The 72,089-nt window shown below is 36.4% G+C and overlaps 2 protein-coding genes and 2 long non-coding RNA genes across 10 annotated transcripts; 2 read left to right on the forward strand and 2 right to left on the reverse strand.

The window, feature by feature from the left end:
- Positions 1-3,632: 3,632 nt before the first annotated feature.
- LOC122037173 lies at positions 3,633-4,472 on the reverse strand. Its single transcript, XM_042596642.1, has one exon. It carries the CDS (start codon positions 4,470-4,472, stop codon positions 3,633-3,635), a length of 840 nt encoding a protein of 279 aa, XP_042452576.1.
- Positions 4,473-5,174: 702 nt separating this feature from the next.
- LOC122037174 (zinc finger MYM-type protein 1-like) lies at positions 5,175-6,083 on the reverse strand. The gene has a single exon (XM_042596643.1). The coding sequence runs from the start codon at positions 6,081-6,083 to the stop codon at positions 5,175-5,177; it is 909 nt and encodes a 302-aa protein (XP_042452577.1).
- A 14,304-nt stretch (positions 6,084-20,387) lies between these two features.
- On the forward strand, positions 20,388-24,235 carry LOC122037184. The gene is made up of 3 exons (XR_006127539.1): positions 20,388-22,088; positions 22,224-22,272; positions 23,733-24,235. It is a non-coding gene; the product is annotated as an uncharacterized LOC122037184 (long non-coding RNA).
- A 1,309-nt stretch (positions 24,236-25,544) lies between these two features.
- LOC122037187 lies at positions 25,545-34,303 on the forward strand. 7 transcript variants are annotated; one of them, XR_006127548.1, is made up of 11 exons: positions 25,545-27,710; positions 27,785-27,882; positions 28,083-28,168; positions 28,465-28,901; positions 28,984-29,124; positions 29,460-29,513; positions 30,692-30,835; positions 30,961-31,131; positions 31,233-33,052; positions 33,467-33,531; positions 33,603-34,303. It is a non-coding gene; the product is annotated as an uncharacterized LOC122037187 (long non-coding RNA). The 7 variants fall into 7 exon arrangements; XR_006127549.1 differs by having other exon boundaries at positions 33,613-34,303; XR_006127545.1 differs by having other exon boundaries at positions 31,233-31,750; positions 32,267-33,531.
- Positions 34,304-72,089: the final 37,786 nt, after the last annotated feature.

The following is a 72,089-nucleotide window of genomic DNA, read 5'->3' on the forward strand; positions in this document are numbered from 1 at the left end:
GCTTCATTATATGATATGTCATGCTTGATGTTATGAAGATCACATGTTATGTTTTATGTTATGATACGAACATGTTATGTTTCATGATATATGTATGAAAGGCTTATGTAAGAAGAAAAGTCTAAGAGTTGCTTCCCTTAAGTTGGGATCAAGAGCACTCTTCATGGTATGACAAAGAGATGCTTCCCTTGAGATGGGATCAAGAGCTCTCTTCATGATATGACAAGAAATTATGACATATATGATAAGATATGATATGCATGATGACATGATATGTATGACATGATATTTTTTATTTTATATGGCTTGTACCAAGGGTGAGCTCCATAAGCGCCCCAAGGTCGATGGTCTATGAAACATGCCTCGTAAAAAGGGATGAGCTCCTTAGTACGCCCCTAGGTCGACGGACTATGAACGGACCTAGATCCCTAGTAGGTTCAGGGCTAGCTACCCTGTCCTAGGGATTGCGTGCATTTATGTATGTATGTGGTACAAGCCGGGCCCTCATGATGATATTATTTTCAAGTATGTATATGATATGTTTAAAAAAAAAAAGGACATGATGCATATGTGCATTCCATGATACATGTTTTAAAAATATATATATATATATATACATCTTGCATCTACATGCACATATTTTATGAATTATTGTTTATGCACTATTATGAACAGGTATGAGTTATGATACATGCTTACATAATATGATATGTGCTTACATGATATGATATGTTCATGATATGCACTCACATGTCATGCTATGCTATGTTATGCTCCTTATATGAGATGATATGTTTACATTATGTTCCCTCATGCCATGTTATGATATGTTATGTTTCTTATAAGTTCTATGTTATGATTCTCCATGCTATGTTATGATATGCTTTGTTTCACATACTATGTTGTGTTATGTGCTCTATGTTTTATGAGTAGGAAAGGAGCTCATTAAGCCTTTGGGCTTATAGTTTTATGTTCCTTGTACTGCAGATAAAGGCAAGGAATGGATGAATTAAGGGGAGCAGCAGGAAGGGCAATGATGATGTGTGTGGAAGTGACATGGTGGATAGATCAAATTAAGTTTAAATTTATATTTGGTTAAATTGTGCATGTGAACTAAGTTTGGACCCTATGCTTATGATGATAGTTTGAGCCAGTATGTTATGCTCTTATGAGATTTTACTCATGTTAGAATAATTATGATATGGTAAAATGTTAATAAGTTATGATTCACATGCCATGTTTAAGACAATCAAATGCATATGATAAAAATTTTTAAGTATGTCTTCCGCTGCCATGAGTTCATATGCATTAGTATGTTAGGTGAATGTTAGTAACCCCGTCCCTCTAAGGGTAGTCAGAGTGTCCCTGGAAGGACGGACATTACACTGTTCTTTTGTTCTAATTAATTTTAATTTGTAGATTTGTGAGAAGACTATAATTGACACCTTAGAAGTTTGGAACTTCCTAATTAATGTATAAGTTAATTTAATCATACATATACTATGAGCCTTGAATAAGCTCAAATCCTCCTTGTATATAGTGTGTATAAGAGCGTTATCGTCCCCGGGGCCATGGTACCGTGGTAGGACATCCAGGTTGTCTCCCAAGCACCCGCAGTTTGAACCCGAGCTACGGCGTATTTGCAGGAATTTTTCCTTCAAATGAGGGGCGTAATCAAAGGATGTTGGGCTTCTGGGCTGGCCGCCACGTGCGCTTCCCGATTTACCCTGGTGGCCGGTAGGAAACTTCCGTGAGACTGAGTCGGTCACCCCAGACTCGACGTTATCCAGCTTAGTTAATCATTTTTTTTTTATAAGAGCGTTATAGATTTTTTTTTTTAAATTTGTTACAAACCATATATAATCATTATAACATATAAAATATAAGTCGATGTTGAATTCTAGTATACATACATAGTGTTTTCAAGAATATCAGATCTTGTATATCTAAAAAAAATGTTCTTCCTTGTGCTTCCAATAAATATTACTAATTATTTTATTGCAAACCATTTTCTCTAACATTTGGAAAGGTTCTTCTTTTATGCTTCCAATAAATATTACTAATTTATTGCAAACAATTTTCACTAGCATTAGAGCTCTTAGCTATAGCAATCTATCTATGATCATGTTCAATTGTTCTAAATATGTCCCTATGTGACACTCTAAAATAATGTAAAAGTTGGCGCGCGAATTTGTTCTTATTACAAATTCATTGTCAAACAATCAAAAGATGGCTCTAGGAATTGGATTGATGGAACAATGAATCTAAAGCATAGTATTCTTAAATCCATATGAATGCAAAATATATTCATTCTGCCTATCTAATTTTTATTGTATTTTTTAGAGAAATAAATATAAGAAAAAAATTACGATACAATATATATTAAATAGATAACAACGGAAGTATTGTCGTAATATCTATCTAAAATCTAGAGATATTGTGAAAAATATAAGTGGATATTTCTTAGACTGCTAGGATGATGACGTCTCATTCTTTTTGCCAATAAGAGACATAAATATATGTCATAATACTTTGAACTATGTCCTAGTGGACAATGAAAATTATTCTCTATGTCATACGATGGGATCAAAAATTGAATTTAGGAATTTAGGATTGATCACAAAATTTGATTTGGGGATTTAAACTAATTAGTCGATGATAGAAATTAGATATATATAAAAAAGAGTTCCGAGTTGATCCCAGAATAAAGCCCAACTAAGCTAACACTTACCTTTACCCCTGGCCTCTCCTATGAATGTGAGTAGCCCTTTGACTATGAACCACCTCTATTATATCACAAGCAAATGGTTACTCGTCCAGTTAAAATACACCATCTTTTTTCTTCTTTTTCCTCCTTTCCCCTCTCCTCTATTTCTTTTTCTTAAGTTTTTTTTTCCACCATAAATTCTTTCCTTTTTTTTTAAATTCAACTTCACAGTAAACAAAGCATTAAAGTTTAAATTGGACCTTTAAACTAAAGAATTTGGCTTCAGGTACAATACTATAATATATATAGGTGATCATTTTACCCTAGAATCGACCTACTACCTAAATTACAAGGCTGATTAATATTTTTTTGTTACTGTATATTTCAAAATATTTATTTCTTTTGATTTAAAAAACTATAATAAAAATGATTTAAATTTAAAAACTCTTCAAATACGTTATTCACCTGTATGGTTTAGTTTGATTCAATATTAATATCTCCTTTCTAATAATTAAATAACTTTAGAGATGATGATCAATGATAATATGAAAATGATTTCTTATAATAATAATTTAATAAATATAATTATCCAATATAATTAAGTTAGATTTATGGATGTACATTTGTAAAATGTATGTTACATTTGAAATTAAAGATCCAATTAGTTACATTATTTTAGTTTATTTTTACATATTCTAAATAAAAAGTGTTGAATTGAGAGGCTAAACCTAATATGTTAGGATCGTACTTTAGCATACTCATAAACACAGGACTTTGTCCAAGTCTATAGATGTCGAAATTGATATCAATCGCCAGGGACGGATCCAGGAATTCGAGTTAGGGGGGGCTTAAAATTAATGTAATAAATTATATATTATTATAAAAAATAGATGTATAACAAAAAAAAGTCATTACATCATTTTATTCAACAAAGTTGTGCTCTATGAGATTTTGAAACATAAAATTCATCTATAATAAAATCTACATCTATATCCTTAGCTAAATCTCGTTCAATATAAATTGTCAAACAATCTTCAAGAAATTCATCCTCCATTTTATTGCGAAGTGCTGTCTTCACATTCTTCATTGCTGAAAAGGCTCGCTCAGTAGTGGCAGTAGAAACAGGTAACGTCAAAACTAGATGAATCAATCTAGTCAACATAACATAAACCTTTGACCGTCCACCCTCAGTCAATTGCTGACATAAATCAACAAGTGTAGAAGCCTTCAAGTTTTGTATCACATCAAGTTTATAATGTACCAATTCATACTTCAAAGCAATAATGTCTTGATTTGTGAAATCTTCAAGATAAAATTTCATTGCAAGCTTGCAAATATCATTAATGTTAATTGATTCAAATGAATTTTTAGGATCTAAAGCGGTACTAAGAGAAAGAAGTTCCACTGATGACTCATTAAATCGAGTATTTAACTCCATCAAGATGAAATCTATTGCTGCATTAAAAACATCAAAGTGGTAATGATGCTCAACTGTAGTTTGCTGACGGGAACGACCAATCTTATATAGATAATCAAGGTTAGGCACATCAATTTCATTTCTCGTACAAAAAACTTTCACTTCATGAAGAAAATCTTCCCACCCGCATTCTCTAAGTTCTTGGAGGATAGTTTTGGTAGTAGAGATAAATGTAATAGCAGATAAAATATCTTGAGATTTTCTTTGAAGAATTTGACAAAGAGAATATGTTGTTCTCATAATTTTATGCATTAAATGCAAAATGAACACAAATTCAAAGCTTGCCATGTTTCTATAAATCCCCCGAACTTAAGCCTTAGCTCTTCCATTTGGAGAATGATCACTAAGAACTTCAAAAACTTTGCAAGTTGCAGCATACATACCTATCAAGCTTTTTACTGAGTCATAGTGAGAACTCCAACGAGTAGCTCCCGCTCGCTGTAAATTACCAATCTGATTGGCCCCACTTCCAGAATCACGTTCTCCAATTGCCAACATATGCTCGATTTCAATTCTCTGTGCAGTATGTAACTCAGCCATGCGTTTAGTAGAAGAAGTAACAATATTTACTATATTATCCAAATGAGAGAAGAACTCCCAAATAACACTAACATCCTTGGCTGCAGAAACCAATGTGAGTTGTAATCGATGGGCAAAACAATGGACATAGTATGCATAGGGACAATCTTTGAGAAATAATGCCTGAAGTCCATTCCATGCGCCACGCATATTGCTAGCACCATCATATCCTTGGCCTCTGATTTTCTTAACTTGTAGGTCATGATGAACAAGAACATTTGATATTTCTTTTTTCAGGTTCAATGAGGTAGTATCGCTAATACTTTTGATGGCAAAAAATCTTTCTGTCAAAGCCCCATAATTATTCACAAACCTCAAGATAATGGCCATTTGCTCTCGTTTAGATATATCTCGTGCTTCATCAACAAGAATACAAAAATATTTATCACCAACTTCTTCACGAACCATCTTTCATACTCTATTAGCCATAATATGTAAAATCTCTTTCTGAATTTCTGGAGCGATATATTGAGCATTTTTTGGAGCATTCTCAAGTACAACTTTATCAATTTCTGTACTCATTTTTGCAAAAGCCTTTACTAATTCAAGAAAATTCCCACGATTAGATGAAGATAGAGATTCATCATTACCTCTAAAGGCACACCCTTGAAGTGCTAGCCAGCGAACAGTGACAATTGAGGTCCTCAAACGCAAACGATTTTTTTCTTTTTCCTCTTTAGATTGGGCATGCATGACATTATCAATATGTCGTGAGGGTCTCATCAAATTTTCAGTCTTTCTCTCGCACATAGTATGAGGCGAAGAAGCTGCAGAACCAATATGGGCAAGAAATGCACATGTTTTTCCTTGATTTACCCTTTTCCAATTATCAAATCCTTCATTGACCAATGCCGAGATATTTGACGAATTAACATCATTCAGGAAAAGAAAACAATAAAAGCAATATGCCTTATTTGTTGAAGGTGAATATTCCAACCAATGAAATTTCTGGAACCATTTTTTTTGAAATCGACGATTTTGACTTCCAAATTTTGTAGCCGAATACTCCAACATATCTGGTTGATAAGGCCCCATCTTTAGATATGAGCGTCTTATCTCATCTCGTACATTAATATGATATTCACATATCTGTTTTCTTTTTCCTGGATCTCGTTCAATACAACTAGAGGATAACTGATGATTGTCGCTAGAAGAGGAAATTGAAGGAATTTGGACACTAAGAATTGGAAGACTTTCACAAGATTGATGTTGCATTATAGGGACAGTGGGAATTGAAGTGTTTTCACTAGTTTGACGATCTCTTTTCTTAAAATACGAGGCTATCGTCTTTCCTTTCTTTGCAGCAGATTGATGTTCCATTTTAAAATAGTTCAAGTTATATCCCTAAATAAAAAATGAAATAACAATAGAATAAATAAACAAGTAAAAGTAACAATGAATAAACAGTGTTTCATATGGACATTCTAAGAGTGTTATTTATTGAAGAAGAAAACATTCAAGGAATTATAACACTTATAGAAGAAGCCAAATCCTAAGTAATCTGTAGTTCCATTCAGAAAAACTTCCCAAATGAACTCGAGCAGATAATATGCATACGATATGTGTTAGTTAACCAAAGCAAATACAATAAAAGAACATTCTCATAACCTAAGCAAATAAGCAATTATGTTAATTGTTAGTTTATTTGGATGAAACCAATTTGACCAAATCACTATTAGATTGAACTTCAACTTGGACATTAACTATAAATGATGTGCTTGTCTTGCATAATCCGTGTGCAGCAAAGTTAAAAGTTCATAACTTTCAATGCTTTAACTTCAACAAATATCTTCTAAATGCTTTAACTTTCAATCTTAATTCAATATGAAATCTCAAAGTTCATAATAACCTTAATCTATAATGAGATAAGAATCATTGATCCGACATGATAAAGCTACTTTGTCAAAGATGCAAATTGCAAGAATCAAGTTCTACACAAAGCTCATTGCTCAATAGACAAAGCAACTTAGACCAAATAAATATGAGTTAAACCCATACCCATTTAGATGTGGTGCTGCAAGATATTAACAAGCACTTTTACAAAAGAAATAAAGGGCATCCATTTTAGAATTGTCTCGCAGTAACAATCATAAGCTACTGAACATGAGAATTGGGGCATCAATTTCATTCTCAGAGCTGCATCCATACAAGCATTGAGTTGTTTCACAAAATCACACAATGTCTAAGCTCAAAAATTTTAAGTTCATCAATAATCAAACAACTAGAAGTGGGAAATCAAAAATCTAAAAGCACAGCAAGTCAGCAACCATTCTGAAATCCAGGTAAGCAATTCATATGGTAGAAACTAGAAACATCACAACTTGACATATAATCTAATAGAAGAAATCAAGAATCCAGAAATCCAAAAATAATCAAGAAGAAAACCAAATAATAAAAGAAATAAAGAAATCCAGAAATCCAGAAATAATCAAGAAGAAAACTAGGGCAACAATCGATTTAAAAACTAATTACTATAAGAACGAAAATAGAGAAAATACTAACCTTTCTTCTGTCGATGATGGTGGACGCCGACTCTTCCTTCTGAGTTTTGATTTCGCTGTTGCGATGATGCCTTGCCGATTCGCCGATTCGCAGATCGCCAACTTGCTGTACGCAGGAAGCCAGAAAGCCAAATGTTATATACCTATAAAAATAAATTTTGGGCTGGGCAACAAGGCTGGGCTATAGCCCAGTATAGCCCTAAGGAAGATCCGTCCTTGTCAATCACCACACGACAACTTAAGTTCAAAAAAAAAAAAAAAAATTGAGGTGGCATTTGGTTCTCTCTTAGGAATCAGAATGAGAATGAATATTATAATATTATAGAATGAGAATGGGTATGAGCTTGGGTATCATTCTTAAAATCAATGTTTGGTTAGTTGAATATTTTCAATCGGAATGAACCTAAATTTTCTTTTTTACCCTTAGAGGAAAATAAGAGTAAAAAATTATATGAGATAAATGTGAGAGAAACATATAATGAGAGAGAAAGTATTATGGAAAAAAATTAAGAGAGGGAAAGTATGATGAAGGAAAATGAAAGAAAGTGCATGATAGGAGAGATTGAGAAGAGAAAGAGTATGATGAGAGAGAAAGAGTGATGAGAAAAAAATGAAGAAAGAGAAAGTATGAAGAGAGAAAATGAAAGATCGAGGAGAGAGAAAGTGTGATTGGAGAAAATGAGGAGAGAAAGTGTTATGAGAGAGAATGAAGAGAGAGAAAGTGCGACGAGAGAGAAAGTATGATGAGAGAATGACAAGAGAGATTGAGGAGAGAGAAAGTATGATGAAAAAATAAGAAGGGAGTGTGTAATGAGAGAAAAAGTGTGATGGAAGATAATGAAGAGAGAGAAAATAAGGAGAGAGAGTGTGTGATGAGAGATAATATAGAAAGAAAATGGTAGAAAATGTGTGATGAGAGAGAAAATATGTTGAGAGAGAAAGTGTGATGATAGAATAAGAGAGAGAAAATATGATGAGAGAGAACAAGGAGAGAGAGTGTGATATGAAAAAAAATTAAACAAATATACTAAGGGTATTTTTGTCCAAAACTTAATTCACATTCCTATTCCATCAAAACCCAAGGGAGGAGGTGAGTTTCATCCATACCCAAGTTTTTAGATTTCATTCCAAAATTTTGATTCTATTCCAAACAACCAAACATAAAATTTGGTTCCCTCATTCCTAAACCCCTAAACCAAATGTCACCTGAGCTTAACTTGACATGGGATCGTGTTTGACCCAGCGTGAAATTAAACCTAACATTTTAAAGAATATATTCTATTTAAATATTTAATTTGAGAAACATATAATTTTTAAAATTAAAAACTAGTTGTATTTGATTAATTATTTAATATTTTAAAAAACAATTTAATATATAATTATTATTAAATTATAATTAATTTAAAATTATTGATTTAAATTTTCATAATTAAGTTATCTAATTATAATCATCAATCAATTTATCTTTATTTCGTTTCAAAATCAATAAATTTCTTTCACTGATTTACGATTAATAATAAAGGATTTGCGTGAATTAAAAAGTCTCATGCCCGTTGTGTGACCGTTATCGCTCTTTAATCTCATGCCCGTTGCGTCGCTTTGCCCCTCCGTCTCCCACATCGCCCCCTTTCTCGCCACACGGAGTCGAAGGAAAGAAGAGGTTGAGTCGGGCTCCTCCGTCTCCCACATCGCCCCCGTTTCTACCCCGTCCACCCCGCTTCCTCGCCTCCTCCCCTTCTTCCTGCCCATTTTCCAATTTTCCGGGTTCCTCCCTTTTCCCCTCGACTCGTTGCGTGAAGAGGAGCTAAAGCGACGGCGAGCTGTGATGGGCACCGGGGGCAAGGTACCAATCCCGCTTCCTGCTCCCTGTTTTTTTCCCGATGCCAGAAATCTTGCTTCGTGTTGTGGGATTTGGGCAATTTTTGTTCGATGCCCTAGTGTTGTGATTGGCTGCTTATTGTAGTGATTCTCATAATTGCACGTTTATGTCCCATTTCGTTTTGTTTTTGTTTCCTTTTCTTGGTTTGTACTGGTACTAGAGACATTTGTGCAAACATTCACTTTGTTTTTTATCGCTTCTTTACCTTTTAAATTCATGTTATTTTCTGTGAGTTAATGTAACTTTTGTTTTATTGCTTCTTTTCCTTTGAAATTCATGTTATTTTCTGCGAGTTAATGTAACTTTTGTCACACAAGTTGATGTAATTTTACTAGGTTCCCAACGTATGCATGTGTTTGTTTCTTTGACTTAGGACGTATGGGTTTGGTTATTGCAAGTATCTTTTGTGCTGTGGTAATTTTTTTTTCGGATCTAGAGTGCCTGGATTTCTCTTAACTGCATTTTTACTCATTTTTACAGCTCACATTATGTGGTACAGATTCGTGAGGAATCCTTCAATCAAGAAAGCTTGTCTTATCAATTTTCTATATGTTTACATTATGTGAATGAATATTTCTTGTTGAATTTTCCAAATCTAAATATGTTTGCTATACCTTTTTAGAGAGCTATAACTTGGTGATAATTCCTAGTGTGAGTGGGTGGGGTTAAGACTCTACCCAGATGCTTCATTTTAAATTATTGTTGAAGTCTCTTAATAATGCAGGATTTCTGAACAATGTGTGTTAAATTTACTTTAGTAGTTTTTATTTTTTTGGTTTCTAGATACATTCACAGATAATACCTATTAACTTACCACAACATGTTGGTGTCAAACTTTGATAACTCAGAACACAAAGATGATTTGCTCTTGAAGAAAAAGGGGGAAAACTCCCTTTTGTGATGCTCAGTTGTCATAAGAAATTTTATTACAGAATGTTAGGTTAATTCAAAGTTCTAGTCTGAATCAACACACATGTGGGTTAGCCTAATAACATACTTCGACAATTAGTTTCCTCAAAATATTTTTTGTAGTAAGTAATTTGTATGCATATTCTTTTCCCTTCCAAGATTTCTTTTCTATTTATCTTATGACATCCTAATAATTTAATGGAACTGAGAATCTAAGCCTAAGTTGTCTAAGGCAACTTAGGTGTAATTCAACTCTTTGAGGGTCCCTTTGCCTTCTTCTGTTAGTTTGTCATATCAGAAAGGAATTTTAGGATTTCTATATCTTCAAAGAGATAATATAAAGCAACAAAATACCATTGTACTTTCTTTCTCTCCACTTCAGAACATGTTGCAAAGATCATTTAGAACTACTTTAGAACATTCGTGACAATACAGGGAGTTTGTTGTTACTAGAGTTGCTGCAATTGCTGTCCAAGCTTATTGCCGAGGTACTTTGCACAAATTCTTTTTCTATAAAATGCATAATTCTAAGTCTAATTAAATAGCATTGTGGGAGCTGTTGTGGGCCGTCAAATGTTTACTCTTTTTTTTTTAAAGCTGTAGTGTTTTGAAGAATTCCAAGGAATATTAACAAGCTTCTTTGTAGAGTACGAGCATTGTGGTAGTCACTAATGATTTGAATAGTTGATCCATGTTGTGGATATAATTTTTAAATTTCATAGGATAGATGTGAATTAATGTGATAACATTAGTTCCACTTTTTGGCTATATAATTTTTCTACTTTATTCTCTTGGTTGTAATTCTTTATATATACTGATCAATCGCCTTATGTGCATAGCATAATTCTATTGAGATATCAAACTACCTCAAGTTATATAATAATATCCTGTGAACATAAATCGCATAAAAGATTTCTTTGTTTTTCTTACAATGTTTCGCCAGATTTTTTTGCATGTAGAAGAATTGGAAGCAGCTGTTTTTATTCAGAAAAATGTTTGGGGATGACTTCATGTATGTTCATTCAGTTGTTGTCATACTCCAATCCTGGTTTCCTTGGTCTGCAGAAATATATGTACATCAAGGAGCAGAAAACAGCCATTCACATCCTGGTTTTTTTTTGCTCTTGTTTCTAATTGCTTTCATAATAGTTGCTTTGACATTTCTGTAGTTGGTTTTTTAGCTTAATTAATTGTGATTTCACCTTTTTTTGGTCTCATATGTTTCTGGTCTTGATTGGTTTGTAAATATAGAAAGTGAGTTTAGGAAATTCAGAATGAGTCCTCTAGTTTCTTCTTACAATAGTTAGTTTCATATGTGCTTTCTATTTATTACAAGGATCTATCATCAATGAAACAATTTTTCATCAGCTATATAATCAGAGTCAATTAAGTTCACTCTTGGCAATTTTGATTAAGCTCCTTTTGAAATGGATCATACGTTGATTGGTTTTTGATTATACGTTCAATCAATCATCTATTTGAACTTTTAAATGGCTCACCAAATGTATACACATGATGCTTGGTGGATACATTCTGAATTTATTTGTGGTGCTATCTGAATTTTTAGCAAGGAGCTTAATTGATTTGTAAATTAAGTGATACGTATTGCATTGTTATATGGTTTAGCATGGATCAATAGTCTTAGTGAGAATTCTTGTCGAAAAATGGTATTGGTTAGTATTAATTGCATTATTTATTATTATATATTTTGAACTGTTTACATAAGAGGGAAATATTTAGTTCCATAGAGGATTTGGATTAGCCGACCCCGCCTATATAAGGTTTGATTGTTGTTTACATAATCTATATAGGGGATATAGATTATAAGTTAATGAAGCAATTTGATTAAGCCTATAAAGTTAATGAAGCATATTGGTTGAATAAAGTATAGGGAGTCTCTACTAATAATTGCCAATAGAAGAAGTATAGGGCTTTCATTATTATTCTCCCAATATGGGGATTGTGCTGCTCTCTCTAGCTGGACATTATTGATTTGCTCTATTGGGATGTTATTGGACTTCTGGTAGTTATATCATCCTTCCGACCAAGGGATCAAACTCCTTTCCTCGACTGAGACATTATTGGACTTCGGGTCTCCTAGTCTTATCTGTATTTTCAATATTATACCTTATTGATCTGCTCGGTCGGGACATTATTGGACTTTTGGTATTCTTAGTTTTCTGGTTATCATCCTCCTGACCAAGGGATCAAACTCCTTTCCTTGATCGGGGACGTTATTGGATTTCTGGTATTCTTGGTTTTCTGGTTATCATCCTCCCGACCAAGGGATCAAACTCTCTTCCCTGGTTGAGGCATTATTGGACTTATGATATTTTTGGTTTTCTGGTTATCATCCTCCTGACCAAGGGATCGAACTCTCTTCCCTGGTTGGGACATTATTAGACTTATGATATTTTTGGTTTTCTGGTTATCATCCTCCTGACCAAGGGATCGAACTCCTTTCCCCTGTCTCGGGACATTATTGGACTTTTGGTATTCTTGACTTTCTTATTATTATCCTTCCGATGTAGGGATTGAGCTCCTCTCCCTAGTCGGGACATTATTGATATGCTCTATTGGGATGTTATTGAACTTCTGGTATTTCTGGTTTTCTAATTTGATTCCAAGGGATCAAACTCCTTTCCTCGGTCGGGACATTATTGGACTTCTGGTATTTCTAATTTTCTTATTATTATCTTGTGATATATAATGATTAAGCTCCTCCCGTCGGTCGGGATGGATCGTATTCAAGTATTCTGGTATTCGTATTCTTAATAGTGGATTGTTGGTATTTAGGCATTCTAGGCATTTTTCTTCTTATTTATCTTAATGGCCATGGATCAAGCTCCTTTTCTCCCCGATCTAAATGAAATAGATATTCTGGTATTCTGCTATTCTTGGTTTTCTGGTTATCATCCTCTCGACCAAGGGATCAAACTCCTTTTCTCTTGTCGGGACATTATTGGAGGGTATTCTTGGCTTTCTCATTATTATCCTCCCAATATAGGGATTGTGCTGCTCTCTCCAGCTGGACATTATTGATTTGCTCTATTGGATGTTATTGAACTTCTGGTAGTTATCATCCTTCCGACCAAGAGATCAAACTCCTTTCCTCGGTTGGGACATTATTGGACTTCTGGTATTTCTGATTTTCTTATTATTATCCTGATATAATGATTGAGCTCCTCCCATCGGTCGGGATGGATCGTATTCAAGTATTTTGATATTCTTATTCTTAACAGTGGATTGTTGGTATTCAGACATTCTAGGCATTTTTCTTAATGGCCGTGGGATCAAGCTCTTTTTCTCAGTTGGATAATAATTCTAGTACATACAGATATTATTATTATTTTTCTCCCCGGTCCAAATGAAATGGATATTCTGGTATTCTGGACATTCTTATTCTTATTCCTAGCCGCGGGATCGAGTCCTTTCATCTCGGTCCAAATGAAATGGATATTCAAGTATTCTTAACATTTTTATTATTTTCATCACGACCAAGGATCTAGTTCCTCTCACCGGTTAGCTCATATTTAATCTACCAAACTCATTGTTACCATTATTTTTGGGTCATTGAATCCTATAATTTTTTGTATTTATGCATTTTAAATTTACATCTTTCCTATTTGGTGTTGATATTTTGTTTGTCCTCTTCTTAGTCACATGTTGTTAATAAATTTCTATTCCCAAATTAATAATCATTGCCTTCAATAATAGCGTGAATTCGCTGACAATTAAGTAGGTTCTTAGCCTAGGTCCTACTTATGTTGTGTTAAAGTTTATAGAAAGTAAATTCTTATGCACTTGTTTGTATATATGTTCATGCTAACCAATATTTATGATGTAGGTGTTCTAGATATCCTAATGATGTATGGTGCATTTTCAACATCACGTCGATCAGTTGTTACCCAAATATTTTGTCGTTTTCTTTGGTTTTCAATTGCTTCTTTTGCTATCTTTTATTTATATGTATGTGCTTTCTATTTGATTATGAGGATCTATCTAACTAGGTACATTCTTGTGCTAATTTCAACGAAACAATTTATAATCAGGAGTCAATTAAGTTCACTCTTGGCTAATTTGATTAAGCTTTGATCACTAATTGCTTATGTTAATAGTTTACTAATACAATATAGGTTTTGTTAGTCCTTGTTGCTCTCTTTGAAATGGATCATACGTTGATTGGTTTTTGATTATATGTTCAATCAATCATCTATTTGAACTTTTAAATGGCTCAACAAATGTATGCACATGATGCTTGGTGGATACATTCTGAATTTATTATTTTTTATATGAAGGAGAATTAGTGGTGCTATCTTAATTTTAGCAAGTAGCTTAATTGATTTGCAAATTATGTGTATATATTGCATTGTTATACATGGCTAGCATGGTCTTAGTGAGAATTCATGTTGAAAAATGGTTGGTTAGTTTTAATTGCATTATTTATTATTGTATGTATTTTGCGCTCTTTATGTAAGAGGGGAATATTTAGTTCCATAGAGGATTTAGGTTAGCCGCTGCCTATAAGGCTTGATTTGTTATTGTATAGGAGATATAGATTATATGTTAATGAAGCAATTTGATTAAGCCGAAAAGCATGTCAACCTACAATATTCTATATTGGTTGAAGTATAGGGAGTCTCTACTAATAATTGTCTATAGCAGAATCTCTATTTATATGAGAATAGTAGCTCCAAGCTATAGTATCTATATATCACCATAAGGGATTGTATTTCTTATCTTATCTTATCAAAGGGATTAGCCGATCCCTTTTACTTCTAAGTTATTCCCTATCGGGATTGGTTTTCTTATCTAGTATTCCCCAACAACGGGATTAGTTTCTCTGATTGTGTTGGTCTGGACCTGAGCAGGATAATTTTATCCATATCTTATTAATATTCTCCTAGGGGATTGGTTCTCTGATCTTATTAATAGACCTCAGTAACATTAGTTTTTCAGATTTTATTGGTTTTTTCACTTACTATCTCCTGGTGTGATTGAAATTCTATTAGACTTACTTGATATTGTCTAGTGATTTTGACTTTCTGATATCATCGACATATCCCCGGGCAAAGCTCTTTTTACAAATATCCCCAGCGGATTGGTTTTCTCATCTTATTGGTATTATATTCTCTGAAGAGACATTATTGGACTTTTGGTATTCTTGGTTTTATCATCCTCCCAACCAAGGGATCAAACTCCTTTCCCTGGTCGGGGACGTTATTGGACTTCTGGTATTCTTGGTTTTCTGGTTATCATCCTCTCGACCAAGGGATCGAACTCTTTTCCCCGGTCGGGGCATTATTGGACTTCTGGTATTCTTGGTTTTCTGGTTATCATCCTCTCGACCAAGGGATCGAACTCCTTTCCCCTGTCGGGACATTATTGGACTTTTGGCATTCTTGGCTTTCTCATTATTATCCTTCCGATATAGGGATTGAGCTCCTCTCCCTGGCTAGGACATTATTGATATGCTCTATTGGGATGTTATTGCACTTCTGGTATTTATGATTTTCTAGTTTGATTTCTTACGACCAAGGGATCAAACTCCTTTTCTCGGTTGGGACATTATTGGACTTCTGGTATTTCTGATTTTCTTATTATTATCCTGATATAATGATTGAGCTCCTCCTCCCATCGGTCGAGATGGATCATATTTAAGTATTCTGGTGGTATTCTTATTCTTAACAGTGGATTATTGGTATTCAGGCATTCTAGGCAGTTTTCTTCTTATTTATCTTAATGGACGTGAGATTAAACTCCTTTTCTCAATTGGATTATAATTCTAGTACAATATTATTATTATTTTTCTCCCCGGTCCAAATGAAATGGATATTTTGGACATTCTTATTATTATTCTTAGCCGCGAGATCGAGTCCTTTCATCTCGGTCCAAATGAAATGGATATTCTAGTATTAGATCGAGTCCTTTCATCTCGGTCCAAATGAAATGGATATTCTAGTATTCTTAACATTTTTATTATTTTCATCACGTCCAAGGATCTAGTTCCTCTCACCGGTTAGCTCATATTTAATCTACCAAACTCATTGTTATCATTATTTTTGGGTTATTGAATCCTATAATTTTTTGTATTTCTGCATTTTAAATTTACATCTTTCTTATTTGATGTTGATATTTTGTTTGTCCTCTTCTTAGTCACATGTTGTTAATAAATTTCTAATTCCCGAATTAATAATCATTGCCTTCAATAATAGCGTAAATTCGCTGACAATTAAGTAGGTTCTTAGCCTTAGGTCCTACTTATGTTGTGTTGAAGTTTATAGAAAGTAAATTCTTATGCACTTGTTTGTTTATGTTCATGCTAACCAACATTTATGATGTAGGTGTTCTAGATATCCTAATGATGTATGGTGCATTTTCAACATCACGTTAATCAGTTGTTACCCAAATATTTTGTCGTTTTCTTTGGTTTTCAGTTGCTTCTTTTGCTATCTTTTATTTATATGTATGTCCTTTCACATTAGATTATTACTTTAGAATTTATAATTCCTTAATATATTGTCATACTTTTTTTATTATATCTTTTTTTCTATGTTTTATCACCCCTTCATTAATAATTACTAATATGCTTATCAAAATTGATACACTTGGTTTAAGTAAAAGCACTGCATGATGGTTCCATGGTTCCAGTTTTACTGCTTTTAGAATATATATCTTTTTCATTGGAATTTATACTGCATATAATCCCTTTGTTGGATTCCTTGTGAGAATTTAATTCTGTCATCGCTTAATGGATTTATGTGATTGGATGATTGCTCCTTGGCTTTCTTTGAGTGTTCAATTTGTGTCGTCTTCTTGTTCCTAGTAATTGACACTTGTTTTTTTTTCTTCCTCAAGGAAGGTTAGTATGTTGGATGGATATGTATTGAGAGGACTATTGACTATATTAAGTTCTTTTCTTCCTAGCAACATGTATGCAAAGAGCATGGACAAAATCATCATCCTTTATGTGTTTTTGAATGTACTATTTTGATGCACTTCAAGTTCCTTATGATGATTTCCTTTATCATCATTGAATCTTGGTTTTCAATTAATTCTAGTGGTTGTTTTTCCAATTCTTTTACCTAGATTTCTTGCTTCTCAACTGTTTCTACTTAGGAACTTTGACTATCTTTCCAATTAAACAACCTTTGTGATGTTTCGTATTGATCACTCGAGCACTCATATTTGATTTGTGGTTTGAAATAAATGCTTATGATTTAACAATTAGTTTGATTGATATTAGGATTATAATTGAAAGGAATTTCTTTTTTATTGTGTTACCAAAATTTTGCCTTTTCTAGTAGTAATTACTCAAATTTAATATTAATCTTATGAGTGAATGTAATGAACAAATTGTGATATTTAGTGCTATACCACTATTGTCTAAAGATCTATTGATATGTCGCTGTAGTATTTCAGTCATGAGAAATAATTCTTTGCTGTTTTAATTTCTAATCATATGAACATATATACAAGGTAAGTTAACTTCTATGATTCTAGTTTTATTTTTTGTTCTTTGTTTTTGGCCTATTGGTTCTTTAGTTGCTATTTGAACTTTAAATGCCTTTCAGATCTTGTCAACGATATTCTGTTTGATGATATATGATATTTCATATTTTAGATATGTACTTTTATGGTTGGTCATTCTTGGCGGGAAATTTTCTTTTGCTTATTTCTCTCTAGGAAAGTAAGTACTCGACGGTGTCTAAGTTCAATCTTGATTTTTTTTGTTCCATATACAGTTTTTTCTACCTTATGTTGCTGATAATTTCTTTTATTTTTCTAATTGTGATTTTGTTGATTCATGAAGAAATACTGCTCAGGATTTTTCTTTTTGCAATGTGCTTAGTGTAGGATTATTTAGACAGTGTTGTGTGAAAGCCTTTGATAAAGCTCGAGTTGTTCTCTATGATGATTCTGATCCTGATGTAGTCGGAAAATGTGTTGTTTGTTTCATTTCTTTGATTTGTCAATGTTTTATTATTTAATCTAATTATTGATTGTCTTAATATTTTCTATCATAGGTAAAGATCTTAAAGGAATTTCAGTTGACCTATTGGTTCTAGGCATGATGGTTAATGCTCGAGTGATTTCTGTTCTTGAGAATGGGATAATGCTATCATTTCTTACATACTTCACTAGATGTGTATGGCTTTTCAATTTTTTCATTGCTTATATTTTTTTTTGAAGGTGCAAGGCTTTGAATTGAATAAGATGCATTCACCTAGCTGCTTATAATCTAATGCTTTTTGATAGGTTGATATGTTCTATTTAGAGAAAATGCTTTCCAAACTAGAACAAGAAGAGACATTTATGCTCAGAACAAAAAGGTATTACATTCTCATTGCCAATGAGTTAGTTGTTATAACCATGCTTTCTAATTCTTTTTTTTGACACATGAGCTACACTAAATAGTGTATGCAGTCGACACATGAGCTACACTAAATAGTGAATGCAGTAGTTGAAATGGTAGCCCTTGCATGTGCTCAGGCGGTATTGCCAATGCAACAGTAGCTTTTGTTATTGGGTTCCATCCTTTGAACTCCTGAATTTCTGATTGTTGAAACTGTTTCTCAGATTCTTTTTCTTGCATGCTAGAGAATGTATCAGTCACTAGGCGTCCTGCAGTTGTTGCAGTTGTATCAGAATGCTTTTATAGGATCAGCTCTAGCTTTATTTAAAAGTTCCTTTCCGTTGTGATGACTTGCCTTGAGTATATGTGGAACCTTTCTTAGAATCTGATTCAGGTAGCTATATTTCCTCATTTGATACTGCCAGAGGTTGGGATAGTTCGAAATTGTTACTGTCCCAGGTGGACACATGTCCTTCTGGTTCTGACCATCTGTGCACACCTGGGTCCGTAGGTCATTCTCCCCAATATCTTTTATGTTGTAGTGAAATGTTGATGTTGCAGTCATTATCTGTTTGCTGTTGTGTAAGTGGCTGACTATTCTATCCGGCTGTTCCCACTATCACAGGACTCGTGTTGTCTCATCACTGGCCTCATCAGCAGCACTTCCAGGTCTTCATGGTTGTTTGGGGATTCTGGGAGGCATTTCAGTGGGCCACATGGTGTCCCAGTTGCCGGCAGGCAGTGCAAAGCTTCAATATAGATTCAAAATGCAGCTGTGTGGCTGGTAGATCAATTACTTATTGCTATGAAAAGGAGGTAATCATTTTTGAATTGGAATTTCTTTTTATTACAACCAATTTACCTTTTAATTTTTTATTTCATATAGGAATTTTTGTTCTTTTATCTATTGAAATGGGTTGTGCAAAATTAATTGATTTTTTTATTGCCTAGAATTTTTGTTCTTTTTTCATTACCTTGGTAATTGTAGTTGTCAATCATAGAATTGATGGATTGAAAGCACATGATAAATGCCAAATATGATAAATGCTTCGTCAATGATAACTCAAAGAACAAAGCCTTTCTTAACTTTATGCTAAAATTTGGCCACTAGATTGGATCCATTCTCATGCCCTTGACATTAAGTCTTGTAAATCATCACATATGTTATGTTGCCTCTTCAACTTATGACATCCAGTCTTGTAAATTTATCACATATGTTATGTTGCCTCTTCAACTTATGACATCCAGTCTTGTAAATTTATCACATATGTTATGTTGCCTCTTTTGTTTTTTTTCCCACTTTGTAGTTTTTGCTTTTTATATTCTGTTATTGATATTTCAACAATGTGAAGTATTTAGAGAACTTTTTGTTTTTGAGTTCTAAAAATTGTTCCAAGTTGCTTGAGATTGAAAGCCAGAATGTCCAAGGTTGGTTGATTTTGTTTCTTTTTCTCCTCTAATCATTTGAAATGCTATAATTAGTATGTTTCCATGAAGTGTTCATCATGTGTTTTTTTTTTTGAAGTTTCGAAGATTGGACTACAATATATGTCAAGGTTTAAAATATCAACCCGTGTCGAGGTTTCGGTTCTGGACTGGAATGATATGGTTTCGGTACCGTATCATGCCGTGCCGATATAGTTTCGGTATTTTTTAAATATAAAATATATTAATTTAAAACTAAAATATTTAACATAAATATTTAAAAAATAAAAAGATAAAAAATAATCTTTTAAAAAATAAAAAGATATGAAATTAGATAAATAAATAAATAAAAATTTTATTATAAATTTTAAATTAAAATAAATGAAATATAAAATTAATTAGATAATTTTATTTGGGTTTAATAAAATCTCTTTAGATTATATTGATCATAGTCATGAGTTGATTAAAATAATTAACCTAAGTTTAATTAAAAAAAAAATCTGAAATCTGACACCACTCGCGAGCCCGCTCGACTTCGGCACTGTCGCGGGATTGTGCGACCAGCCATGGTCGCGTGGATTGCGTGACTCCTTCGGCGCGACCACGTTGGCCAGTGACCGCAGGGTCACTTCCGCGGCGGCAACGGAAGAGTTATGCGACCTCTCCGCTATTGTTGCAGGTTGAGCGACCCTTTTGCTGTGACCATAGGATCGTGCAACACGTCGCACCTGTCGTGGGTCTCGTGCCGAGGTTATGTCGGTGCCGGTTGCCGAGCGGAACGAGACGTTTCACTCGTTTCGACCGTTTCGGCACAACACTTTAAACCAAGATATATGTGTGTGATCATTAATGAATGACTTAAGAATCATGCTCTTGTTTCTTGAAACTCAGTACGATTTGATCTTTCTAGGTAAAAGTTATTTTTGACAAGCTTCTTCTTTCTTCTTTTGGTTCTTTTAAGGTTTGTAGGTCAGATTTTGGTGTTCATTCTCTCCCCTTTGGATGTTGTTGTAAGAATGTTTCTCTCTTTTCTTTTTAGAGCTAACTACTTTTGTCCTACTTTTTATTGGAGTAATTCAACGACATAAATTGATTGCAATAGATAACTCATTAGTCATTATATAGGTTTCTTAGTTTTGTTGCTTGATATGACATTTTATGGGCACTTTGATAGCTCATTCATACGACTGCTTGCTACTACCATGCTTAGTGGGAAGAAACTTGCCCATGCATTGGTGAGCGCAGATATTATTTGTAATGTGATTTTCATATTCAACTAATGGAATTCAATTTGATTGAACATCTTTTTAGCTCCCTACTAAGAAAAGTGCTATTGCAAAACCGCAAGTGAAAACAATAGATGGGGTGGAACAATCGAAGGATTTTGTTGAGATTGATATGACATTTTATGGGCACTTTGATAGCTCATTCATACGACTGCTTGCTACTTCCATGCTTAGTGGGAAGAAACTTGCCCAAGCATTGGTGAGCGCAGATATTATTTGTAATGTGATTTTCATATTCAACTAATGGAATTCAATTTGATTGAACATCTTTTTAGCTCCCTACTAAGAAAAGTGCTATTGCAAAACCGCAAGTGAAAACAATAGATGGGGTGGAACAATCGAAGGATTTTGTTGAGATTGAAGATGCTGAGATAATTAAAACTCCAATTCTATTTTTTTTTGGAATTAAAGGCCACTTGTTTTATTTTACATGGAATTAAATTACAAAGATGGAAAAAAAGCTAATGTAGAATAATTATTCAATAAATCTTTTGGGTATATTTCGTTGATTGCGAAATGAGTTTAGAGAAAATTGAAGGAAGATTGGGATCACACGTAAAGGTGGAAATTATTGGATGGAAGGTAATGAATCCTTCCACAAAACCTTCACTTACTCTAATTGAAGCTACAACATTGGGAGAAGTCGACAAAGGAATTAGGGAGCTGAAAAATGATCCTCTTGTAGAATTGCTTTCACCAAAATGGATTTTCACTTCTGCATATACAACCAAGTGAAATCTTTTTGTTAGAGGAGGCTGGTGTATTGGTGTGCAAGGTTGCCTTTTTGAATGAGTAGAATTGGCAGCTAGTGGCTTTCTCCAGACAGCTCTTGATTTTGTTTGGACTGTCCATAGATTTCCTTCCTCTTCCAATTTCCTATCTTGAATAATTGTAGGAGCATCTACTTTGAGAGCAATAGAGGCAATTGTTACTTAACCTGAAATCAGACATTGCAGTAAATCTTCTAAAGTATGTATCCTCATTAAATTCGTGCAATGTTCTAAGTTTCATGTTGACCTAAATTCTGTTTTATCCTCCACAACATGGAACATCTATCCTGTTTGCATTCTTTGTTTGATATGGGTTACTTTTACCACTTATCAGCCATATCAAGAGTCTACCAAGGAGAAGCGTCGTTCACAAATAGCTCAAGGTTCCATTTTATCATTCAAGATTATGAATGTTTCCTTCTCAAATTTTTATTTTTGATAATTTTTTATACTGTCATCTCTTTGTCAGATATTGTTTGGTTTATTATGTCTATTGAGCATCAAGAATATATATTGTTGTTTATATTACATGTTTTTATAGCTCGTATAGACTTGATGAAACTAAAAGTGTAATATTTGAAAACTAAAAAGATCTGTATGTTATTAGTTAATTCTAACAAGTAGTATATTAAAAGTGGCTACAAAACATTGCTATTTTGAGTTTCTTCTAGTGTTTCACTTTTGCCTATCTCGGGAATATATGAATTATACATAGTTTTTATTGGAACCACCAGATGATGTATTGTGAAAGTTGGGACATTGAATTGATTTTTCGCCATAATAATTTTTAAACAATCTTCCTACACAAAATATTTTTTTCTTTTTATGATATTGCAAATAATCCTTATTTGTGCAAACTATTATAGATTTTAATATGGATTGCTTGAACCCTGTGAGTAGGATTGCACTGAGCAACATTATTTGGAAACAACATAGTGTCCTCAGGCACATTATTAATAATTCAATTTTTTCATTGTTTATATTTTTGAAGGTGCAAGGCTTTGAAATTGAATAAGATGCATTCACCTGGTTGCTTATAATCTAATGCTTTTTGATAGGCTGATATGTTCCATTTAGAGAATGCTTTCCAAAGTGGAACATGGAAAGACAATTATGTTCAGAACAAAAAGGTGTTACATTCGCATCATTGTCAATGAGTTAGTTTTCATCTAGAGAATAACCATGCTTTCTAATCTTTTTTTTTAACACATGAGCTACACTAGATAGTGAATGGAGTCATTGAAATGGTAAAAGAAAACTATTTGGTAATCAGCTGACTGGAGTTTGGTTATACATGCCACTTATATTCAATACACAAGCCTATTGTATATTTATGCTATTATCATGCTAATCATGCTTGCATATTCTTTGCTCTTTTGCAAAAAATAAATTTAAGGATTTGCTAAACATGCATATGTATGCAGATTTATCCTTTTTCCAATTGTTGTTTAGTTTTTTTTTGCATCTTTGTGTAATTTATGTTTTTTACACAAAGTACACAAAGTTATTGGCAAGCTACTAGTTTTAATATCATAATCTTTGTTTTTACTTTTCTTTCATTGCCTTCATCATGGTTCTACTCATCCTAAAAGGGTTTGATGATGTTTGATATATAGAGTTGAGGAACCATTTGAAACTTTTAATTCTTTTTTTCTTGAGCCACCAAGGCTAGGCCAAACACTTGGAATTCCTAAGAATAGTGTAAGGACAAACACCGAAGCAGAAATATGTGTAAGGTTTTGCTTTCTAAAAGCATGATTCTTCTTTAATCCAAAATATCTATCAGCTTAATTTTAGTTGTTTTAGTTCTTCGTATTTTCTTTAGTCCACGATTATATTTCAGGCGTCTAAGTTGTGCAACCTTCTTCTAAAAGCTGTATGGAATGCTCCTGCATTAGGTGGCTCATCATGCATTATATGTAAGAGTATCTTTAGGCTTTGAACTTAATTAGTTTTTTTTTTGTAATGCAGCTTTGTGTTTTACAATTTTGTAGATCCATATTGTTTACAATTAAATCGTGGGATGCTTACGAGAAGAGGATTAGATTAGTGACCTATAAGTATCCATCATGGGTACCATTAAGTTTTTATGTTTAAAGTTTTATTCATGATAGACATAGCCTATTTTGTTTTATTTACGGCGAGAGAGATGCACTTATTATGCCTAAGAATTCTGGAATTCTTCCAATGGTCCTAGTAGCCATTATTCTTGTTGGCCAGCAAGGTATTTAATTTTTGCTCCCCCACATATTTGGTATTTTCTTGTGCTTTATAAGGTAATTTCTAGTCTTGACTATAGATATTTGTTGCCAGAGATACAACAACAAATTCCAAGGATTCACAAGATGGCCTCTTCTGGTCCAAGATATCAAGAGATGAATACATGAGATATGCATTCGAGGAGTGTTATATATATCATAGTATTAAAGTTATTTTGATGTTGGTACTTGGACATCTGTTAACTTTTTTTTAGGTGGAGAGAATCTACAAGGGTACATATTAGTAAAAAGAAACATACAAGCTTCAGGTTAACCAAGTTACAGTTCGTGACGCCCAGAATTTTTTGCTTTAACTGGTATTCTCATATTCTCTCTCCATGCAATTTGCACTTTACTTATCCGATATTATTTTATTTACCTTTTTTTTCTTCTATCAAATGTTCATCTACAAAAAAAGTTGTGTTGGGTTCCATCAAATTTTGGACGTTCTACTTTCTTGCCATCTTAATGTTAGCTAACCACTACTTATTACAAAGCTTGAGCTGTGTAAAAAGAGACAAATTTATCTAGTGGTGACAACATCCAAAATGGAGACAACATACAAAATGGAGAAGTAGTGACAAAGTACAAATGGTAGCAACATTCCAAGATAGTTGTACAAGCATCAAATCTAGAGGAGGTATCATTATTGTTGGTTGGTTCTTGGATATAAATATCTTATGTCTTGCATATAAACCATTATAAAATGATAAATGATTTATTATAAAGACTAAATATCTTATGTCTTCAAAAATAAGATGAGTAGAAATTGAGGAAGAGTATTTATCACTAACCTTGTTAAGGCCCAATAATAAGTTCAATCTAGCCTAAAATGTAAGGACTTTCATGAATCCCTCACAATTTTTTAACATACTAAAGAAATCTAACTTAGCACTATAACACAAACAAAAGGGTCAAGTTTAACCTCCAATATTTGTCTCTTACATACGTTAACATGCCTACATTGTCAACTCATGCAACCCAAGAACTTAATCTGACATAGAAAATAAGTGCTAATAAGATAGTTGTTAAAACATCAAGTTAGCTTCTAGCTTAGTATGCACACAATGAAGATTGATTTATATAACAATTTGATCAACCTGATATAGCCAAATTCCACAAAAAATGGACCAAATTGATAAAGAACAAAATAACATCTCACAAATATTAGAGATTAAATTATTATTTTATTGATAGAAAAATATCAATACATTAAGCGACGACTCTTTATAAACTTACTCTAAACTAGTAAAACTAAAAAGAACTTTAACAAAACTTTAAATATATTAATCTTTTTGATACCAAAATAATTGTCATAGTAGAGTTTCTCCCTCTCGCAAATTATAACAATTTTTTTTCTTAGCCACCTTACTCTTCCCACCATTTTAGTGAGTGCTTCTTATCCACACTTCCCTTCTTCCTCTTCTCTTCCATTATTTTGTGTTAATGGCTTGTTTTTAAGAGTAATTGCTCAACTTTTCCCTCTCATTCTCTTAGTAAGCTTGTAGAGGTTACAAAAAAGGTAAGTAAACTTTCATCCCTTTATTCGTATTTTTTATACTTTATGCTTGTAGTGAGTGCTAAAATTTTCAATAGAATATCCTGTATGCACTAGGTAACAAACTTATTGCATGCAAATCATAGGTTTAATGCATTCTTTTGTACCAATGCAATAGTCAATTTTACATGTATAAGTTTTAATTTTGTTTATTGATTGTTTTCCTTATGTTTTCTGTGACACAATTTTTTCCCAAGATTATAGATCTATTCAGAATGGTCTCTATACAATTTTTAGATTGGTTGAAGTGATTTGTGAGTAATTCCTTTGCATGACACATTTTTAAATTGATCTTCTTTCTTTTTACTAATAAAAAAAATATTTTTAGTGCTCTTGTAGTTTTACTAAACAATCCTAAGATCTTTGAGAGAATTTTTGGGCCCAAATATATTTTAGATATTATTGGTTGACTTGAATGCATGTTCTCTTTCTTGTGATTTTTTTCTCTTTTTATTGTTTTTAGTATTTATCTCTAAGTATTTCTCTTATGATCGAATCCATCCCCAACTTTTTGTGCTTGTTAGCACATGATTAGATGCATTGTAATCATTATTTATTTATTTTTTGATACCATTCAGATAATACAATTCTCGTAGTGGTAACCGGAATTAATTGGCTGACTTTCTAAATTCTAATCCTAATTATTCCTATAAAATCTAACTTGATTTTTAATGTGTCTTGAACTTGTGGGTAGCATCAATAATAAATTTTGTTATTTATAAGTTGGAGCCAAATTTTGTTGTCTGGGATTCTTTAATAAAAAAAAAGGTAGATCCGTTACCTTAGCGGCCCCCTAGTGCCGGCCCCACGGATATGGAGGGAGGTACATGCAGGTACATAGACCATAGGCGCATGGTGGGGTAAATCCCAGGTCGTCAGTTCCTGAGAATCGACCCCTAACCATTACGCTAGAGATGCCATGTGCCCACCGTTTGCGCTATGCCCTGGGGGCGTCTGGGATTTTTTAATGATTTGAGCTATGTTGCTGTAAGAGTTTTGATTGCCCTTGTATGTGGCTTATGAATCGTTGGATTTGAATATTGGTTTGTGTATGTGGCTTCTTTTGGTGTTCTTGTTATATTAGGGATACATAAATTTTAATTCGGATTGTGATTCTGCTGTGTTGAGGAGTTTTTTTGGTTTGCCTGAGATTGTTCATTAAATCTAGCTTTGATTTTGTAATATTGTCCTCAATCTTTGCCTTGGGTTACTTGAAGTTCATATGTTACTTGTATTTAGTTGAGGGAAATCTTTCTTGGGCAATACTTGGCAGCTCAAATCACTAATGGAGATGGAATAATGTTGGCATAGTGCTTGTTGGATTTAAGTGGGGCTTTCTTGTCCTTGTTGATAACGATGAAGTTATCATATGGACAAGTTGTTTATTGGAGTTTAGAGTTTTATTGGGAAACAACAACAAATATTTACTTTAATGATGAATTTTATATTGGGTTGAGGCGAAAAAGGGCTACCGACCAAAAGTAATGTTTGGAAGCATATGTTTTATTTCTCCTAATTTATGTAAACTTCTAATAGACTGGTTTTCTCCTTGTATTTAGTAATGTGCAGAGTTACTAGACGAATTCATGAATTCTATGAAAAGATATGGAAAAAAGTACTAACTCAGGTCACTGACTAGATCTCCTCATCGCGGGTCTATGTTGAAACAAAGATTGGTTTTCTCCTTACCTTTTCATTGAATGAAGTGATATAACTTGTTTCCTATTTGCTATTGATTAAATTAGGTGAAGCTCTAAAGTTGTATGACACATATTTTTAAAATGATTGCATATAGGTTTGTATTGTCTATCCATAACTACTGTTGTCCTGCTTTTTGTTGGAGTTTCAACAACATAAAATGATTGCAATAGATAACTCATTAGTCATTCTATAGATTTCTAAGTTTTGTTGCTTCATTAGACATTTTATAGGGCACTTTGATAGCTCATTCATAAGGTTGTTTACTGCTAGCATGCTTAGTGGGGAGAAACCTACCCAAACATTGGTGAGTGCTAATATTATTTGTAAGGTGATTTTCATATCCAACTAATGAATTTCAATTTAATTGTATCTTTTAAGCCCCCCTACTACGAAAAGTGCTACTGCAAAGCCATGTATGAAAACAACAGATGGGGTGGGACAATTCAAGGATTTTGTTGAGATTGGAAGATATTGAGGTAATTTGTCTCAACAAAACTCCAATTCTATTTTTTTTGGCATTAAAGATCTCTTGTTTTCTTTTACATGGAATTAGATTGCAAAGTAGGAAAAAAATTAATGTAGAATAATTATTCAATAAATCTTTTGGGTATATTTATTTGCTAATACTCTATTTCTGATTTGGTTCTTAATTTCTTTGATTGTGAAATGAGTTTAGAGAAAATTGAAGGAAGATTGGGATCATGTGTAAAGGTGGAACTGTCTCTCAAATAAAGAGCAGTGTTTCGAAGGAACTGCTAGCAGGTAATGAATCCCTCTTTCTTGTCATTATTATGTTTAGTTGTCTAGCCTACATATATGGTGTGCTTTCATATAGGAACATAAGTGATACATCAAGGTTGTCATTCTGTGTAGCATGTTTCATTCTATTAACTCCATATAACAATTGTAAAGTAGTACAATCAACAAAATTTTCATTCTTGTAATGATCTAGAGAATGTCGTAAAATCAATCATTATAACATTGATGCTAGCATGGTCAAGGATTTATTTTGATTGAGTAAGAAATTTGATTTGTTTTTATTTTAAAATTTGTATAAGCTGTTACAAGATGCTTTGTTGATGTTCAAGCTCTACAAAATCATGACATCCCAAGGTTTCCGGTGAAGGCATTTCATGGATGGTATCTGTAGTTGAAGACTTTCGAATTGCACATATAAAGCTAAAGGTGCTATTGGAATCTTTTTACCGCTTGTAATTCTCACAAAATCCTCTCTTCAAAGTAAGTGTTGGTTATAGAATTTAATTAATTTTTGCAAAGAGTTTGGGCTGTAATCTACAATCAGGAAAGCGTACTGTTAGACTTATTGGAGTCTTACATAAATTTGTAGGCTCAGTTTTTTTGACTTTTCAAATAATAATTGTTATGACAATGAGAATCTTAAGTTTTGCTTTCTGAGACATTAAAGGTTTCCTCCAATGTCAAGCTTACTCTTTTGAGTCCTTTGGATGCTAAGTGTGAAAAGAATGCATATGAGGTAAAATATGAATTATGCAACATTATCTTTTTGTTGGATTTATTTAATTCATCACTATGGTTACTTACTTGACAATTGTCAGGGTGTGTTGCAACAAATCCCAAGAAATTAGTGAGCGTATTGGATTCTCTTTTTCCGAATCTAGATATGATTCACTTCCTCGTGAGGATGTTAATGCAAAACACCTAATTTGTTGAAGGATCTGGGAAATTTTGACCGGAAAGTATGAGATTCAAACTCATCATCCAATCTTTTATAATTTCTAGCATTTTTGTGTTAATAAAAACTGAATTTGATTCTCTTAATGGATAAGTTCGTTTGGAATCCATTATGTTAAATCTGGATGAACTGTATTTCTGTTCATCTTTGATATGATATATTGCATTGTCATGGGTAAAAAGTGTTACTCCTATTTATTCTTCTTTCAGTTATAAGGTCTATATATGTGAAAATGCTTTTATTTGGTCATGTCTCTTTATGATTTGCTTGGTTATAGAGTAACTCTTTTTTTTTGTAAATTTGTTTGTTCATTCTCTTATGATTATTACTTTGTAACAGATTACAAGTGACACCAGGAAACTTGTCTATCACACTTTAATCAAATTGCTCGAGGTGCCAATATTATTCTTTCTAAAGAACTTGCCTTCTCAATTTATACCCTCAAATATCTAAATAACTATTGTTATATGCATTACTATCAACTCTTTATTCTGTTCATAGAATTTACCATCTAACAAACTATTATTACTTCATTTATTTTCAATTCACTGCCTATTGTTCTTTATGCTATCTTTTTCAAGACAAACTTTTTTGAATATGATGATTTTTCTAGGCATCTTCCAACATGCTGGAGTTTTTGCTTTAAGTTGATGGATGAAGTTGAAAAGTTCTTTGGTCATTGCTTGGCATTTTTCATAAAGTTTATGGATTAGAACATTTGCAAAAGGGTTCAATTATTTCGTTGCTTTAATTCATCTATTTTTCCCTTGCAATGCCAAAGGCTCATTGTAAGAGTTGTCAACTAAATTTGATCTTGATCACCTCCTTGTAGATCTCAAAGCATGAAACTTGGTAGTTTGGTTCTTCTAATTGCCTCTAAGATTTATACAATTTGGGGTTGATAATATTAGACTCGACCAGAAATCCAGAAATAAAATCCAACATAAATGTGACACGTTCTCAAACAAATATTAGAATAAAAGCCAGAAATCACATAGTAAGGGCATAAATATGAAAACATGATTGATGTTGATCCATTTATGACTGATTTTTAAAAAACAATTAGCAACTTTTTAACATCATGTAGATTTCCATTTTGGGAGTTTAGGTGATTTTACATCACCTATACTAGTTTTAAAAAAAAATAGTTTGCTGATGTTTTTTTTTAATGTTGATAGAGAATGGCAATTGTTAAAGTTAAAATGACATAACATAACTTGCTGACATCACATGTGATTGCAGGAATTCGTCTCACTTGTTATTACTTTTTCACTAGAATTCTTTTTGTTTTTAAAACAAGTATGCTATTTATCTCTTCTTCACTTTGATAGAGTCATGCAGGAAAATGAGCATTTCTCTTGTCTAAGTTGAACTATGATCTTCATAGAACATGATGTTAGTTATCGCTGTATTCTTTGTTTTTTGCTCTCACTTTGATTTGGTCATTTTTGTTCCACCAATCAATATACTCTTAACTTTGTGAAAACTTCTATAGTGTTAATGGAAGTACACTCAATTGCTTCATTTTTTAATGACACTGCTCACAGAGTGTTAATACCAATTTTTTCCAGGTATTTTCTTGGGAACCAATACTATGCCATGATAATGTAGATGTGGGATGGTCTAGACTATCAGATATGGATGTTAACGAGGGAAAGCTTCTTGGATGTTCATACAATCAAAGTTGTGTTGGCATATGGGTTGTGGACCTCTCTGTGCGTGTTCTAACTCATTCTATTAGCCTTAAAAATATATTTTTGCTTCTTGAGAAAACATTAAATTGTCACTAAATCTGTAAATATAAATAAAGTTTAATACTAGTTGATATTATGAAATGCAGTGCATTGAACCATATGCAATTGCTAGTCCTAGATTAAATGATCATTCAGGCCAAAGTCTACATCAGATGGTAATCCATCTATGCCAGCTGATAACATAAAGTCTAGTATGAGGAGGTTATCAATATTACAGAGTTTTGAAACAAATTCTAAAGAGACAAAATCATTATCAGGTAGGCTATTTGAATAGTTTATATTGCATTTTTCATTTCACGTGTTTGGAAAAGTATGAGATATGAATATTTCTCTTTTCTGTACTGCTTTATATCTAAAGCAACAGTCATTGCTCCAGCCAGGTGCCCCTCAAATAATTGGGGCATGTCCTACACGATAGCACCTCTGACAACACCACCATCTGTTTCATCCTTTGTAAAAAGAAGTTTATCAAAATTTCAGTCTACATCTGACCTTCAGACTAGCAAAGCAGATATGGCACTTGTGATTGTTCCAAGAACTAGCCCGAGGATACACTTGCCCTCTGATTTTACTAAAGACTTTGGGGTTGGTAAAACAATGTCATTTGATATCCAATCAAAATTTACTGAATTTTGGAAGGTGTCAAACATCAAAGAGAATTTAGATAAAACAGATATCCATTCAGTCTGGGAGCAGTAGTAATATTGAACAAAATGAATTTCTGGGCCAGACTCCTATTTCTTCTAGCAATGCTGGAACTCAACATGTGTCAGCTGAAGCAAATAATTTGGATGGTGTTAAGAACTTGATTAAATAAAGGATCAGGTCTATCTAATTCATTCAAAGAACCACATTTGCACTTTGATAAGGAAAATTGTAAGTCTGATACCACCTTATTTTGTTTTGTTAGATTATTCATGATTCCAACTTATCAAGATTTCTTGTTATTATTGTTGAAAGCTGTTAGTTATAGGACATTCTAAAGCATACATCATCACTGGTCGATGTTATTTTGTATTTCTCCTTCAAATGAACTATACTTGTAGATATTAAATGCAATATTTCTTTGCAAATCATGGCATAGATAATGAAGAGAACTTCCTGAGTGAAATTTCAGCATTGATAATTTTCAATCTTGGTTGGACTGGTATAGATAAGGTAGATTTTGTTGGACACGGGAGGAAATCCATTAAAAAATTAATCAGATTGGTGATGTCTTATTTGCACACTTGCAAGAGAGATGTCCATGTCTTCACTATTTTGGACATATTCACCGCATTTAATTCGACCTTAGCTAAAGGGCTAACTGAATCAACCATAGCCAATCTTGACTAACCATGTTCAATATTAAATTTGTTTATGAATCATTCAATATGTTTTTTCTCATTTCAGGGCACAATTTCTGTTGTCGGCTTTTTGGCGTTTTAAAAATAGTTGTTGGAACATTGGTAGAACACAGTTTCTTATTCCTTGGTGTTGGAGAGGTTTTACTCCTAATCTCAATTGGTTTATTTGGTCTATTGAATGTGTTTAACACTTTAACTTTGATTTTTTTTTCACTTGTGTATTTTCTTGTGAACATCTTAGTTTGCCATTCTGGGAGTATGAATTCCTATTTACTTATGCTTCGTCCTTGTATTTCATATTACAAATCTTGTAATGCATATAATTATATGAGAAATAGATATAGGAAGATCATGTCTATTAGGATTTTATTTATGAGGTGGGCTTCTGCTTTTATAAAAAGAGGGTAGAAGATAATTTTTCCGATTTTGTGGTTTGGATTGAAATCTACTGTTTGCCATAATTTCGCTATGCTACTTAGTGCTAAGTGTACATGTTACATTTTATGTGACTTTAATTATTGCACTATGTAGGTACATGTTTCAAGAGTATTTTAACTAATCTCAGTTAAAATGTTTGTTCTGTTTATACGAATACTTCTTCAAATCTTTTCCTTATCTTGATTATCAATACAGGCTGGTACCATAGCTCTAGAGATGTTAAAGCAGGTTTTGAACTTAGTCTTTTTATTATGTGCATGAACAACGTTTTGGATGTGATGATGATAATTTTAGATATTGGCAAATTTTGGTTGTGGATTTCTTATGGTTGTTGTAGACAAATGGTGCTCCATTGGAAGAGACTCGCAAGAAGTTATGAATGGTCGATTCTAAGGTAAGGAAGAGAATCTTGGACCTTGGTTATACTTATTACAAGCATACAACTTTTAATTGTTTTACTTTGTTGTTCATTGTTTGCATTGTGATCCTTTCTGGGGCTTAATTATGAGCTCACACAAGGATTCCCTTCAACATTTTAAGCAACCTTGGGCACATGATCATGAACCTGTCAATAATCTTGTAGTTTCTTGCCATTGTGGTTTCTTGGCAGGTGGTTTCATGGGCTAAATGTTTACTATGCACTTGTATATTTTCTCTCTTACTATGTGTGACTCTTAAGCTATATCATTGTTGATGATAAGAATGCTTTCTCCAACTCAGGTTTACTCTTTTAAAGTGGTTTCTTTAGTAGTCATGTTTTCATTTAGTTCTTCTACAAGATACTTTATCTTATTTTTGCTGTCTGAAGTTTGTACAAATTCAAGCGGACTTTCTACTAAGGAAGTAGTTGAAGCGATGGCTAATTTTAATGAGGTTAGCTTCTACACCCTAGACCTCTACCAAATCCTTACCATAATGCATTTTTACAATTTAACTATATTCAGATAGTATTAGATCCAATGCACGAGTTCCCTTGCATTGATTTTGGCTCAATCCAACCCTACCTCTCAATCAGAATGTAGTGTAGAAGAGGCATATACGTGGAGTAAGGTAAGTTTTCTCTATCTTTTTGCAGCAATAGTTGCATAATTCATATTCACAATTTACTTTGGTAGTTAAGAATTTGGCTTTCATTCACATGGTCAAGCAATATTTGCTAGTGTGAGTCCATTTGATCCAATTGAATATGATGGAAAAGTTCTTGTGCCAGGACAGATTTAAAATTTTTATTTGTTACAAACTAACCTTTGGTGTTTCACTTTCTTCTGGTCAAATAATGCATACATCTTCTCGAGATTTGGCCTTGGGCTGGTGATCTTCGGAGCAACCCGTGTGCACAATGATGACATGCTTACGTGCAGCCTGAAAGTTCACAAGTGGAATCACCATTACTATATTTCTATTTTTGTATATCAATATTTCAAACTTGTTCCATATACCATAAACCCATCGGGAACATGTTTAATCAACTTTGAAATTTACTTTTCCATATATTCCACAAAACTATGGAAAGTAGAATAATTGTGGTATCTTTTGTTGGACAACAAAAGCTTTAACTCCTAATGACGTAGGACAACTTGGACAAAGGAATGGTCTACCCACCATTCCCCAACATTAGGAAGATATTTGCTCATATTGCTGCGAATGTTGCAGCAAAAGTGTAAAATACCGAAAATAGGCGAAAATTAATAAGGAAATTTTGGGAGCTCGTATGGACGAGTTTTCGGGGAGAAAAGTGGGTCTGGAAAAGCCTGTTTAGGCCACTCTGTTTTAACGGGAAAAGTTTTATTTCCTTTTTCTCTTATTCTTCTCTGCGTTCTCCGACTTCCTTGCGCCTGTGACGCCGTGCCCGCACCCGAGCGATCTCCCTGCCCTAACCGCCCGCGCACACGGCGGTTCTTCTCCTTCCCTTCTATTTCTTTTCTTCCTCCCGATTCTTCTCTTCTTCGTCCTCCACCCGACGGCGCCACCTTGCTCCGCCATCTCGCCGAACCGCACGCCGATCTCCCTTCTTTTCTGACTACACCACACGAGCGTTGGCCGAGCCTTATTCCTGCACGAAGCCAGCCCGCGACGCCAAGCTCTCTCTCTCTTTCCTCCGCCCGAAGCCAGGCCACTCGAGAGATGCCGCCACCACAGCCGGCGTCTCATGGAGCAGCGCCGCTCCTCTGCGTGTCATAACCTCTGCGATGCCGAAGCCTCTTCTTCCACGACGCCGAGCAGCACGGTGTCGGCACTGCCTTGCCTTCCCCGGAGCCCTAGCCGTTTTTCCCCGACGCCACCTTTGCTCGATTTCCTTATCGACGCCGCCGATGCCCTCTCTGATTCTCACTGTGCCCTAGGTTCTTCGCCGGCACAGTTCTGCTCGGGTTGTTTCCGGCCAAGAGCAAGGAGGATTCAAGTCATAGCTTCTTCCTCTCTGCCACATCTCGGAACAGCGCCACCGACCGCACCATTACATCTTCACTGTTGCCGGCCACTAGGTTTTGCCGAGCCTCCCATTTTGACCTAGTGCCACTACTAGCTTCTGTGCTGCTTGCTGCCACCGTGGAGGTAACGATTTCGGATTTGGGTACTTAGTTTGGAAAGGAAAAATTTGTTGATTAGGGTTTCCTTGTACAGCTGCTGTTTACCTTGAATTGCAGTAGCTGGCAGCCCTGTTCTGGCCGCAATCCTTAGCTGTGAATTCGAGTAAGGTACTGTGTTTTGGGTCTTAGTTGTAGATCAGAGTGTAGTTTGATTATTTTAGATCGTGATTCATGCTGTAAAGAATTTGGTTTTACATGGTTAGGTACTAATTCATGTATTAATCTGATACAATTTGATTTTTAGATAATTGGGGAGACCTAATCCATTGTAATTGTGAAATGGTTGGTTAAATCTAGTTGGATATGGATTAATGGTTGGTTAGCTAATTAAATATACAAGGGAATTAGCTAAATCCGTATATGTTTGATATTACAAGACTTTGACGCGAGACGAGTATCTCGATGTCGGATTTGGACATTCCTATTGGAGGCGGGTACTTCTGACTTTATGTCGTTTGATATGCATAGTAGTGAATTTAACAAATTACAATAATTATGTTTCTTATCTGTTTCGGTTAGTCACTACCCGATACTTGTTACATGCTTGGTTGATACTTGTTTTGTATCTTATTACCTGCTTATACATGCTTATAGGGGGTAGTGATAAACCATGCTTCACCATGTTTAGGACCTAGGTTTTATACCTTGTTTTATCTGTGTACCTTTGATTTGATTCATTGACCTAAGGTGCACCTTCTATATATATATGGATTAGCTCAGGATATTTACATGGTTAGTGTCATGCACCATTCGCATGATTGCATGCTGTGCGATAGTCCGCTCCATTATTGTTGAGCACATCGCCAGTTACATGGATCTGCACACACCACCACTCATGGGTTAGTGGTCGATACAGGCAGAGTGTGTTGCAGCAGGGACTTTGTTTGGCTTCGTTGGTCCGCTCATGGGTAGTGTGACGCAGCGTAGTAGCCGGCAGAGATTCCTCCCCGTCATCGTGTACCGGGAGTTGAGAGCATTGTGTTCCCCCATTTATGATTTGGGGTAAGAGGATAGGTGTACTCCGACAGCATCCCGTCCACTTGGTCACTCATCAGGAGCAATGACGACAGAGTGCACGGTTGTCACAGCCCTACCCACTCTGTCTCACTATTGTGTGTGAGATGGTTGACTGGTGTCAGGGGTGACCAGGACGCATCATTGGCATCATACGCATTGATGCATTTATTTCTTGTGATTGTGTTTGCTACATTTATTTGCTGTATTTTGGTTGGATGGCCATGCTTGACATGCATACAGGATTTCTATACCTCTCGGACTGTTATTTCTTGTACCAGGTCCTGGTTAGTACAGTATTCTCCTGTTTATTTCAGTTTGTAAATACCTTTATTACGTCAGGAGACTGTACGCATGATTAGTGCTAGATGTTATTTCCCGCTGAGGAGTTGACTCACCCCGTGGATATTTACTATTTTTAGGTTGATGCTATCAGGAGAGAGTTCCAGTTGCTAGTCCCCTGCAGTCCACGAGGATGAACGTTGATCTTGTGGTTTTCTTTATTAGACTGTATTTAGACTTGTTATGTTTTGATACTTGGATCTTGTGTATGGATTGTTTTACTTATCGATGGGTTTGAATTTGAATTTGTTTTACTACATGCCTGCCTAGACGGCAGAAGAGGTAAGTTGATTTTATCGTCGGATTTGAGCTTTATGAGTGTAGTTGAGTAGGGTTGGTTTTGAGTCATATATTCACTGTTACAGTTTATTATCATTGCTTATTAAACTGCGTGGATGTCTATATGTTGTGGTTTTTTATTATTATTATTATTCCAGCCGCATGTGGCTGAGGTATATGGTGATGTAGTAAAGTTTCAGATTGTCCGCCGTACAGGGGAGATGTTGCCGAAATTTCTTCGGACAGAGACTCCTCCGGGGCGTGACAAAAAGCATATGAACTTAGTGAGTTTCTTCTTTGTCTCTTTATTCAGAATGCATAGTCTATCTTAAACTGTGCTAAACTATCTATTGTCCTTTAAGGATTGGTGAGTCGGTACCCACATCCCAAGGACTTCATGAAGTACGCGGAGAGCTTCATGTACAACTTTGTTTATCACCCGTATAGATGATTGGACAAGAGGGCTTTGCGCATATTAACAGTAAGTCAAGTGTTTAATCAATACATTTTCTAATTATTTAACCAATCCCCTTTACAATGTTAACTTGGAGTTAGACGTGTGTTTTTCTTTTTATTTTCTTTTTATTTTCTTTTTCTTTTTCAGAATCTATTTATGATGGTAAGGTCTTTTGAGTGCTTGCTTCTGTTTGAAGACTTGATGTTGGTACTTCTGTGTCGAGGGAGACTTAAGTGTTTTTTTATAATATTTTTTTATAATTTTTCTGACCCACAATTCACCTTTGGTGTTGTTTTCATTCTTAAGCTTCCAACATGGTTCATCCTTTCAAATACACTGAGAATAGAACATCAGAACAAACGTATACATGCAGTAGAAAAATCAAACCTTCCATGAACACAAACAATATAGCCATGCTTTCAACTAAATCACAATTCAAGGATCGAGAGAAGGCTAAGAAGCTGTAGAGAATTGTTGACACAGTGATTTTGGCCGGCCATAACTTGGAGTCCAAGCTTGGTGTGACCGGCCATATAAAATAAAGGGGATTTTGTTTTTCAAATCTTTTCTTATGTGGAAGTCATGGTTTTAAAAGAGAGTTTAAAATTTAAATCTTTTCCTTTTTTTTTGGAAGGTAAATGTATTATACTACTAAAACTAGAATCATACAAAGTACAAAGTACATCACTTGATATCTACAAAGCGCCAGACATGGATCTGGACTTTGTGAAACATCCTCTCAACACAAGGTACAATGCCCTCAAAACGTGATCGGTTGCATGCCTCCCAAATAAGATAAATCATCGAAGATACAGCAAGATACCGGGCCTTGACTTGTCAGCCTTTACCTTCATAATGTCGTTGAAACACATCAAGTAATTTGGTCATGCTAGTGATATCAAATTTGATGTCCATCCATCTCATAATCCTATCAAGAAGAGACTTTACAACTGCACATTCAAAGAAAATGTGACCATTGGACTCTTCATGGTGTTGACATAATGCACACATCTTGTTTGACATGTATGACAAATTGTCTGCTGTCCTTTAACTTTCCATGGGCAAGCAACCAAGCTGTGAATCGATGTTTGGGCATTAAATTTGGCTTCCAAATCACTGAAAACGAGGGAACTTTGGGCATTTTCGGTCTGAAGAAGTCATAGGCCAAAGCTGTCCCGTTTTCCCCTTCCACAAACCATTCTGTGAGCTTCATCTTTGCTGCTCCAATTGAGGTGGTGCGCTGTAGAAGAACATTTCTTATCTGAAGTAAACATTTGATGAGGGGAGAATCTGAACGCTTACCCCTCCAATGCCAAAAATCCACATAACGGAGATAGTGATGATGAATCCATTTGACCCAAAGAGAGTCCCTCTCGCTTTGTATGTTCCATAAAGTTCTACATAAGAGGGTCATATTCCATGCTCGCAAGTCACGAAGTCCATAACCTCCTTCCTCTTTTGGTAGACATATAGTTGACCAAGAGATAGGAGGGTGCTTTGTAGACCATACAAAAGATCGTGAAATCCCATAGATCTTATCTATCACTCCAGTAGGAATAGGAAGAATGGATAACCAAAAACATTCAACACCTTGGAACACCGATCTTACTAATTCTATCCGGCCGGCATGTGATAGGGTGTGCTTCGGCCAAGAGATTACCTTCTTCATGAGTGCCTCAAGAAGAGACCCATAATTTGCAATGCGCAACTTCGCCGTGGCTCCCTAAACCCTAAACCCTAAATCTTTCCTTTTATAGCTTTCTATAAAGAATTAAGAGAAAAAAGTTTGATATCTTTCCTTATTTGTAGTTAAAAGGAAGATTTTAATTTTTGATAATACTTTTTTTTTTAACCATGTTCATGATTTAAAAGAGAGTTTTAAAAATTATAAATATTTTCTTTTATAGCTTTCTACAAAAGATTAAAAGAAAGATTTGATGTCTTTCCTTATTTGTAGATTTAAAAGGAAGATTTTAATTTTGAAGAAAACTTTCCTTTTTATAATCATCCACATGTTTTAATAGAGAGATTTTAATTTATAAAAGTTTCCTTTTATAACCAACCATGAAGGGAATTTTAAAAGAGAAATTTTATTTTTAAAATTTCCGGAAACAAATAAGGAAGTTTTAATTTTGTGTTTAAAACTTTCCTTATTTGTGGGGCTAGAGGTGGCCGGCCATGATAAAGGATTAAAGGAAATTTTAATTAAATTTTCCTTTCATTGGCAAAGAGAATAAGGAAGTTTTTATTAAAACTTTCCTTATTTGCCAAGACCAAGGAATATAAAAGAGAGGGTAGAGGTGCCTCACCTCACAACAACACATCCTCTATTCCTCTCCTCTCTTCCTTGGTGTGGCCCCGACCCTATACTCCTTCTTTTCTCTTCTTTTTTAGTGGCCGGTGCATCCCTCTCTTGGAGTTCTTGTGGTGGCCGGTTCTTGCTAGGAGAAGAAGGAGAGAAAGGAGGCTTTGTTCTAGCATCCCTTGGAGCTTGAAGGTTGGTGGCCGAAACTTGCAAGAAGGAAGGTGTCTTGGTGGTTCTCATCTCGGTAGATCGTTTTGCCCACACAACGTCCGAGATAAGAAGATGAATACGATAGAAGATCAAGAGGTTGTTGCTTACAAAGAAAGGTATAACTAGTAATTCTTTTCCGCATCATACTAGTTTTCTTTGTATGAATTTTGAAATACCAAACACAAGAGCCTAGTGATTCTAGGTTGTATGCATTTACTTAGATGAGAAAACAATCACAAAAAATTATGTATGTGCTTGATATATTTTCTTCCATGATAAGATTTAAAATCATAAGATGTATTTATTTGCAAATTGTGGTTGTCAATCATAGAATTGATGGATAAAACACTCGATGTGTATATCAAATATGAATGCTTCATCAATAATAACTTTAAGAACCCAGTCTCTCTTAACTCTATGCTAATAAATTTTGGCCATTATGTTGAATCCATGCCCTTGACTAATGCCTATGGGTACAAGATTATCAAATCATTGTGTGTACTCACTTCAACTCATGACATCAACCTTGTAAATCTATCATGTATGTTGCCTCTTTTGTCCTTTTATTTTCTTCCACTTTGTAACCTTTGCTTTATTATATTTTTTTGTTGATATTTTAACAATGTGAAGACTTTAGAGAATATTTTGATTTTGAGTTCTAAAAATTATTCTAAGTTGCTCGAGATTGAAAGCTGAAATGTCAAGGATCTACTCTAGAAGGTTGGTTGATTTTATTTTTTTCCCTCTAATTTATTTAAAATGCTATAATTTGTATGTTTCCACGAATTGTTAATCCTGATTTCTTTTTTGAAGTTTTGAAGGTTGGACTACAATATATGTGTTCATTTCTGAATGATTTGAGAATGGTGCTCGTGTTTCTTAACTAAAGAAGGTACAATTTGTTATTTCTAATTAGAAGTTGTTATGGATAAGCTTCTTCTTTCTTCTTTTGGTTCTTTTAAGGTTTGAAGGTTGGATTTTGGTGTCCATTCTCTCCCTTTTGGATGTTTTAAGAATGTTTCTCCCTTTTCTTTTAGAGCTAAGGTATGCCTGTTTATCCCTCACTTGAAGATGTTGTCGATATATTTGTATGCTCTCTCCACTGCCACCACACCCAAAGAAATTGTTTCTTTATCTTCTATCTAGTTAACTTTATCCTTGGTTGATAATTCCTTCTTGAATGATCCCATTCTCCATTTCATCATTCTTTTAAGGTTGAAAGGTGGATATTGATTTCCATTTTTCTCTATATGATGTGAGAAACCTCTTCGTGTTTCTTGAATTCTAAATGTTATGATTTATATATCTCTCTTTACACATTTCTTGCCCTATGAATTCTCCACTCCTCCATGTGTTTAGTCTTTATGAAGCCTTGATTTTACTTAACCATAAAAATAACATGACTAGGACAAGTCTAGTTTGTTCACATGAATTGATCAATATTCATAACATGATAGAATTATTAATTGTCTTTTCAATGAAAATAGTGATATAAATTTTTTCTTATTTGCTATTGACTGTATTAGGTGAACCTCCAAAGCTGTATCACACATATTTTTTTATTCATCTTTGATTTACACATTAAGCTATTTCAGTAATGCTATCATAATTGCCATTTTGACTTTGTATTTGTTTGTGCATATCCGTCATAACTGCCTTTTTCAAACTTTTTTTGGAGTTTCAACAACATAAATGTTCTATTCTATCTTATTTGGTTCTTAATTTCTTTGATTTGATAATAGCCCAGTGAAATGAGTGTAGAGGAAATTGAAGAAAGATTGGAATCATGTGTAAAGCTGGAAACAATCTCTCAAATAAATCGTGCATGTTTTGAAGGAACAACTAGAACGTAATGAATCTCTCTTTCTTGTCATTATTATGTTTAGTTGTCTAGTCATAGCTATATGACGTGCTTTCATATAGGAACATAAGTGGTAAATCTTTATTGTCATTATGTGTAGCATGTTTTATTATCTTATAACTCCATATATCAATTTTAAAGTAGTACAACCTACAAGATTTTCATTACTTATCATGATTCATAACATGTTGTCCAATCGATCATTATAACACTGACGCCGGTGAGAATAACACTGACCAAATCATGTCTTTTGCAGCTATTGGCTTTTTTGAAGAGAAAATAGTGAATCTTCGGGATCTAGTGATTTATGTTGAGTTTTTTTATTCAGTTTTGATGTGTTATACCCAGATGGAATGAGAAAAACGTACTTGGTAACATGCAAAAGTAGAAATTACAAAGATAGTTATTGATTTCTACACTTACCTAATAAGGGATTTTAACATTTTTGTTTATGGGACAAGTTCAAAAAAAACATTGATGTCATTTACTTAAATAGTTTCCACTGAAAAAATTTCCAAAGAAATGCTTGTTGTGCCTTTTGGGTATGGAACAACCATTTATATTTTCTTAATATAAACCTTCTATCTTCTGTTCGCAGATTACTTTTCATTCTTGTCATGCACCCTACAAAAGATCTATGCCCTTGTACAAAATGTTAGTTTTAGAATAACTAGGATGAAACCCTAATGCATACATATCTACATGAAATAAGTTTTTGTTGGTTTTTTGAATTTAGAAACATGGAAGAAAAGACTTCAAGATTTTGCTTCTATCTTCCATCTACTTCTCTATTACTCATGCAATGCTTCTAAAAGATGCTGCATATACTGCTATCAGACATGTCTACCATGAGTTCTTCAATTTCCTCAACTTCAGTGATGTATATATGGTACACACTTTATTTTAGTTAAGCTTTAGTCAGCTATGCAAGACACAATATATCTCCATGTTTACAAGTTCTCTTTTGGCTTAATTCTTTTGTTGATTCTATTCATTGAGGATTAGATCTTCAAGTCGATCTTCTTTTCTTGCCTCTTATTAATCTACCTTAATAAATAAGATAGTGGAGTCTGTTAGGGTCGAAATGTAGCTAGAGGGGGGGGGGGGGGGGGAATGACTCGTCGCGCTCGTCGTTGCTTGCTTCTTGGTGATGATATACAGCGGAATGTACAAGAAACAAAAATACAACGCTAACACAAGGATTTACTTGGTATCCACCTCAAGAAGAGGTGACTAATCCAAGGATCCACACGTGGCCCACTCTCCAATAATGAAATCACTCCTTTACGATAACTACCAAAGGCGGAGAAGCCTTACAACACTCTAAGTACAAGAAGAAAGAAAGGGAAGCAAATACAATTGAAATCTGACAAGATTTACACTGGAAACCCTAACCCTAGCTTCTTCTTCTTCTTGTAGATCGTCTCTTGACTTGGACGTGCACCAGCACTTGCCTCCAAGAACCTTCAAGAACTGGCGGTGAGAGCTCGGAGAAGTTGCTGTGTAGATCGGAGAAGAATCGAGCGAAGAAGTTGCTGAAGAAGACGCTCACAACGACTTTATCCAGCGCTAATAGTCGGATCTCAATCGATTGAATGACTCCTAATCGATTGGAGAGGCTTTGGATCATCGGTTGATGGATCCAGAGCGCCTCTGTGCTCTCTGGAAATTTCCTGAATCAATTGCCTGATCGATTCAAGGCTTTCACGATTTTCCAGCGCTCTAATCGATCGCCTGATCGATTGGAGGCTCCCAATCGGTCGGGTGATCGATTGGGAGGGCTTCTGTGCAACGACGTCACTCCCCCAATCGATCCACTGATCGATTGGGAGGATTTTTTGTCGCGGGACTCACCCAATCGATTGGGTATGATTCAATCGATCGATTGATCGATTGATCCAACTTGATTTGCCCTAATCAAGTCCCAAGCCCCTAAAACCCAATATGCGGTCAACCATGACCTGTTGCGACATCATGCCTAGCATCCGGTCACTCTCGACCTGCTAGGACTTCCTCACCAAGTGTCCGATCAATCCCTTTGACCCACTTGGACTTTTCACCTCGTGCCAAGTATCCGGTCAATCCTTTGACCTACTTGGACTTCTCACCTGGTGCCAAGTATCCGGTCAATCCTTTGACCTATTTGGACTTCTCAATACCAGGTGTCCGGTCAACCTTAATCCACCTGGATTTCCACGTGTCTGACTTCGCTCACCAGGACCTTCACCTAGCTTCACTCACTTGGATTTTCATACTGCTTAGCTTCACTCACTAGGTCTTTCACTTGACTTCACTCACCAGGATTTCTCAACTGTTTGACTTCACTCACCAGAACTTCTCCTCTGCCTAGCTTCACTCACCAGTACTTTCCTTCTGCCTAGCTTCACTCACTAGGTCTTTCACCTGGCTTCGCTCACCAGGATTTCTCAACTGCCTGGCTTCACTCACTAGGACTTCTCCTCTGTCTAGCTTCACTAACCAGGACTTTTTTTCTCTGCCTTGCTTCACTCGCTAGGTCTTTCATAACTGTCTGGCTTCACTCACCAGGACTTCCCAGTCAAGTATCCAGTCAGTCTTGACCTACTTGACTCTTCTTCACATCTAACTGGTCAACCTTGACTAGAGGAGAATTGTACCAACAATCTCCCCAAATGAACGATTGCACCTGCAATCTCCATGTATTGTCAGTCTCTATGTATTGTCAAATATCGAAACCCAAACATCAAGACTCAAACTTGAGCCTTCTCAAGCTTAGTCAATTAGGTCAACCTTGACCTAGGGAATATTGCACCAACAGAGTCCAGACCATCTAGCAATTTTCTCACTTAATTCATTCATTTCTCAGCTTTCGCGTCAGCTTAATGCATTTTGATGATCTCATTTAAAAATTCCTTGAGACACCAAATTTTCTCGTTAAATTTTATTTTTTGAATCTTCATGAAGCCATAAGCGACCAAGATTGACCAAATATAGCTAGATGTTATTTCTACTTTTCCAATTTTGTTATCATTACTATGTCTTATTATTTATTACATCCATACAATGATTTATTGTTCTCTCTTCCAAACTGAATGTTTTTATTTCTTCTTTATATTTATTATCTAATCTCTACATACAAGTTTTAAGGATCTTTGAGTATTGAACTTTCCAATAACAAGCATCCAAACATGTGCATTGTTCATCGAAAAATTTCATTTATTCTTGGGGAGTGGGCTTTTGAGGTTGAAAATTTTTTTCATTTCATTTTGTGCTTCCTATTAATAGTTTGAGGACATTGATCATCTTATTGAGGCACAAGGTATGTGTTTAAATTGTGTTTCTTCATTTTGTATTTTCTTAGGCGTATTTTTCAATTGCTTTTATTTTTTAGTGGTTGTAAGATTTGAGATTAATGTTTCTTCCATGACTACTTTCAGATCTTTTAGAACCAAATATAATGTGGTAAATTGTAGTGTAGCCAAATCATGTCATGTATAGATAGATATTAGTTTTATCTTGGTGAGCATAAAACAACATGTTTTTTGGTTATAGAATTTTTTCTGTATGACTTAGATGTACTAGTTACTGCTTTAAAAATTCTGTAGCTTAAGAAATATCCTTGTTTCAAGAAATATCCTTGTTTCAGTGTTTTTTTTTGTGCTTTTCTTTCAAGAAAGTGTTGTATCTGTGTATTCTTTTTTTTTGTTGATTTATGCTCCATTTTATTTTTGTGTGTTATCAATTGTCAAATTTATTCTTCAGGCTTTAGCTTTGCAATGTTCATGATATTTTGTATCTTGCAAAAGATTTGCTTAGAGTAATTTTGTAAACATTTGAGATGAAGGTATGTTCCATGTATTTTATGTTAGAGTATCACTTTTGCCATACTAGTTGCTCTATCATCCATCATTTTCAATTAAAATAATTCTGAAGCATATAAACATGTTTAATCATAATGTCTATATATTTAAAAAAATAATTGTACACATGACATCGTGTGATAGGTGATATTTACTTGTTTCTCCCTATTTTTCAAAGAGGTTGCTGACATAAGCTCTGTTGGTATTAACAAAAAAAAACGGAGCTTTGTTACAATCTAATAATAACTATTAGTACATGGTCACCTAAAAAATAAAGAATTATTCTATTTAATATAGCAAGATAAAAAGTACATATTGCTTTTGATGATTAAAATGAGCCAAGGCTTTGGACAGTATGCCAATTTACTCTAATCCTAATCTAGTAGAAGCTTACATGTTCATCTAATCTCTTATGTTGGTTAGTGCATTAATTTTAAATACTAAGTTGAAGAGACTTAACATGAGACCATATCATATGGTACTCCATTCACCTGCTTTGTCTGATTGTTTGAAGTTACATTTTCATGTAGAGTCGGCATTTAGAAGTCTAGTTACCATGTGACGAGTATGGAAATGTTGTGCTTTGTAGTAGAGATTGCAGTGTTCAGAGGAGGCACCAAAAGGCAAGCTTCTATTCACTTTTCATCTTACTTTTAATTTGATAAATTCTCAGAACCATTTCCTTATGGTCTGGACTTTGGGAGTATATTTACTAGTGCCCTCTATATTTTCAACATAGAAGTAGTTTCTGAATATTCTCCCTTTCTAGGCTTGTCTTTGGCCTCTCATTTTACAATCATAACTTAGATTCAAAGGAAAAAAGCTCAATCTATCTTCAAGACAAATTTTTAACTGAAATCTATAAACATATTAACAGATTCATGGCCAACAAATTTATCACAATAACTATTCTAGCATGAGAGTATCCTCTTTCATAACTTTATTTTCAAACTAAAAAAAAACTTCAGTTTGTCATTCTTCTTCCCGAATAAACTTTTTATTTTTTGAATCTAAAATGACTGAATGACTTTATTGACAACTCAATAAATTGTTACCAGATTATTGAGGAAAATGTGTAGGTTATGTTGGTGCCGCTACAGTTGAGTATCTTTATAGCATGGAAACTGGTGAATACTACTTTCTAGAGCTCAATCCTAGATTATAGGATTGTTGATATACACACTGTAAACTGCAAATAGTTTATTCAAAATTTTCTATAGATTTTTTTTTTGTTTTTTTAATTTTTTTTTTGTAGGTTGAACATCTAACTAAGTGGATTGCTAATCTAAACTTGCCTATGTCTTAAGTTGCTGTAGGGATGGGAATACCTCTTTGGCAAATTCCAAGTGAAAATTTTATAACCCATATGGTTAACAAACTATCCATTTATTTATGATGTTTACTATTCTTATCTCATAATGTTTGCTTGAATTGAGAAATCAAACAGTTTTATGGAATGAATAATAAAGGAGGTTATGATGCATGGAAGAAAACATCTATTCTAGCAACTCCTTTTGACTTTGATAAGGCTGAGTCTGTCTGGCCTAGAGTGTTGGTGCAATATCCTTTAGGTCAAGGTTGACTGAGTTGACCAAGCTTGGGTCTTGGTCATAGTTTCGATGTTTGACAATACATGTAGACACATGGACAATGCAGGTGCAGTTGTTCATGTGGGGAGATTCTGATCAGGGATTGATCAGTGTGATTGAAGGAGAGTCAAGTAGGTCAAGAGTGACCGGATACCTGACTAGGAAGTCCTAACTGGTATGTTAGGCAGCAGAAGTGAAAGTCCTGGTGAGTGAAGCCAGGCAGAAGGAAAGCCCTAGTGAGTGAAGCTAGGCAGGTGAAAGTCCTAGTGAGTGAAGCTAGGCAGATTGAAAATCCTGGTGAGTGAAGCCAGGTGAAAGTCCTAGTGAGTGAAGCTAGGCAGAAGGAAATCCTGGTGAGTGAAACCAGGTGAAAGTCCTGGTGAGTGAAGCCAGGCAAGGGAAAATCCAGATGGATCAAGGATGATCATACATCTGGTGGAAGTCCAAGTAGGACAAGAGAGTGACCGGATACTTGGCACGACGAGTAAAGTCCAAGTGGGTCAAAGGGATTGACCAGACACTTGGTGGGAAGTCCTAGCAGGTCAAAGGAGTGACCAGATGCTAGGCATGATGTATCAACAGGTCAAGGTTGACCGGATGTTGGTTTGAGAGGCTTGGGACTTGGTTTTGGGTAAAAACCAAGTCTTTGGATCGATCGATGGATCGATCGAGCCTTTCTAGCAGAGCCTCGGATCGATTCGTGGATCGATCCTGTCCAATCGATCGGTGGATCGATTGGGATGCGGTTGCTGCAGGTCGGATCGATCCGTGGATCGATCGGCAGTTCCGTGACAAGCGCTGGATCGATCCATGGATCGATCCAAAGCCTCCCGATCGATTGGGAATATTCGAATCGATCGGGATCCGTCCGTTGGCGTCGAAAGCGTGCGTTGGCTGCAGCATCTCTTCTCCGATTCACTCCAGTTTCTCGCTCCTCCACAGCACTCACAAAGCTCAGATCGCCAGTTCTTGAAGGATCTTGGAAGTTTTCCAAGTCAAGAGGCGGATCAAAGCCAAGAAAAGAAGCTAGGGTTAGGGTTTATACTCATTGTAAGCTTGTAAGCTTGTAAGCTTGTATTTCTTGTATCCTTTCCCTCTCTTCTTGTATTGAGTCTTGTAGGGCTTCTCCGCCCTTGGTAGTTACCATAAAGGAGAGTTTTATTTAGTGGAGGGTGTGTGTGTTGGTGTGGATCCTTGGATTAGTCACCTCTTGTGAGGTGGATACCAAGTAAACCAACCGTGTTAGCGTTGTGTGATTGTTTCTTTGTATTTCCGCTGCACATCTTTGAAGGAACAAGCAACGCCGAGCACCGAGCGAACGCGACGAGCTATTCACCCCCCCCTCTAGCTACTTTTGGTCCCAACAAGTGGTATCAGAGCGAGGCCGCTCTTCACCGGAATCATCACCGGAAGGGTCAAGCGTAACAAGAAAAGCTAGAGGGTGAAGAAGTTGGAGCAAATTCTTCAAGTTCAAGACTTTATCAAGCTCAACTTCAAGATGCAATTCCAAGATGGACTTGGATTTGACACAAGGGTGGCTCCACCATACACTTCTACGAGTTTCGATTCTTGGAAATCAAGAATCGAAAATTTTCTTATGATGGAGATAGAGCAATGGTTTGCTCTAATGGAAGGTTTCAAGACTCCGAGAAATTCAAAGGGTAAAGTTCTCAAGAGGAGCAAGTGGAACCAAGAGCAAGTCCAGAGGTGCGAGGCAAATGATAAAGTGACCAAGCTTTTGGTAAATTTATTGCCAAGCACCATCCTTTGCAAAATTGGAGAATTTGAAGATGCAAAGGAATTATGGAGCAAATTGGCCAAGCTTCATGAAGAGATCCCCTCCACTGTACAAGAGCAAGAAGTATCCAGAGAGGGTGACTCTTTGGAGCAAGACCAAGAGGAGGGCTCCGAGGTTGAGAGATGCTCAACCTCCGAAGAAGAAGAAATCCAAGAAGCTTCATCCTCAAGGGAATGCAACGAAGGGAACAAGGAGGGAGCATACTCCTTGTTTCATATTCAAGATGATGAAGCCTCCACCTCTAGGATTGAGGGGGAGCAATTCTTGGTGACACCGGATCAAGAAGAAGGAGAAGCTTCTACTCCGGGTCAAGAAGAAGGAGAAGCTTCTACCTCCACAAGTCAAGAAAAATCAGATGGAGCAAGGTCCGATCAAGAAATATCCAAAGGAAAAGATGTCACCCCTACACACAAAGGTATAAATGTTTCAATTAAAAATAAAAATCATATAATATGTTTTGAGTGTAGGGAAAATGGACAATACAAGAGCAAGTGTCCTAAATTGGCCAAGAAGAAGGGCAAAGTGGCACAAAAGGGCAAGGCGAAGCCCAAGGAGATCATCCCCAACACAAAGAAGAGCAAGGAGCATATTATATGTTTCTCTTGCAATCAAAAGGGGCATTACCGAAGTCAATGCCCCAAGGGATGGTCAAGGCTCAAGGATTGTCACGGGGGGAGTCCAAGGTAAAGAAGAAGGTATCTTTTATTGAGCCTACCCCCTTACATTATGGTGAAAAGCATGATAGTTCTAACTTTTATCATTTTAATGCAATTTACCATAAGAATAGAAAGCATGAGGGCTTTAAGGAAAAACATGTGGCCCTACATGCCAAAACTACCCAACCTAAGGTTAGGGAGGTAGATAGACACTTGGGCGGGAACACTAAGGAAAATAGACACATGCCCAAGATCAAAAATGCTCATGGACCAAAACCTAAGGATTTAATGATAGAAAATCAAGTCTTGAGGTCAAGACTTGACAAACTAGAAAAGACCCTAAAAAGGATGGAAAATATCCTTAAAGGGCAAAATGAGCAATACCTAGGGCTAGGAGCACAAAGGTCATCCAATGGCTATAGAGGTTTGAGATACAAACCCAAAGCTAAAAAGGATGTGCCTAGTTATCATAGGGTTCCATATAGCTATGGAACAAACCCTAAGTCTAGAGGTCAAGTCAAAGATACAAGGGAAGATATCCCTAGAAGTATCTTTGCAACCAAAGTGACTAAGACTTCTAAGAAGTCTAAGAAAGTCACTAACAAGGTCACAAGGGAGGCTATCCCTAGAGTTGACCTAGAAAGTGTGACCAAGGCTTCTAAGAAGCCCAACAAGGTCACTAGGAAGGTATCTAGGGAAGTTATCCCTAGTGAGTACCTAGAGCATCCAAGGAGCACCAATAGGTGTTGGGTTCCTAGGAGCATCTTCTCTACCCCATAGATGGGTTAGAGAGTGTCAACTCCGATTAGAAGGGTAGTTAACCTAACTTTGAGGAAATTGACACTCAAGGAGCATTTTCAAGGTTTTAGTTAACCTTTGAAAATGAAATGGACCTATTGATTACTTCTTGAAAGAGTAACATGTGTCTATTGGTGGAAAAATTGATTTTATCTTAAAAAGGCACAAATTAGAAAAATATGAGAAATACCAAGTTGGGACTTTGGTATTTTCTTAGTGCTACTCTTGTGGAAAAATGAAATATGCCAACATTTGAGGATATGTTTAATTATTAAGTGGCATAAACAAATCAAGAGAAATAAGAAATGTCAATTTAGGTTTTGACATTTCTTTGAAGTAGTTAGGGCAATCTAGGTTTAATGTTTTAAATTAAAACAAGTGGTATCGTTTTAAGTTAAAACAAGTGGTATATTTTGAGTTTAGCTAAGTGATTAAGGATATTTAGATAGGTAATCTAGGTATATTTTATTTATGCTAAACATTGTCATGATTGCTTGCCCATCATATACCATGACATCATGTCTATTTTTGAATTCATTGTTTTATTATGAAAACTCCAAAAATACCATATCATGACATTCATACATCATGTAGTAATAGGATATTTTCTTTTGAAAATTATTTTCTTTTGATGTATGCCATAACATAATCATGCATTAAGTTTAATTCCTTGTAATTAAGGACGAATGACATTTAACAATTATTGACAAGTGACATCCTAGGTGGATGTCTAATATCTCTAGAATGCCTAGATAGATATGCATGATCCCTAGATTAGGGAAAAATCAAAATCCCACATCTCACAAGGACTATAAGGTGACTTGTCCGTGTTTTAGTGTACATTAGATACAAGTGAGATGTTAGGAAGATGAACAAAACTCAAGATATTGATTTAGTGCATTCTTTTGAGTTTTAGGTTCATCAAAACACATAGTTATGTGTTTTCCCATCATTGGGAAAGCTAATGTACAAGTCATGTGCATTATGCCCAAGGAACATGATGGGATATTGGTTTTGAAAATGTTTTTAAAATGTTTTTGGAAAACCTTGGTGAAGGCTATCTTTTGATAGTAATCACCATTGAATAGTTAGACACAAACTTGAAGAAAAACACTAAAGTTTTTGCAAGTTTTCAAGTTTGTGTCAATCTTTGAAAATATGATGTATTTTCATAGAAAGCTATTTTTCCATGATTAAGTATGCCCTAAATAATGTCTACACGAAATTTCATGATTTTTGGATTTTTGTAGAATTTTCTAGGGGTTTCTGAAGTTGACTGAAATGGAATTTCAGCAACTATCAAAGCTCCGATAGATCCATGGATCGATTGGAGTGCCCGAATCGATCCGTGGATCGATTCAGAAGGCAAGTCTCCCGCGAGCAGAAGCTCGCTGGATCGATCAGCCGATCGATCCAGGTAGTCTGAATCGATCAGTGGATCGATTCAGAAAGGTTCAATCGATTGGAACCCAACTCCAATCGATCCAAGTTGCTGATTTTGGCTGGGAAGGCCTGATTTCAGCATCTTTGAACCAGGGTTAGTCTATGCAACCATTCCAAACCCCTAAAATACATTTGTATACAATACAAGGGTGTTTTCGTGTTGAAAACAAGGATGGAATGGTTAAGGAAGACTTCGTTGAAGTTTAGGTTGAGGTTTGTTTCAAATTTTGAATATTTGAACCTCAAAACTTCTAAATTTGGGTTTCCTAAAGGTTTAGGAATTCCAAGTCATTGTTGGTGCAATGACAGAAGTTACCACCATGTCTTTAGGGGGAGGGACTCTTTAAAGACATGAAAATTATTTTTCATGAACCTTGGAAGGTGGTTAACCTTCTGTTAAGAACATGCTCAAGGTTGAGCGTTTGAACTTTAATGGGGAGTGGATATCCTCATTGTTCAAGTGGGTACTAGTGGATAATGCTCAAGGATGGGCATTTGCCTACATTGGGGGAGAATGTAAGGTTAAGGATAATGAAGGGTATGGGACCTTCATTATCGTGTTGACCACAACGAGTGAAGTTGTGAACAACGATGAGCAACTCTTCAGGGGGAGAGTTTTCAACAATGGGGCATTTGTTGAAGTGTGCCTAAAATTGAGGCATGGGTTGATGTGTGCTCAAAGATGGGTTGATGTGTGCCAATAGGGGGAGAATGTGTGGTTTAAGCTAGGCTTTCATTACCTATGGGGGAGCTCATAGGGGGAGAATGAAGGGAACCAACATTCATACTTTTGGCATGAATGGAGTTAAGGCTATGGGACTAGCTTAACTCAGAATGGTCCTAACTTAAAGGTATTGTCAAACATCAAAAAGGGGGAGATTGTTGGTGCAATATCCTTTAGGTCAAGGTTGACTGAGTTGACCAAGCTTGGGTCTTGGTCATAGTTTCGATGTTTGACAATACATGTAGACACATGGACAATGCAGGTGCAGTTGTTCATGTGGGGAGATTCTGATCAGGGATTGATCAGTGTGATTGAAGGAGAGTCAAGTAGGTCAAGAGTGACCGGATACCTGACTAGGAAGTCCTAACTGGTATGTTAGGCAGCAGAAGTGAAAGTCCTGGTGAGTGAAGCCAGGCAGAAGGAAAGCCCTAGTGAGTGAAGCTAGGCAGGTGAAAGTCCTAGTGAGTGAAGCTAGGAAGATTGGAAATCCTGGTGAGTGAAGCCGGTGAAAGTCCTAGTGAGTGAAGCTAGGCATATTGAAATCCTGGTGAGTGAAGCCAGGTGAAAGGCCTAGTGAGTGAAGCTAGGCAGAAGGAAATCCTGGTGAGTGAAGCCAGGTGAAAGTCCTGGTGAGTGAAGCCAGGCAAGGGAAAATCCAGATGGATCAAGGATGATCAGACATCTGGTGGAAAGTCAAGTAGGACAAGAGTGACCGGATACTTGGCACGACGAGTAAAGTCCAAGTGGGTCAAAGGATTGACCGGACACTTGGTGGGAAGTCCTAGCAGTCAAAGGAGTGACCGGATGCTAGGCATGATGTATCAACAGTCAAGGTTGACCGGATGTTGGTTTGAGAGGCTTGGGACTTGGTTTTGGGCAAAAACCAAGTGCTGGATCGATCGGTGGATCGATCCAGGCCTTTCAGCGAACAGAGAGCCTCGGATCGATTCGTGGATCGATCGGATGTCCAATCGATCGGTGGATCAATTAGGAGAGGCTCGCGATCGCCGGATCATCGCTGGATCGATCGGCGTTCATAGGCGCTGGATCGATCCGTGGATCGATCCAAAGCCTCCCCGATCGATTGGGAATATTCGAATCGATCGGGATCCGACCGTTGCGTCGTATTTGAGCTGCAGGCGTGCGTTGGCTGCAGCATCTCTTCTCCGATTCACTCCAGATTTCTCGCCAGCTCCTCCACAGCACTCACAAAGCTCAGATCGCCAGTTCTTGAAGGATCTTGGAAGTTTTCCAAGTCAAGAGGCGGATCAAAGCCAAGAAGAGAAGCTAGGGTTAGGGTTTATACTCATTGTAAGCTTGTAAGCTTGTATTTCTTGTATCCTTTCCCTCTCTTCTTGTATTGAGTCTTGTAGGGCTTCTCCGCCCTTGGTAGTTACCATAAAGGAGAGTTTTATTTAGTGGAGGGTGTGTGTGTTGGTGTGGATCATTGGATTAGTCACCTCTTGTGAGGTGGATACCAAGTAAACCAACCGTGTTAGCGTTGTGTGATTGTTTCTTTGTATTTCCGCTGCACATCTTTGAAGGAACAAGCAACGCCGAGCACCGAGCGAACGCGACGAGCTATTCACCCCCCCTCTAGCTACTTTTGGTCCCAACATAGAGGACACTGTGTAGCTGTTCATGTCACTAGTGAGATCCAGATGATGGGTTCAAGCCTAAGAGTGGAAAAGTGCAGGTGATACTTTTGAGAAATATATTATCGTGCCGTGTTATACATTCATAAAGATTTGATTAAATATTTGATTTCTCTTATCTTGATATATGCGGAATTGAGTTTTAAAAGCAAACCTAACACAAGGGCGTAGTTCTCTGTTAAGGTTTGCTTTCTAAGAAATCTTAAGAGTTTTTTTACATTTAATCTATAAATATTATGTTTGTCTTCTGTTTACGGGGAAATACTAACAATCAATCACTATTGCTTCAAACTCCAGACAAAGAGTTGGCAAATCTTTATTCAATATTTTAGTCCGACCAAGATAGAATTTTTTTTTGTTACTACATATTACTATTTTAGTCTATGAGATCCACATGTAACTGATGAAGTTTTTTTTTTAAAAATTCTTTATCAATATAATTTTTACTTCTATTTGTTAGTCTATGTTTTTTGATTTCTTCATCTAGACAATATGGATTGACTGTTGGATTGCTAATTTATAGTGAATTTGGAACATATCTTTGTGACTTGTATAGTGCTTACTATATAGAAAAGAAAAACCTTCTATTATCTAAATATCGATGTGCTAAGTCCTTTAAGTAACATCCATTTTGCATGATTTGCAGTCTGGAGGTGGCATTCATGAGTTCTCTAATTGACAATTTGGTATGGATCATCTGAAATTGACCAAGTGCATCCTAATTAAAGTTTTTAATTTTATGGTTGACCGTAAATGGTTGACATATATGTTTTGGTTTTTGGCAAACTTCTCAACTTATTTCAGGCCATGTTTTTGCATTTGGAGAGTATAGAGCTTTCACAATAGCTAATATGGTTCTTAGGCTGAAAGGGATACAAATTCGTGAGAAATCCACACAGATGTTAACTACACAATTGATCTCCTCAATGTAAGATATTTCGAAATGACATTTCTCTTCTTCTATACACGTGTTCATCCTCTGCAATTGTAGGCTTCAGATATAGAGACAATAAGATCCACACAGGTTGGCTATATATTAGAATTGTTATGAGGGTCCGTGCTGAGAGACCACCTTGGTACCTTTTAGTTGTCGAAGTCCTACTTTATGTATGTTTCATTAAGTCACTTTTTCTCTACTATATAACTCAAAATTTCCAAATTCAACATTTCTCTTGTCTGTAATCCTTAGCAGTGCATCCATTGCCTTGGAGCATGTAGGTTATCTTGAAAAAGGGCAAATCATATCCCACTTAGTATGTGTTTTCCTTATCCTATAACTAATTGCAGGACCTAGATGCTTTCTAATCTTCAAATGTTGGAATTTAGTAGTTAGACATTATTTTTTTGTCTCTCTTAAAGATGAATGATTTAGAGATTGAAGCTGAAATTCATACTTTGAGAGATGGTGGTGTCCTGATGCAGGAAAGAGTTTTCTTTTTTATGTTACTACATCTATCCAAGCCAACCTTATGCTTTCATTTAACTCAATGAACAACACCGTTATTTTTACCGATTGCTCATACTTTGTTGTTATTGAGCATTTTGATGAGAAGTATTATTTAGATCCTTGAGAAATACAAATTTTTGATTTCACATGCATCTCAATATCTCCTGGGCAAACATATCTTAAAATATTTGTACGACTAAGCAATCAATTATAAAATATTTTAATTTGTTTACAATCATATCTTAAAATGCATTTTCTCCCATGATACTGGTACCCAAATGTGAATGTTATAAGCTCATCAACAGAGAATTGCCCATATGTGGGAAAATAAGAAAACTTATCTCCTTTAGGATTTTATGTGATCTTATATGATGTATGTGAAAGGGAACTCAATAAGATATTAAAACATAATTAGCATGAGTTAAACTTCATAAAAGGAAACAAAGCATGATGTATGCTGTGAAATTTCACAGGTTGTTATTTTGATTGCCTCTAATTGAGGGATTTCTAAGTTTTTTTTTATCCACAATTATGAAGACAAAGTAATCAACTGCAGTAATCTTAACAGAATTTAGTGTGTATGATTTTTACAATATCTGTACTATTTTCTATAATTTTTGTAAAAAGGAATAAGTAAAACATAGCTAGTAATTGTTTCTGAATTATTTCAAAAAAGAAAAAGCTGTATAGGAGAGGCTTGTGGAGTCTCTGGTGAGTCTTGTGAAGTCTTATGAGTATTGTGCGATCTCTTTTCAAATAGTATCTATCTGTCAAGGAATTGTTCAGTGATAAAATTCGGTTAATTAGATATCAGATGATAAAATTCCATTCGGTTAAAAATTACCAAGTAGCAAATATTTCATTAACAAGATCTAATTATAAGTTATTATATGGTAAAATGAACAAATAGTTACCATTTGGTACAATATTCTCAAATTGACTTATTTACATTTGTGGTTCATGACATCAAAATTTTTGCCGTGTAACCCTTATGTTAACTTTTCGATGAAATTGTTCAATTCTTTTTTTGTACAGGCTGACGTCATAGAACAACTCCGACTTCAACACAAGAAGGATCTTCTCCGGGTGGTAGACATGTTTGAATCACATTACTGCTTTTGAAGTACTATAAAAATTTTAATATTTGCAATGATGACGTGCAATATTTGCTACTTGAAGGGTATGAAAAATAAGAACAAGCTAATACTTATATTCATGGAAGCATAGGTTTATCCCAGCCTTAATCCCTACCATGATCTGCTAATTCGTTTCTCTGCTCTTAATCATACAAGTTACTCCAAGGTCTGCTTATGTCTTAAGTAATATAAGTTGCTGTATTTGAGAGGACATTCTTATTTATTGTGCTTGACATAATTAATTTCTCCAGTTGGCACTGAAAAGCTAGCCAACTTCGTGAGCAAACTAAACTTAGTGAGTTACAGACAACATCGCGAGAAATTTATCGGAACTTGCAATGTTTACTGAAGAAGGAGAACCCCTTAAAACCCCTAGGAGGAAGATGGCTATTGATGAGAGCATAGAAGATCTTGTCCGTGCTCCATTAGCTATGGAGGATGCACTTATAGCTCTCTGTGATCATTCTAATCCTACCCTTCAAAGAAGGGTTGTCAACACATATATACGTAGAGTATACCAGGTTAAACTTCATAAGCGTGAATGACAGACAACACTTGGTCATTTTTCTGACTGGTGACTTCTTTTCCAGCCCTATATCATCAAGGATAGTATCCGGATGCAATGGCACCATTCTGGTCTGATGGCATCATGGAAATTTTACCAAGAACATATAGAGAAGAGATGGGGGGGATGGTTATCATTAAATCTCTTTAGCTTCTGACATCATCAACTTGCATTGCCTTGAAAGAGACATCTCTGTTTTGTGGATTCTGGTACTGAAATCACAAATGAGCTCCCTCCTCGTGTTGACAAAGGTAATATGATTCATATCGCTTTGATTGGCAGTAACAACCAGATGAGTACTTTACTGGACAGATACAATATGATCCAATTTTCCGGGTTCCTTCCTTTTCCCCTCGACTCGTTGCGTGAAGAGGAGCTACAGCGACGGCAAGCTGTGATGGGCACCGGGGGCAAGGTACCAATCCCGCTTCCTGCTCCCTATTTTTTTTCCCGATGCCAGAAATCTTGCTTCGTGTTGTGGGATTTGGGCATTTTTGTTCGATGCCCTAGTGTTGTGATTGGCTGCTTATTGTAGTGATTCTCATAATTGCACGTTTATGTCCCATTTCGTTTTGTTTTTGTTTCCTTTTCTTGGTTTGTACTGGGTACTAGAGACATTTGTGCAAACATTCACTTTGTTTTTTATCGCTTCTTTACCTTTTAAATTCATGTTATTTTCCGCGAGTTAATGTAACTTTTGTTTTATTGCTTCTTTTCCTTTGAAATTCATGTTATTTTCTGCGAGTTAATGTAACTTTTGTCACACAAGTTGATGTAATTTTACTAGGTTCCCAACGTATGGATGTGTTTGTTTCTTTGACCCTAACGTATGGGTTTGGTTATTGCAAGTATCTTTTGTGCTGTGGTAATTTTTTTTTCGGATCTAGAGTGCCTGGATTTCTCTTAACTGCATTTTTACTCATTTTTACAGCTCACATTATGTGGTACAGATTCGTGAGGAATCCTTCAATCAAGAAAGTTTGTCTTATCAATTTTTCTATATGTTTACATTATGTGAATGAATATTTCTTGTTGAATTTTCCAAATCTAAATATGTTTGCTATACCTTTTTAGAGAGCTATAACTTGGTGATAATTCCTAGTGTGAGTGGGTGGGTTAAGTTATAAACTCTACCCAGATGCTTCCATTTAAATTATTGTGGAAGTCTCTTAATAATGCAGGATTTGTGAACAATGTGTGTTAAATTTACTTTAGAGTTTTTATATTTTTGGTTTCTAGATACATTCACAGATAATACCTATTAACTTACCACAACATGATGGTGTCAAACTTTGATAACTCAGAACACAAAGATGATTTGCTCTTGAAGAAAAAGGCGGAAAACTCCCTTTTGTGATGCTCAGTTGTCATAAGAAATTTTATTACAGATTGTTAGGTTAATTCAAAGTTCTAGTCTGAATCAACACACATGTGGTGGGTTAGCCTAATAACGTACTTCGACAATTAGTTTCCTCAAAATATTTTTTGTAGTAAGTAATTTGTATGCATATTCTTTTCCCTTCCAAGATTTCTTTTCTATTTATCTTATGGCATCCTAATAATTTAATGGAACTGAGAATCTAAGCCTAAGTTATCTAAGGCAACATAGGTGTAATTCAACTCTTTGAGGTTGTTTGTGATAGGTCCGCCTCCATGAATAGTCCCTTTGCCTTCTTCATGTCTGATAATGTTAGTTTGTCATATCAGAAAGGAATTTTAGGATTTCTATATCTTCAAAGAGATAATATAAAGCAACAAAATACCATTGTACTTTCTTTCTCTCCACTTCAGAACATGTTGCAACGATCATTTAGAACTACTTTAGAACATTCGTGACAATACAGGGAGTTTGTTGTTACTAGAGTTGCTGCAATTGTTGTCCAAGCTTATTGCCGAGGTACTTTGCACAAATTCTTTTTCTATAAAATGCATAATTCTAAGTCTAATTAAATAGCATTGTGGGAGCTGTTGTGGGCCGTCAAATGTTTACTCTTTTTTTTTAAAGCTGTAGTGTTTTGAAGAATTCCAAGGAATATTAACAAGCTTCTTTGTAGAGTACGAGCATTGTGGTAGTCACTAATGATTTGAATAGTTGATCCATGTTGTGGATATAATTTTAAATTTCATAGGATAGATGTGAATTAATGTGATAACATTAGTTCCACTTTTTGGCTATATAATTTTTCTACTTTATTCTCTTGGTTGTAATTCTTTATATATACTGATCAATCGTCTTATGTGCATAGCATAATTCTATTGAGATATCAAACTACCTCAAGTTATATAATAATATCCTGTGAACATAAATTGCATATGAGATTTCTTTGTTTTTCTTACAATGTTTCGCCAGATTTTTTTGCATGTAGAAGAATTGGAAGCAGCTGTTTTTATTTAGAAAAATGTTTGGGGATGACTTCATGTATGTTCATTCAGTTGTTGTCATACTCCAATCCTGGTTTCCTTGGTCTGCAGAAATATATGTACATCAAGGAGCAGAAAATAGCCATTCACATCCTGGTTTTTTTTTGCTCTTGTTTCTAATTGCTTTCATAATAGTTGCTTTGACATTTCTGTAGTTGGTTTTTTAGCTTAATTAATTGTGATTTCACCTTTTTTTGGTCTCATATGTTTCTGGTCTTGATTGGTTTGTAAATATAGAAAGTGAGTTTAGGAAATTCAGAATGAGTCCTCTAGTTTCTTCTTACAATAGTTAGTTTCATATGTGCTTTCTATTTGTTACAAGGATCTATCAATGAAACAATTTTTCATCAGCTATATAATCAGAGTCAATTAAGTTCACTCTTGGCAATTTTGATTAAGCTCCTTTTGAAATGGATCATACGTTGATTGGTTTTTGATTATACATTCAATCAATAATCTATTTGAACTTTTAAATGGCTCACCAAATGTATACACATGATGCTTGGTGGATACATTCTGAATTTATTAGTGGTGTTATCTGAATTTTTAGCGAGGAGCTTAATTGATTTGTAAATTAAGTGATATGTATTGCATTGTTATATGGTTTAGCATGGATCAATAGTCTTAGTGAGAATTCTTGTCGAAAAATGATATTGGTTAGTATTAATTGCATTATTTATTATTATATATTTTGAACTGTTTTCATAAGAGGGGAATATTTAGTTCCATAGAGGATTTGGATTAGCGGACCCCACCTATAAAGTTTGATTGTTGTTTGTGTAGAGGATATAGATTATAAGTTAAAGAAGCAATTTGATTAAGCCTATAAGTTAATGAAGCATATTGGTTGAATAAAGTATAGGGAGTCTCTACTAATAATTGCCAATAGCAGAAGTATAGGGCTATCCTCCCAATATGTGGATTGTGCTGCTCTCTCCAGCTGGACATTATTGGGATGTTATTGGACTTCTGGTAGTTATCATCCTTCCGACCAAGGGATGAAACTCCTTTCTTCGACTGGGACATTATTGGACTTCGGGTCTCCTAGTCTTATCTGTATTTTCAATATTATACCTTATTGATCTGCTCGGTCGGGACATTATTGGACTTTTGGTATTCTTAGTTTTCTGGTTATCATCCTCCCGACCAAGGGATCAAACTCTTTTCCCTGATCGGGGACGTTATTGGATTTCTAGTATTCTTGGTTCATCCTCCCGACCAAGGGATCAAACTCTCTTCCCTGGTCGGGACATTATTTGACTTATGATATTTTTGATTTTCTGGTTATCATCCTCCTGACCAAGGGATCGAACTCCTTTCCCCTGTCTCGGGACATTATTGGACTTTTGGTATTCTTGGCTTTCTTATTATTATCCTTCCGATGTAGGGATTGAGCTCCTCTCCCTAGCCGGGACATTATTGATATGCTCTATTGGGATGTTATTGAACTTCTGGTATTTTTGGTTTTCTAATTTGATTCCAAGGGATCAAACTTCTTTCCTCGGTCGGGACATTATTGAACTTCTGGTATTTTTAATTTTCTTATTATTATCTTGTGATATATAATGATTAAGCTCCTCCCATCGGTCAGGATGGATCGTATTCAAGTATTCTGGTATTCGTATTCTTAATAGTGGATTGTTGGTATTCAGGCATTCTAGGCATTTTTCTTCTTATTTATCTTAATGGCCATGGGATCAAGCTCCTTTTCTCCTCGATCTAAATGAAATAGATATTCTGGTATTCTGCAATTCTTGGTTTTCTGGTTATCATCCTCTCGACCAAGGGATCAAACTCCTTTTCTCTTGTCGGGACATTTTTGGAGGGTATTCTTGGCTTTCTCATTATTATCCTCCCAATATAGGGATTGTGCTGCTCTCTCCAGCTGGACATTATTGATTTGCTCTATTGGGATGTTATTGGACTTCTGGTAGTTATCATCCTTCCGACCAAGGGATCAAACGCCTTTCCTCGGTTAGGACATTATTGGACTTCGGGTATTTCTTATTTTCTTATTATTATCTTGATATAATGATTGAGCTCCTCCCATCAGTCGGGTTGGATCGTATTCAAGTATTTTGATATTCTTATTCTTAACAGTGGATTGTTGGTATTCAGACATTTTAGGCATTTTTCTTAATGGTCGTGGAATCAAGCTCTTTTTCTCAGTTGGATAATAATTCTAGTACATACAGATATTATTATTATATTTTCCCTGGTCCAAATGAAATGGATATTCTGGTATTCTGGACATTATTATTCTTATTCTTAGCCGCGGGATCGAGTCCTTCCGTCTCAGTCCAAATGAAATGGATATTCTAGTATTCTTAACATTTTTATTATTTTCATCACGACCAAGTATCTAGTTCCTCTCACCGATTAGCTCATATTTAATCTACCAAACTCATTGTTACCATTATTTTTGGGTCATTGAATCCTATAATTTTTTGTATTTATGCATTTTAAATTTACATCTTTCCTATTTGATGTTGATATTTTGTTTGCCCTCTTCTTAGTCACATGTTATTAATAAATTTCTATTCCTGAATTAATAATCATTGCCTTCAATAATAGCGTGAATTCGTTGACAATTAAGTAGGTTCTTAGCCTAGGTCCTACTTATATTGTGTTGAAGTTTATAGAAAGTAAATTCTTATGCACTTGTTTGTATATATGTTCATGCTAACCAAAATTTATGATGTAGGTGTTCTAGATATCCTAATGATGTATGGTGCATTTTCAACATCACGTCGATCAGTTGTTACCCAAATATTTTGTCGTTTTCTTTGGTTTTCAGTTGCTTCTTTTGCTATCTTTTATTTATATGTATGTGCTTTCTATTTGATTATGAGGATCTATCTAACTAGGTACATGCTTGTGCTAATTTCAATGAAACAATTTATAATCAGGAGTCAATTAAGTTCACGCTTGGCTATTTTGATTAAGCTTTGATCATGTAACGCCCGAAAATTCTCAAACTTATTTTAGAAATATTCTATAATTTTTCTAGAATTTTAGAGTATTTTTATGGAATTTTTAGAGAAGCTGAAGTAGCAAAAATAAATAGGACCTTAAAATAGCCTACACGGGAATTAAACCCGAAATCTATTGGGTCCTACGACTTATAGATAGCTCTAGTAACCAAGTGAACCCAGCAGGGCCGTGCTGAAAGGAAAGGGAAACATTTATATTTAAGTTTAAGTTGGGCCGAAATACCCACTTAATATAAATAGGGAACTAATGGGTGAAGAGTTATTTGGTTTTCTCTTTTAACGTGACTTGCTCCTCCTCACCCTAGTTTCCGCCGACCCTCTCCCTTTTCTTCCTTCTCTCGGCGCCAACCACAAGAGCAAGCGAGGGTTCCGTCCCAAGGGCTCTGAGAGCACTTTCCGGCGACGACTTCGACACGAGGACGTTCCCCTCCGCGAGAGGAACATGTAGACGCGAGAAGATCGTCGAAATGATCGTCTCCTCCGGAAATCCAGCGATTAGAATCGTAAGAAAATCCTAACAGGAGGTAAGAAACCCCTCACCTGCAATATAAGTAGCTTTCGTGTGAATTCCATGTTTTAGTTTAGTAATATGTAGACTTTCGGCACAAGGATGCGAATTAGTGCATACTAATTGTTCGATTAAATTATTTAGCACAGAAAAATGCAACTTAGGCATTTTAATAGCTCAGTAAATGCAATAGAAGCATTTAAATAGTTTAGTTAGCCTTGCCACAGCATATATGAGACTACAGTCCAATGGGTGGGCACCCACAGTCGCCTCTAGGTTCAGATAACCTAGTAGAAGCAAGGTAAATTAATTAGCTATGATTCAGTATTTTATTTTCAGTAGTGGCACTGTACAGGATTATATATCCATTGGGCTGGGCTCCCATAGTCGGTCCCTAGGTTTAGATAACCTAGTAAACCTTGCTAAATTCGGGATTTGCAACCCCGGGTTTAGTTGAGGATGCGCGCATAGCATGTACACTTGCCGGGCCCATTAGTAGTATGATTATGTATTTTAATCTATTATATTATAGTTTTTCAAAACTCACAAAGATCAGTTATGTTAGTTGAGTTTGAATTCAGTTCCAGACTAGTTTAATTTATGTTCAGCTCAGTTTTCCTTGTTGTTACACATGACAGTTATGGTTAGCTTTGTATGCCATGCTTTGGTGTTCATGTTCAGCTTTTATTACACATGTTTAGATGATAGTATGCCATGACTAGCTTTGATTTCTATGTATGATAACATGCCATGTTTCAGTCTAATTAGTGCACTTTCAAACAGCATGTTTTAAAAGCATATTGCATCGAATGCATGTTTTAGTGAGGTAGATGGTTTCTTAATAAGCGAAAGCTTATAGATACTTTCTTTTCCTTATACTGCAGATAAAGGTAAAGGAAAGATGGACTAGCGGAGGCTGGAGGACAATGCTACGAGGATGTGTGTGGGCAGGAACTTGGAATAAAAGATCTTAGGGATCTAACAAGCTTTAGTTATGCATTAGAACTTTCAGCAAAATTAGTTAATTGTTAGAACCTTATTATTCTACACATAGTACATTTGCATGCCATGAATTAGTGAATCATGCGTGATATCATGTTTAAAATGTTAGCTAATACATGTTAAAAATGTTTCTAGCTGTTATAGACTTGATGTGTATGAGTTGGGCACGAAATAGTCTGAAATCGGGGTTCGACTGAAATCGAAACCCGGATCGACCTGGATCGATCGGTGGGTTGTGCCGGATCGGTCACTAACCAATCCGATCCGAGAGAGTTAGCGTCTGCTATGGATCGGTCGGCCGGCCGATCCGGATGCGAGCTCAGCGATCGGTCGGACCGATCGGTGAGCTAACGATCGGTCTACCAACCGATCAGTGTACTCCTGGATCGGTCGGTAGACCGATCCAGCCGTATACAGAAGCAATATAGCTTATGGATCGGTCAGCCGACCGATCTAGAGTTTTCTCCGTGCCGGTATCAAGCTGGATCGATCACTGGATCGATCCGACAGCCCAATCGATTCATGGATCGAATGAAATGCCTGATTACATCTAGCAGGACATCCGAGAGGCATAGATTATCTTCCCTAGCATGTGTACAACTCCTAGGTACACCTAGAATATTAAGTTCAGATTTTACAGTAATCAGTTTAGTAAAATTTTAATCAATCCAGATTTCCGCAATAGTAATTTAGCACAGCATAATGTAGCGATCGGCCTCACAGCCTAGTCAGTAGAAGGCGGGTCGTTACAGAGTGGTATCAAAGCAGTTTCTATACTTCCTACACACACATCAGCATTGTACCTACAGCTTCCAAGTAAGAATACCTCCCACTTTGTATGTTTATTACTTTTCTGTTATGGATAACTAAAGCATGATTGTTTATGATAGTAGTTAACATGATAACAATAGTTTCTCTATTATGCTTGTGTTAGTCATGTATGTCTTGCATGTCTTTAGAAATGGCACGAGGACGCCCAGCTAGAAGGGCACCAGCCACTGAGCCCCAGCATGAGGCAGGCAGTTCAGTGCCTCCCCCAGACCTAGTGGCTAGCTGAACAGCAACAGGAAATAGCCACCTTAAAGGCTAGTCAGCTGAACACTCCCACTGTCACCCCGGAGCCTAACTTAGCGACACCAGTGGTCTTAGAGGTTCCACCAGTCCAGCCTACAGAAGCCTATCTGATCCAGTGGCAGAGAGTCAAGCCAGAGAATTTCTCAGGCAACAATGAACCATGGGATGCTCAGGCATGGTTCAAAACACTGGAAAGTACGATGGAGCTTCTGGACTGGCCAGAACATGAGAAGGTGAAGTGCGCCTCCTTCTGTCTGACAGGAGATGCACGTATGTGGTGGGAGAGAATCAGAGCGAAGCGCCCAGTGAACCAGATGACATGGGCTGACTTCGAGAAGGAATTCTTTGAGGAGTTCTTTCACGTGCGGGTCACCAACCGTCACTACGACGAGTTCACTGAGTTTCGTCAGGGCAACCTATCAGTTGAGGAAGCCGTGAAGAAATTCAACAGGTTGGCTCGTCTATGCCCTGAATTAGTCAGCACAGAAAGGGAACGAATCCGGTTGATGCTCAAGATGCTGAGGCCGGAAATCGCAATGAACGTGGCTGGTGGCGTTCATAGGCCACAAACCATAGAAGAATTAGTGAGCAATGCTCTAATCACTGAGCATTACCAGAATGACATCAAGCAGCAGAAGCAAGTCCTCTCAGAAGCTAAAGGTCAAGGAGGCTCAGGTACTCAGAAGCAGCAAGGCCATAGCTCCCATGGCTTTGACTGAAAAGGGAACTCCAGCAACAAGCGCAAACCAGGGAGTTACCCAAAAGGAGGACCAGCCAGCAAGCAGCCCAGTTATCCAAAGTGTGCTACTTGTAGGAAATTCCACCCTGGAGTTTGTCGTAAAGGCACACGAGGATGCTTTGAATGCGGACAGGAAGGGCATATGGCCAAGCAGTATCCGAACAAGGCCAGCTTTCCTCCACCACAGCCGATTTAGTACGGAGGCCAGCCAGCTCAGTTACATCAGATGCAGGCCATTTTAGATGGTCCGCACATCAGCTAGGGCAGATTAGAAGCCCCTCCAGCTACGACAAATGCACGGATCTACTCACTCACCAGAGAGGACGTAGCAAATGCCTCGACAGTTGTTACAGGTCAGATTAGTATTTTACAGCAAAGTACAACTGTCTTATTCGATACTGGGGCAACCCATTCATATATATCCAGGGCATTTGCCGAGAAGTTAGCAGTACCTCCAGAGGTACTCAGCAGTCAGTTTCTGACGACGCTACCTTCAGGAGAAATTATGGCATCCACGCACTGGCTTAGAGCAGCGCCAGTCATTATAGCAGACAGAGAACTCTTTTGTGATATGATAGTGCTAAATATGACTGACCACGATGTCATCTTCGGGATGGATTTCTTGATCAAATACGGTGCCTCCATCGAGTGCCGTAAGCAGAAAGTCACATTCCAACCCGAAGCAGGAGCACAGTTCGAATTCGTCGGAGAACCCAGGAGACAGGCCAAGAAGTTTCTCTCAGCTATGAAGGCACAGAGGTTGATGGATTCAGGATGTACTGGGTTTTTAGCACACGTAGTCAGCACCAGTCAGGACAAGGACCAACAGCTAGCAGAGGTCCGAGTCGTATGTGACTACCCAGCAGTCTTCCCTGAAGAGTTACCAGGCCTAGCACCAGACAGGGAGATCAAATTTGAGATAGAGCTCATTCCCGGTACAAATCCTATCTCCAAAGCACCTTACCGCATGGCTCCAGCAGAACTGAAGGAACTTCATGAGCAACTACAGGAGCTGCTTGACAAGGGCTTCATCCGTCCTAGTCACTCACCATGGGGAGCACCTGTATTGTTCGTGAAGAAGAAAGACGGGGGAGCATGCGCCTGTGTATAGACTACCGGGCACTGAACCAAGTCACAATCAAGAATAGGTATCCTCTTTCCAGAATAGATGACCTGTTTGATCAGCTAAAGGGAGTAGCAGTGTTCTCTAAAATAAACCTCAGATTAGGTTATCATCAGGTGAAGGTTAAAGAAGGGGTCATACCCAAGACAGCATTCAGGACTAGATACGGACATTACGAGTTCGTAGTCATGCCCTTTGGCGTGACAAATGCTCCAGCTACTTTCATGGACCTTATGAACAGGGTATTCAGAGAATATTTAGATAGGTTTTGTTATCGTGTTCATCGATGACATCCTTATCTATTCCAGAACTCAGGAAGAACACGTAGAGCACCTGAAAATAGTATTGCAGACCCTTCAGCAAAATCAGCTGTACGCCAAGTTCACCAAATGTGAATTTTGGCTAGATCAGGTGTCATTCCTGGGTCACATCATCTCATAGGATGGTATCATGGTAGACCCCAGTAAGATAGAAGCTGTGAGTAACTGGAAAAGGCCCAAGAACGCCAGTGAGATCAGAAGCTTTCTGGGATTAGCGGGCTATTACAGAAAATTCGTAGAGGATTTCTCCAGGATAGCCTCCCCATTGACAGCTCTTACCAGAAAGAACAGAAAATTTCAGTGGACAGAGGACTGTGAGAACAGTTTCAGCGAGCTGAAGGGGAGATTGACCAGTGCACCTATTCTGACTCTACCAGAAAATACAGACAGCTTTGATATATATAGTGATGCCTCGAAGTTGGGACTAGGAGCAGTGCTGATGCAAAATGGCAAGGTGATCGCCTATGCCTCCAGACAACTCAAGGATTATGAGAGGAATTACCCCACTCATGACCTCGAGCTTGCAGCAGTTGTGTTCGCTCTCAAAATTTGGAGACATTACTTGTATGGAGCTCAGTGCAGGGTGTTTACAGATCATCAGAGTCTGAAGTACTTCTTCACTCAGAAGGATCTGAATATGCGGCAGCGCAGATGGCTAGAGCTGGTCAAGGACTATGATATAGACATCCTCTACCACCCAGGAAAAGTAAATAGGGTAGCAGACGCCCTTAGCAGAAAGTCCAGTGCTGCCCTATTATCACTAGCAGCCATGTCACCGCCCCTACAGAAAGAGATCACAGATTTCGGTCTCGAACTCATAGTCGGACATCTCTCTACTATGACATTAGAGTCTACCTTGCTTGGTGACATCCATACAGCTCAGGAACAGGATCCTGAAATTCAGAAAATCAAGCAAGGATTAGCAGGAACAGAAAGCGGAGAGTTCAGAGTGTCAGCTAGCGGGGTGCTGTATTTTGGCGACAGATTATGTGTTCCAGATCAGGAGGAACTCAGAAGGAAGATTTTAGATGAGGCTCACAAGACTCTCTATGCAATGCATCCAGGTTCCACCAAGATGTACCAAGACTTGAAGAGGTGTTTTTGGTGACCCGGGATGAAGAGAGACATCGCTCGATATGTCAGCACCTGCCTAACCTGTCAGATGGTCAAGGCAGAACATCAGAGACCAGGAGGAGTTTTACAGCCCATTCAGATCCCAGAATGGAAGTGGGAAGACATTTCTATGGATTTTATAGTGGGATTACCCAGAACCACGAATGGTTTTGATATCATCTGGGTAATAGTCAACAGATTGACTAAATCAGCCCACTTCTTAGCTATCAGGATATCCTACTCCATGGAACAGCTAGCTCAGTTGTATCTCAAGGAGATCGTTAGATTACATGGAGTCCCATGAACCATTATTTCAGACAGAGACAGCAGGTTCACGTCACACTTCTGGGAGTGTGTACAGACAGCTTTGGGCACGAAGTTAAAGTTTAGCACAGCCTTCCATCCGCAGACAGATGGACAGACGGAGCGAGTAAATCAGGTACTCGAGGATATGCTCCGAGCATGTGCCCTAGATTTCAAGGGAAGTTGGTGCAAATATCTGAGTTTAGCAGAATTTGCATACAACAACAGCTATCAGGCCACTATCGGTATGACACCTTATGAGGCTCTCTATGGGCGGAGGTGTAGATTTCCAGTCTGCTGGTATGAGAGTGGTGAGCAGAAAGAACTAGAACTTCAGACAGATCTAGTGGTAGATACCACAGCAGCTGTACGGCAGATCCGCCAGAGGATAGAGACAGCTCAGAGCCGCCAGAAAAGCTATGCTGATATATGGCGCAGACCTTTGGAGTTTTCAGTTGGGGATTCAGTGTTCCTTAGAGTAGCTCCCATGAAGGGAGTAATGCATTTTGGGAAGAAGGGCAAGCTAAGTCCCCGATATGTGGGACCATACCTTATCAGCAGAAGAGTGGGCAAGGTAGCATATGAGCTAGAGCTACCACAGGAAATGGCAGCTGTCCACAATGTATTTCATGTCTCTATGCTGAAGAAGCATATCCCAGATGCCACCCAGGTGATTGAGCCCCAGTCGGTACAGATCCGCGAAGACCTCAGCTATGACAGTCGGCCTATTCAGATAATAGACCGAGCAGTTAAGAAATTGCGGAACAAGGAAGTACCATTAGTCAAAGTCATTTGGCACAGTCACACAGCAGAAGAGGCAACATGGGAGACAGAAGCCAGCATGAGACAGAAGTACCCAGAATAATTCTAAGTTCGAGGACGAACTTTTTATAAGGTATGGGGGATTGTAACGCCCGAAAATTCTCAAACTTATTTTAGAAATATTCTATAATTTTTCTAGAATTTTAGAGTATTTTTATGGAATTTTTAGAGTAGCTGAAGTAGCAAAAATAAATAGGACCGTAAAATAACCTACACGGGAATTGAACCCGAGACCTATTGGGTCCTACGACTTATAGATGGCTCTAGTAACCAAGTGAACCCAGCAGGGCCGTGATGAAAGGAAAGGGAAACATTTATATTTAAGTTTAAGTTGGGCCGAAATACCCACTTAATATAAATAGGGAACTAATGGGTGAAGAGTTATTTGGTTTTCTCTTTTAACGTGACTTGCTCCTCCTCACCCTAGTTTCTGCCGACCCTCTCCCTTTTCTTCCTTCTCTCGGCGCCAACCATAAGAGCAAGCGAGGGTTCCGTCCCAAGGGCTCCAAGAGCACTTTCTGGCGACGACTTCGACACGAGGACGCTCCCCTCCGCGAGAGGAACGTGTAGACGCGAGAAGATCGTCGAAAGGATCGTCTCCTCCGGAAATCCAGCGATTAGAATCGTAAGAAAATCCTAGCAGGAGGTAAGAAACCCCTCACCTACAGTATAAGTAGCTTCCGTGTGAATTCCATGTTTTAGTTTAGTAATATGTAGACTTTCGGCACAAGGATGCGAATTAGTGCATACTAAGTGTTCGATTAAATTATTTAGCATAGAAAAATGCAACTTAGGCATTTTAATAGCTCAGTAAATGCAATAGAAGCATTTAAATAGTTTAGTTAGCCTTGCTACAGCATATATGGGACTACGGTCCAATGGGTGGGCACCCACAGTCGCCTCTAGGTTCAGATAACCTAGTAGAAGCAAGGTAAATTAATTAGCTATGATTCAGTATTTTATTTTCAGTAGTGGCACTGTATAGGATTAGATATCCATTGGGCTGGGCTCCCATAGTCGGTCCCTAGGTTTAGATAACCTAGTAAACCTTGCCAAATTCGGGATTTGCAACCCCGGGTTTAGTTGAGGATGCGCGCATAGCATGTACAGTTGCCGGGCCCATTAGCAGTATGATTATGTATTTTAATCTATTATATTATAGTTTTTCAAAACTCACAAAGATCAGTTATGTTAGTTGAGTTTGAATTCAGTTCCAGACTAGTTTAATTTATGTTCAGCTCAGTTTTCCTTGTTGTTACACATGATAGTTATGGTTAGCTTTGTATGCCATGCTTTGGTGTTCATGTTCAGCTTTTATTACACATGTTTAGATGATAGTATGCCATGACTAGCTTTGATTTCTATGTATGATAACATGCCATGTTTCAGTCTAATCAGTGCACTTTCAAACAACATGTTTTAAAGCATATTGCATCGAATGCATGTTTTAGTGAGGTAGATGATTTCTTACTAAGCGAAAGCTTATAGATACTTTCTTTTCCTTATACTGCAGATAAAGGTAAAGGAAAGATGGACTAGCGGAGGCTGGAGGACAATGCTACGAGGATGTGTGTGGGCAGGAACTTGGAATAAAAGATCTTAGGGATCTAACAAGCTTTAGTTATGCATTAGAACTTTCAGCAAAATTAGTTAATTGTTAGAACCTTATTATTCTACACATAGTACATTTGCATGCCATGAATTAGTGAATCATGCGTGATATCATGTTTAAAATGTTAGCTAATACATGTTAAAAATGTTTCTAGCTGTTATAGACTTGATGTGTATGAGTTGGGCACGAAATAGTGCTGAAATCAGGGGTTCTGACTCGAAATCAGAAACCCAGATCGATCTACAGATCGATCAGAATTGGGTTGTGCCACTGGATCGGTCAGCTGACCAATCCAGTCACGAACAGAGAGTTAGCGTCTGTTATGGATCGGTCAGCCGGCCGATCCAGATGCGAACAGAGAGTACAGAAGCTCACTGATCGGTCAGCCGACCGATCAGTGAGCCACTGGATCAGTCGGTAGACCGATCCAGCCGCATACAGAAGCAATATAGCTTATGGATCGGTCAGTCGACCGATCCAGAGTTTTCTCCGTGCCGGTATCAAGCTGGATCGATCACTGGATCGATCCGACAGCCCAATCGATTCATGGATCGATTGAAATGCCTTATTACAGCTAGCAGGACATCCGAGAGGCATAGATTATCTTCCCTAGCATGTGTACAACTCCTAGGTACACCTAGAATATTAAGTTCAGATTTTACAGTAATCAGTTTAGTAAAATTTTAATCAATCCA

This window comes from Zingiber officinale, unplaced genomic scaffold (genome assembly GCF_018446385.1).
Source record: "Zingiber officinale cultivar Zhangliang unplaced genomic scaffold, Zo_v1.1 ctg242, whole genome shotgun sequence".
NCBI classification, from domain to species: domain Eukaryota; kingdom Viridiplantae; phylum Streptophyta; class Magnoliopsida; order Zingiberales; family Zingiberaceae; genus Zingiber; species Zingiber officinale.

Excerpts from the sequence above, each read along its gene's own strand:
- LOC122037174 (XM_042596643.1), bottom strand. The coding sequence starts at position 6,083 with ATGGAACATCAATCTGCTGCAAAGAAAGGAAAGACGATAGCCTCGTAT.
- LOC122037173 (XM_042596642.1), bottom strand. The coding sequence starts at position 4,472 with ATGGCAAGCTTTGAATTTGTGTTCATTTTGCATTTAATGCATAAAATT.